Source organism: Pezoporus wallicus, unplaced genomic scaffold (assembly GCF_028554395.1).
Source record: "Pezoporus wallicus isolate ANWC-B61680 ecotype Strahan unplaced genomic scaffold, APGP_CSIRO_Pwel_v1 contig_13057, whole genome shotgun sequence".
NCBI classification, from domain to species: Eukaryota; Metazoa; Chordata; class Aves; order Psittaciformes; family Psittacidae; genus Pezoporus; species Pezoporus wallicus.
The window spans coordinates 24,841-94,544 of record NW_026640978.1 but is presented as its reverse complement, the minus strand read 5'-3'; the positions used below and the strand labels follow the sequence as shown (position 1 = coordinate 94,544).

At 53.0% G+C, this 69,704-nt stretch overlaps 2 protein-coding genes and 1 long non-coding RNA gene across 3 annotated transcripts; 2 read left to right on the top strand and 1 right to left on the bottom strand.

The window, feature by feature from the left end:
• Nucleotides 1-26,106: 26,106 nt before the first annotated feature.
• Nucleotides 26,107-27,900, top strand: NXPH3 (neurexophilin 3). The gene is made up of 2 exons (XM_057421427.1): nucleotides 26,107-26,163; nucleotides 27,162-27,900. Exons 1-2 carry the CDS (start codon nucleotides 26,107-26,109, stop codon nucleotides 27,876-27,878), a joined length of 774 nt encoding a protein of 257 aa, XP_057277410.1. The 3' UTR covers nucleotides 27,879-27,900.
• An 11,990-nt stretch (nucleotides 27,901-39,890) lies between these two features.
• On the bottom strand, nucleotides 39,891-53,016 carry SPOP (speckle type BTB/POZ protein). Its single transcript, XM_057421420.1, has 9 exons — nucleotides 52,875-53,016; nucleotides 52,291-52,412; nucleotides 50,532-50,683; nucleotides 50,304-50,431; nucleotides 46,148-46,325; nucleotides 45,826-45,881; nucleotides 45,282-45,404; nucleotides 41,643-41,785; nucleotides 39,891-40,909 (listed from the first exon to the last, which is right to left on the bottom strand). The coding sequence occupies exons 1-9, from the start codon at nucleotides 52,950-52,952 to the stop codon at nucleotides 40,765-40,767; spliced, it is 1,125 nt and encodes a 374-aa protein (XP_057277403.1). The 5' UTR covers nucleotides 52,953-53,016; the 3' UTR covers nucleotides 39,891-40,764.
• An 8,145-nt stretch (nucleotides 53,017-61,161) lies between these two features.
• Nucleotides 61,162-67,862, top strand: LOC130605731 (uncharacterized). Its single transcript, XR_008973772.1, has 3 exons — nucleotides 61,162-61,279; nucleotides 61,388-61,493; nucleotides 67,744-67,862. It is a non-coding gene; the product is annotated as an uncharacterized LOC130605731 (long non-coding RNA).
• Nucleotides 67,863-69,704: the final 1,842 nt, after the last annotated feature.

Genomic DNA, 69,704 nt, shown 5'->3' with positions numbered 1-69,704 from the left:
TGAGAGCAGCAGGAAGGGAGCAGAGCCACAGGAGTGGCCAAACCCCTGGCAGAGGCGTCACAGCAGCTCCCTGGGTTTCTCCTCTGCTCCTGTGAAAGGCTTCAAGCCCATTGCAGCACCCTCGAGCTGAGCAGCCTTGTAGGAACCCTGCCAAAGGCTCATTTCCCTGGTCCTTTAATGATTTCCTTTATTGGAGAATGAAAGGGGAAGGGGGGATGGATTACAGGGACTCAAAGTGCTCGGGTTGGTTTCCTTCCAAAAGCAGCTGAAGACAAAATCACCAAGAGCAGGAAAAAGCCTTGCAGGGCTCTGGGGGAATTGGCGTTCTCCCGTTTCCGAGGCAGGATGGAGCAGATGAAGGAGATTGTGATTCCCAAGCACACTGAAGATGCGCTTCAGCCAGGACATTGCAGCTTCACAGGGGGCTTCCAGGGTCCCCTGCTCCTCTTCAAGCCCTATCCTGGGAAAACTGCACCACTTGGGTCCAAACCCAGGCTGAGACCTGGACTGGGAGGATGCTGAAGAGGTTTCAATTGCATTGAAAGGTGAAAATCCCCCGGGCAATGCATTCCACTTTTTCAGCTCCCCTTGGCCAGTAGTTGTGACTCCGTTTCCCCCCCTGACCCCCCCTCAGACCCAAGCCCCAGGCTGGTTCAATCACTCATTTTAAACCCAATATTTTATCCTTTTCCCAATATTTTATTCCTTTTTCAACCTTTCTGATCCAGGCACAAACCAAAGCAGGAAACCAGGGCAGGGCTTTCACGGGGTGCACAATGGGACCGAAGCAAGCGCAGGGAGCGCAGCCTCTGCTCCTGGCTGATGGGCGCTGGGGCTCCGCACCTCTGGCTGCGAGCAGCACCGGGCAGGAGCGGAGGCCAGGCTCTGCTCTGCCGGATGAAGTGCTTGGAACCGCAGATCTCCGGTTTTCCAGCTCGGGAGGCTGGGCTGGGCGCCAGGCGAGTCGTGGGAAGGCAGCAAAGAGCGGCCAACCCCAATGCACCGGCGCTGAGCCTCATGGATGAGCTCCCTTCCCACCCCTGGGCACCCCTCGGATCCCCTCTCCGCTGGACAGATCCCTGGGAAGGGGCTGCTCTTTGCAGGCAGACCCGAGGCAGATCTTGGGGCCACCACCAGCTCTCTGCATCCCTTCGTGTCCCTTTGCTGCCGCATTTGGGGCACCTCGTGACTAAACCCCAGTTCTCACATCCATCAATCTGATGTGCGGCCACCGAGGCCTCTGAGCAGGGGGGGAAGTCTCCCTCGCTGCAGGTCCAGCCTGGCTTGAAGCTCAAACTCCATCCCACACAAATTCTCCCATTTCCCTCATGTGATGCTGTAGCTGGAAGGGGTTTGTTCCATCTCTAATTGCTGCAGGCCTGCTCCTCAGCCTGGAATGGTCAGGGCTTTCTGGAGAGATGCTTCAGCTCAAGCCTGGAAAATACCCAAAACGACGCACACACAGCAGCGGGGTCAAAAATCCAGAGCTGGGGGGGATAAACCAGCACCAGCAGCCAGAAGAAGCCCAAACCAGGGGTTTCCATAATAGCTCAAGGGAAACAGCATCGCATCCAAGTGCCTGGACCACGCAGGGCACCAGCATCCTCGCTGCCCCTTGGCCACGCCAGTGACCTGAGGCTAAAGGCACCAAAATGGCTTTTTGGGGGCTAAAACCTGCTGGAACCTGAAGTATCTGCACACATGGGCTGTGCCTAAAGGGGCTACAGGAAACCTTTGGGCAAGGGCCTGTAGGGACAGGCCAAGGGGAATGGCTTTAACCTGCCCGAGGGGAGACTGAGATGAGCTCTTAGGCTCTTCCCTGTGAGGGTGCTGAGGCGCTGGCACAGGGTGCCCAGAGAAGCTGTGGCTGCCCCATCCCTGGCAGTGCTCAAGGGCAGGTTGGACACAGGGCTTGGAGCAAGCTGCTCCAGTGGAAGGGGTCCCTGCCCGTGGCAGGGGTTGGAGCTGGAGGAGCTTTAAGGTCCCTTCCAACCCAAACCAGGCTGGGGTTCTGTGACCTGAGCCACGGATGGGACCCCAGCGTTGAAATGTCTGTGATCAAGCCCGGGCTGCAGCTCCTGGGAACTGCCCACGTGCATCCATGTGGATTTGTCCTCTGGTTTAAAAAACACAAACCCCAAAAGCCCTTGCCCCCCCCCCCCCGCCCCAGCATCCCACCCCCTCCCATCGCTCCAGCCCCAGCTCCTGCTTTCAATTAGCTCTGGGATTAACTTCCTTCATTTTCCAGGCAGTTCCTGCCAGGTTCCTCATTTCCACCCTGCTGCGGGATGGGGGCAGCGTGGTGGGGGAGCACAGAGCTGCAGGACACCCTGGGCTGCTGGTACAGTGCAGTGATGGGGAGGATGCGCCGGGGGATGCTGAGCTGAGAGGTTCGAGGCAGACAAAACTAAAGGAAAAGGGAGAGGGGGGAGGAAGAGGATGGGGAAGTGATGAACGTGGTCAGGAGAGGTTTGGAAATGCAGGATTTGGGGAGGGAAGGAGTGGGGAAGAGAGGGAACATGGTGCTGGGCTTGCAAACACAGCTGCCTGCTTGGTAAGGGGAAGGTGTGAATGTCAAAGGTGATGTGCTGTGTCTCCTAGCTCTTACCTGTGGTCAGCCCCTGGGATCCAGCTCTGAGCCCCTACCAGACTCCCCTGCATCACCCATGGGTGCTGCCTCAGGGCATCTCTGTCTTCTCTCCAGCAGTGGTACCCAGCTCCTATAGGATGCAGTGGGATACAGATGGCCACATCCAGCACAGAGCAGTGCTGCTACCCTTCATCCATCCATCCATCCATCCATCCATCCATCCATCCATCCATCCATCCATCCATCTATCATCCATCTGTCTGTAATCCATCCCACATCCCTCCCTCCCTCCCTCTCTCTTTCACCACCTTCTGCCCCTGCCACCAGCTGCAGACGTTGCTGAGGTCATTTTGGTGCCAAAATAGCTCTTCAAAGCCCAGAGCCTGCAGGGACCCCTTTAGTCCCCAGTGATGGGGGTCACCTCCAGCGCAAGCCCTTTCTCAGCCCCCCACTCTCTGCAGCAGCAGGAGAGGAGCAATGAGGGACCAGAACCCCTTCCACTGCCCATGAGGAGCTGCAGGGGCAGCCCTGGATGCCGCTCCCCAGCCATAAATCCTGCCCCATTTCCAGCAGGCGCTAGAAGCTGATTTGATTCTAATTTCCTCCTCTTGACTCAAGATTGAGCCTTTAATCCCCTCCAGCAGCAGCCCCTGACCCAGCCACCTCCTCCCTCTCCCCTTTCCCTTCCTGTCCCAGACCTCCTGCCCAGGCTGGGCTCCATTGCCAGCCCCACCAGCCCGATGGATACAGGACCCTTCCCCTGCTGCTCAGCCAAACTGGGGACAGGTACAGCTCAGGTTGCTGCAAACCTGAGGCGGGTCCTGGGGTCCCCCCTGTGCTGGAGAAGGGCAGGATGGAAAAGCCAAGGGGCAGGAATCTCCCCTTTGAAGGGCAGACAGGAGGTCTCGAGGCTGTTTAAGCCAGGAGAGATGGGTACATGGAGCTGGAGGGTACCCTGTGGTACAGAAACCTGGTGCGGAGTCATCCCCTCCATGCCTTTTGGGCCAAAACAAGTAGCAAGAAGTTAAATCACAGCCGGGGGAATCCCAGTTGGGTGATGGGACACACGGGGAGAAAGCGTTTGCTGCAGGGCCACCACCACGGGATGGCTGGGCAGGTGCCTGTGGGCTCCCCAGGCAGGGGTTACTTTGCTCAGCAGCCCCCGTGAAGGTGCTGTGGGGATCATCACCCCCAGGCTGCTGTGCTCAGCCTCTGCTGCAGAGCGAATGCAAAGCCCTAGTGATGGGCTGAGAGGGAAGATGCTGATGTGGGAGATAAATGGGTGTTAGGAAAATATAAAGCGCTTGGCTCTGAACATCAGAGAGACCAAGCTCTGGAGGCGGGAGAGCAGCAGTGGCTGAATGCAGAGGTTGGGGGTTCTGGCTTCGAGGCACCAGTGAATCAGAGCTGCAGAGCACCCGCACCCGGGGAGCGCGTGTTGCCTTCAGTGTCATCACGGGGAAGGGGAGGCGAGGGGGTCCCGGCCTTTCCACACCTCCCTGCTGCGCTCCCAGCCTGGCAGCTGTAACCACCCCCTTTGTCCGGGTGAAGAGCAGGAAGGTCGAGTTAGGGGATTGCTTCCATCTCCCCCGTCCCTTCCCGCTTCCTCCGCCCCGGCTTTGGTGACAGGGGGCTGGCGGTGCCCAGACGGGGACGCAGCCTGGCCCCTGGCGCTGTCATCTCCTCCCCAGGCCGGGAGAGCAGAGATAACCCCTGCCCCGAGATAAGAGCGGAGCCGCTGGGAGACAAGGACCAGCCCTGCAGCACCGAACCCGGGGCTCCCCCAGAGCCTTCTGCTCTTTGCAGCTCCTCCTGCACAGCCTCAGGGGTCTCCGGTGAAACAAAACCCATTCCCCTTCGCTTGGGCCTGGAACAGCTCTTCCCTAAGCCCTGCTGCCCCTTTGGAGCTGGGAATGACACAGGAACTCCTTTGGCACGTTACATCCAGTGAAATGGGCTCAGTGGCTTTGCCAAGCAGCGGAAACCTGGGCAATCCTGGCAATGGGAGCACCCAGGGGAAGCAGGCTGCAGCCCAGGGAGCTCGCTGCAGTGATTTACCACAGGTTAATGCCTCTGCTGCCCTCGAACCCCAGTCTCAGCTGCCCCTCATAGTCCCATAGTGCCTGGGAAGCATCTCCTGATGGCCAGAAAGCAGCCCAGGGCCTGTGCTCTGCCAGGGCAGGAGGAAAAGCATCCTCTGGCCACAGCAGCGCTTCTTGGCTTTGGGGAAAGGTTATTTCTTAGCACAGCTGGAGCCTCAGAGCAGGGTTTGGGCAGGACAAAACAGTGTGGATCCAACCGTGCGCTGCTCAGTCCCATATCCCAGTCCAGTATCCCGAGCCTTGGTCAGGCTCAGCTCCAGGAGCGCTGCCTTTTCCTCAGGAGAAGCAATATTTGTCTGGGATGAGGGAGCTGCAGAGCTCGGGGTTTCTGTGCTTTCCCCAGAGGCCCCTTCGCCAGCAGAGGCCTGGGAGATGGGGCTGTAGGCATCTCCATCGCCCCATGCGAGGGGGTTTCAGTGCTCCTTGTCTGGGGATGGGGTCCTGCAGTGTGGAATCAGCACAGAAAGCATCTTCCTCCAGGGATGTGTCCTCTGAGCAAAGGCAGGGCTATGGGGACGGAGCTGAGGTCCAGCAGCGAGCATCAGATGCTGCTGCTCATCAGAGACCTGGCAACCCACTGAAAGGATGACTTTATCCCAAGAGAAACCTGTCCCCTCTTTGAAGCTCCTGGAAGTCCCCTCAGATAAGGGGTTTTTATGGAAAGGAGAACTGCTCTTCCCTGCAGTGGGGAGAAGGAATCAAAGGCAAACAGCCTCCGGAGCATCCCTCCTGCGGGTAGCAGAAATATTGCCTCTGGCTGCCCCCACCACTCCTGCCCACCCTGCTGCTGCTCCGCTCACCCCTTGGGTTTCATCCATGGCATTCCCAAAGAACTTTTCCTTTCCCATGAGGACAGAAAGCCATAAAAAACAAACCCAAGCCCGAGCCTGCTGCAAGCACTGACTCCTCCGGCGTTCCCAGCTGAGGCTGTGAGGGTTTGGATAAGCAAGAACGGGGAAAGAGCTTTTTCCTCTCCTTGCAGCGCAGCTCAAGCGCTGCCTCCAGCTCCCAGCAGCTCTGATGGATGTGACCCCTCATTTGAAGCTTTGTGTTGCAGGGACAACTTCATCAGCCCCCACTGGACCCCTGGACCTTCCCTGAAGCCACCCCAATGTGCAGCACTGGCTTCCACATGTTCTGACAGAGCAAGAGCTCGAGGTAGGGCTTCCAAATCCCGCTCCAGCTCCTGACCGCTGGCTCCTCCATTCCGGGAACCACACAAAGCACTGAGTTTTGGCTCTGAAGTGAAGGATGCTGCAGCCAAGGACCCGGTGTCCCCGCGGGACCCTGCTGCTGGCAGGGATGCTGGAGAGATGCTCGTCCTGCTCCAGTGCTGCATCTGGGCTGCCAAGGAGGCTTTTGGCCAGGCTACAACTATAGGATGCTGCTGTTGTCGTCTAGGGGGTGATGGCAGCTGTAGGTACATCCTTCACCAAGGCATGGGGCAAACCCTCATCCTCAACCCCTGCCTGGCTCCAGGGCACTGGCAACAGCAGAAACAACAGGAAAAGGGCAAAAAGCCCCATTTCTGCTGCCAGAACCTGCACCGGGCTTGGACCACTCCTCCCAGGGGAAGAGAAGGGACCATGGCAGAGCGGTCCCTCCTCATCAGAAACCCACTGCAAGGATGGCTTTGTTCCCCAGAGATGCTCCAGCAAAGGCCTGGAGCTGCAGGGGGGAAGGCAAGAGCTCTGTGCCGCACATCTGGATCTGGATGAGAACATCTGCCCACAGCCCAGCGCCTGCACAGCACCGAGCGTGCACGGAGGGGACCGCAATCTGTGGGGCTGCCTCTGATCCAGAGCAGAGCTCAACACAAATGTTGCCTCAAGCTTCCCAGGAAGCAGGGGCTGGGGAAGGGGGGGAGAGGAGGAGATCCCCACGGCCACCAGCGTGTCGGAAACGTGCGCTTTTCCCTTCCCTTCTCCATCTCTCTCTCGGTAGTCACCGCTTTGAATACACTTCTGACCCATCCCGTCCTGTTGAAAGGCTTCAACACTTGGTGCTGTGGGCGTTCTTCACTGTATTCAGTTGTGCCAGGCCTCAAGGAGAGCCTGAACCCCATCTGCGTGCCCGGAAATCACCGTTGCTGTCAAAACACATGGGAGCATTTTGTTCCTTCATTGGCTGACAAAAATGCATTAAGGGATTATTATCCTGAGGCTGGGGAATGCCAAATAATCCACCTCTGAGGAATGCCCTAGTGAGAACCAGCTGTGGAGCGGTCGGCTCTAGCAAGGATGAGGACCAGCAGCTGCCTGCTCTCGGGAGCAAAACAAGGGGAAAAACGTGGCTTATCAGGGAACTATTTGAGCATCAGGTGACTCCCTGAGCTCCTTGGCTCAAGGAAAGGCACCAAAAATAGACAGTGTTCAAAGAGTTTGCAGGGAGCAAACAGAAAAGGGGGAAAGGGGCCGGATCCTGGCTCTGCACCACGGCTCCTTGCAGGAATCTGCTCCGAGTTCCGTGCTGGGAACGGAGCTGAAACCGCAACGACTTTCACATGGGGCTGGGCTTCTCCCACAGCCCCCGGAGAGGGGGTTGAAAAACTGACCTCAAACTCCTTATCTGGGCGCAGGAATCTCTGCCTCTGCCTCATCCCAGCCGCAAGCAGCCGGAGCACAAGGCAGGAGCGAGGTGGCCGCATGCGCGCCGAGCACGCAGGGCACAACCTGCATGCAGGGGCAAACCCTCCCCAGGCAGGGCCCGAGCTGTGCTCCGCTTTCCCTGTGCCCTCTGGGAAGAGAAGCGGCTCCTTCCTTGGGAAATGGCTCCAGTGGCCAGCGGCGGGGTCAAGGGGAGGGGACCCCAACAGGAATGCTTTAGCCCAGACGCGGGGATGCTCCAGGACACAGGGTACCCTCGTTCCACCGATGCTGCTGCGCTTGCAGAGTTGGGGAAGGTTTGCACTGGGTTCTTTTGACTTTCCTCCCCTTTGCCAGCACCCCAAGGTGTGAACCAGTGCCCTGCCTTGCCCCGCACCCACCTGCGGCTCCAGGAGCTTCCCACATCCTGCTCCTGCCACCACAAGCTCTCATGGGCTATTTGGGATGGGAGGAGGCTCAGCTGAACAAGCAGCAGGTTAAACTCGTTACGCTCAATGCTGCACTTCCCTAGGCTGCAGGGAGAAGGAGGGCAGTTTTATTATACCCCTAATTGAAGAGGACTCGCAGACCCCTCCCTCCCCCCCACCTGAACGCAGACAGAGCTTCCCAAAGAAACCAAAGGGGTCGTTTTCCCTAGGAAATATTCCCTTCACCTTCCAGCCTCCCCCCCACCTCCCAAATCAGTTCAGCTCGGGCTACACCTGCTTCCCTCCCAGCAGCCCGGGATGGATGGATGCAGGGATGGATGCAGGAGTCCTGGGGGATGCAGGTCAAGGTCCGGATGCGGTTCATTAACCATCACCTGGGTGTCGCGAGGCAGGTGCCAGACCCCCATCCCCAGGCTGGGATCCCATCCGCAGGGACGGGCAGCACGGCTCTGGCTGGGGCTGCGTGGAGCGGGGGAAGCAGGGCTCAGGATGGCCCTTTGCAGGCTGGAACAGCTGGGAAGGGTTTTGTGCCAGGCTGGGAATTTTTCCGGGAGGAGCGGAATGTTTCTGAGCTTTTCTGGGGGAAGAAGAAGCAGAAAACGCAGCCAGTGATGAAGACAAGACCGAGCACTTTTAGTGCCCCATAAATCAGGCCCCAGGCCCCCGGCGCGGGGCTCGCTGCGGGTAACTCATCACCTCCTCTCAAACAAAGCCCAGCACTGGTGCAAGTGGGAATGAGAGGAAACATTATCCCATTTCGCAGCCCCTCGGGAGGAGGTTTTAGGCTTTCAGGGAAAGTCAGAATTCCAGCTCTTAGCAGCTGACTCTTCCCCTGTTTTCTGTCAGCTGCAAACTCGCCCCTTCCCAACGAAAGGAAGGAACAAATAAACAGAAACTGCTACAAAACCAGCCCCATTCTGGGAAGATTTGGGGTGAAAATGGAAACCCAGCTTCCTGTTTACCACACGGAGGGGAACGTCCATCCTCCAGCCCTGCCTCGTTCAGTTTTCCACCTCCTCTTCCCCTTCTCGAGAGAGGGAAAATGTGGAGCAAGGAAGCTACGGATAACGGTGCTGCCCATGTGGGGCTTGGTGCAGGCAATCCCATGGGAGCTTCATGCTCGGATGCTCACCTGCATGGATGCTCTCTGGGAGACGTTTTCCTCCCTCCAGCCCCATCCCTCTGCTCCCTGGGGTACAGGCTGGGGACTGCAGGGGTATTGCTTCCCATTTCCCCAGGGAAACAGCCTCAGGGACACCCATGGGGTGGCTGCGGGTCCTGTCTCTGCTGGAGCATCACTTCCCTTTCCCAACGCTGCTGGGCTCCCGCATCCCCTTTACGTACAGAGGGTTTTCCATGCAGCGTTGGGCTGTGCAGGCTGCTTGCTCCCCACTGGCTCCCTGCAGCGAGGAGCCCGTGGGAGCCCCTGGAAGGGCTCAGGTAGCTTGGGAAAGGAGCCAGGAGGTTTCCCCCATCCCAAGGAGCTGTGGGAAGGGTCGTGGAGGCTGCAGCAGACACCGGGAGGGGACCTGGAGGCAAGAGATCTGCTGGGGAAAGCCCATCTCATCCCATCCACCTGCCCCCCAGAGCAAGGAGCCCACCCAGCAAATCCCAGCCCTGCAGAACCCCCTTTTCCCTATGACAGGAGCAAGGCAGCAGCCGGGACAGCTCAGCCTTCCCCTCGTACCTCCCATTGCTCCCCATTGCGGGTCGGAGCCTGGCCTGGCCCCTTTCCCCAGGCTGTGCTTTATGGCTGCACACCTTCCTTGCTCGGTAGCACAGGCACCAGTGCACTGGCTGCTGCCTGCACCGTGCACGGGCATTGCTGCTCCCATTCACAAACACTGCCCCAGCATCACCTGTAAGATCTGACAGAGGAAGAAAGAAAACTGCTCCAGGAGCTCCTCGGGGCACTGGGACACGCTGATGCTTGTCCCAGGAAAATCCTGGATGAACCAGCTCCACCCGGTGCATTTCCCCAAAGCGTTTATGCCTGGGAGATGAAAAGGGGTCCAGGTGATGCAGCTGGGCTAACACAGCATCCCAAAGGACTTGCTTGTACCAGGTACCAGCTCCTGTAGGATCAGAAATGGCTCTGATTGGATTCTGGTTGTGGATAAATGCCCCTGCCATGCCCTGTGGATGCTGCAGAGCCACAGTGGGTGCTGAGCTCCCAGCTCCTCTCCCCGATTTCTGCCACCCCCAACAGCATCATGGCCGTTATCTGTATTTAAGGCTCCCGAACCCATTTCCTAGCATGGCTGGGGTGTAGGAACCCCATCTTCTGTGTGCTAAGCTATGCTCTGGGCTCATCCCCAGCTGCCACCATCCGCTTTCCCCAGCGCGGGGTGGGCTGCAGCTGCCCATCCCCATTTCCCAGGGATCTATATTGGATCAATACGTGTCTAGTCAAGAGGTGAAAGGTGAATACATTAAAATACACTTAGTAAACACCATGCCCAGAGCTGGTGAGAAGGTGAAGGCAAGAAATCATTGTAGAAGAGCCCCTGGAAGGCACATAACAGGAGAGAGCCGCATCCAAGAGCCAATAAATCTGCAGCCCAGGGTCTGAGCTGTGGAAGGAGCAGCTTTGCACTGAGCAGGGCAGGCTCTGCAATGGGATTCAGCTGCTTTCCAGGAGGGATATTTCCTCAGCTTCGCTCCCTGTCCCAGTTAATTTGGGAAAGGCCTGGCCTTCGCACCAGAGATCCATGCCCAGAGCATCAGCGCCCAAGAATAAAGTGGATCCTTGCTCAAACCAGGATTAACTGGGATGAGTGGAAGGCATTGCAACTTCCATGAGACGCTCCTCCTAGCCCTGCTTAAGGCTGCAGCATTCCCAGCCACTGCTGGTGACATCCATTGATCTGGGAAAGGGATTCCTGAGACACTTACAGGAAACGGTTGGGATCAATTTAGACCCAATTATGCCACCGGTCACCCAAGAGCAGGGTACAGGGAAAGATCCCTCCCTCTTCTTCCCAGCAAGGACTGCACAGAGAAGCTGTGGCTGCCCCCTCCCTGGCAGTGCTCAAGGCCAGGTTGGATGGGGCTTGGAGCACCCTGCTCTATGGAAGCTGTTGCTGCCCGTGGACCATTTTAAGGTCCTTTCCAACCCAAACCAGCCTGGGTTTCTATGAGGGCTCCCACAGGAGATGCTGACCCAGCGCCTGGCCCCGGCAGCTCCATCAGCTTCTGGAGACCAAACCGGAGTGGATCTGCTCCATCCATCTGCGCTCTCGCAGCAGCAACTGCGGCTGCTAACACGGATATCGCCTTTCTTCTTGGCACAGCTCCCAGCCTGGGGGGTGGCAGGTAAATGGGGGGACCGGATGGATGGGACAGCAACGTGGGAAAGTCTGATCCGTAAAGCACAGCACGTGCGCGTCCATCCTGAGGAAGCGCACGTCCCTCCTGGCAGCGGCACGGCCGTCCCACCCAGGGCTGCAATATGGCAAAGTGCTCTGCGCCATCGGCTGCTCGCCTCCCTGCTCGCTCCAGGAGCACGGGATGCAGCTCCGGAGCCGGCCTGGGGCCAGCCGCGCCGCTCCGGATGGCTGAGGGAAGAGTTAATGCAGATGTTGGCTAGACAAACCCAGGATCAGCAGCAAATCTGCGGGAGCAGAGCAATGGGAGAGATGAAAGGAAGCAACAAGCAAACAGCAAAGCAGCTTCGGATGAGCACGGGGAAAGGAAAGATGCCCCCATTGCTGCGGGGCGCGAGCCACGCTCACACACGTGTCTGGGACGTGCCCTTCAGCCTCCTGCAGGGATACAACAACCAGAAGCAGCCGGGGATCCCTGCGGTGACGGCAACCCCCGGGGAGATGAGAGTCCCTCCGGGATGGAGCAACCGAACATCCCTGGGAGATGGGGCAAGAAATCCACATCCTCCCAGCCCCAGCTCCTCTCCAGCCCTTCCCGCTTTGCCCTCTGGCCTTTGGTTGCCTCCATCGTGTCGGTTGCTCATGCTGCAGCATCCCCTCTGCGGGGACGGTGGTGGCTGGGCTGTGGGAACCCAACACCTCCATGGATCCAGCCTCTGCTCCCGCTCCAGCACTTGGGATGCGCCAGATTTATTCTAACAGGGGATAAAAGGGGTGAAAAGGGGATAAAAGGAGGCTGAGAACAGCGAAATGAGTGATAAGCTCATAACAAAATCATGGCTTGTATCAGGTACTTCCCATCATAGGCAGGAAGATTAATGATGTTAAAGGCTTTCTGCGCTGGGCAGAAGTGGTTTTCTTAAAGCACTTCAGAAAGCATTAAACAAGCCAGCAACTGCACACGGCAGGGGCATGTTTATGCTCAGATTACAAGCACTTAACACCTTTTGGTTGCCTTTGCAAAGCAAATCCAACAGCAGAGCTCTGCTCCGGATCCCAGCTCCAGATCCCATGAAATGAAGGGAAACGGGGAGAAAGCATCTTGCAGGAGCTGTTTGCTCTGATTCCCTAGGGGAAAGCAGCCCTGGGCTAGCGCTTCCAGTGGAGAGGATGAGGAGATGCTGCTCTCCTGCCGGCCTCGCAGCGAGGAGGCATCGAGCCCAATCGATTCCATGCCTGTGCCATGGTTGAGGCTCCCCCATCACTGGGGCAGCTGGGAAGGGCTTTGGCACTGGGGTGAGGTCCTCTGGGCTCCCTGCAGGAGGGAGCCATTGGCTGCAGCGTCAGACGGGGGGGATTACGACTTCCAAAGGAAGGATAAGCAGGAGGAACCAAGGACATCCTCCCAGCGCAGGGGGTGTCCCGGTAATGCTGCTGCTGCGGGAGCAGAGGAGGCGCTGGCAGAGCTGCCGCCACTGATGCGCCGACAGCCCCGGCTTTGGGCGAGGACCACCCAGCGCCTCCAGGCATGGGCCGGGACGCGCCTCCAGCCTCCAGGCACGACTTCCCACCAGAGCAGATCCAATTCCCAGGGCAAAGTCCGCAGCTCCAGAGCCTGCCCTGTCCTGAGCCTGCCCCCACAGCAGCCGGCGCCGTGCGTGTCCAACAGAAACATCCCAGCCTCGAGCCACAGCCTGATGGGAGCGAGCCCGAGCTCAGCCCCAGCCTCTCCTCCAGGGTCCTTTCTGCAGAGCCAAGCACTCCTGCAAACACCCGCTTCCTCCCCAGAAAGCCGGGAGCCCGCTCACCCACGCTGTTTGGTTGTGTAAGAGCCGCTCTGCTGCCCCGGCGCTGCAGAGGCTCCTTTGGACCCCGACCCTCTTTGGACACCGAAAGGCACGAAGCCCTGCGCTCACCCTCGCTGTGCCCCGGCTGGCTCTGCCTGTGGGGGTGATGCTGCACAGAGGGATGGGAGCCCTATAAATATCCTTGATTATTCCCTAACCCCGGCTGCATCCTTCCAGCAGCCCTGCCTCCCGCGTGCCTTCCCCAGCCCTGCTCTTGGCTCCTGACCTCCCGAAGGCACTGGGGCTCCCATCCTGCTCCCTTCACGAGTCAGGAGATCTGGAGGGGTCAGAGGGGACCCGGCTGTTTGCTGGCAGCGTGCGTTGTTCCTGGCCTCAGCAGGGAGGGCAGGAGGGGAAGGCGCTGCCTGCGGGGAGCGGGGCTCAGGGCAGGAGCAGACCTGGGAACCAAACACACTGAAAGCATCAGGCACCGTGGCCAAAGGCAGGGGCTGCATCAGCAGGGCCACGGCAGGAGCCCTCTCCCTTCCTCTGCTCCAACACCACGATCCCTCCTATGTCTCCCATCTCCCAGTGTCCACCATCCCTTGGAACAGCTCAGCACCACCCCAGGGTGCAGGCTGGGTGCTCGCCTTCATCCCATTGCCCTCCAAAGGGACCATGAGACTAAAGAGGTCACTGCCAGGCTGCTGGGAACAGGCTTGGCTCTGTCAGCAGAGCCTGAGGACTCGCGTGCTCTCCATCCTCCCTTTCCCTGGCAAATGCCCAACTCCCGTCGGGAATCATCCAGCAAAAAGGCAGCGCTGTTGCTGGACGCTTTCCTTGACAAATGCTATGAAGAGGAACCTCGTGCCCATTACCCCGCTGCGGCACCATGTTTGATGCTGCAAACACCCCGTGCAAACCTTCCTGCTCCCAGATCCCCCATTCCCTAAGGAGCTCTGTGAAGCTGCAACCGCAGAAGACGTGGAGGGGTCCATCCCATGTGGTCGACATCACTGGGCTGCACGCATGTAGGCAATGTGGGGCGTTCATGTTGGGGGGTATTTCCAGACCCATCTCCTCCCAAGTGCTCTGGGAAGAGTGGGAAGCACCCCTCTCCCCCTCATTCCCAGAAAGACTCGTTCAGCTGGGAAGGAAATGGCTCCATGTGCTCAGCTGGAGCAGGAGCCAAGCCCCGATCCTTGGCTCAGTGCGAGGGTCACAAGAGGCCACCGCTCGCCTTCCTCCAGCCAAGGGATGCTGAAAGCCCCGGCTCCATCCAGACACGCAGGGAACGAGGGACAGGACCCCTGTGGCTGACCCACAAGGTCCCACATCTCCATGGGGTTCCATGGGGGTGGCCATGATCCAGCCTTCATCCAGTCACAACCCCCAGCATCCAGCTCCACTTCCCGCTGAGGAGCTCCCACCTGGGCAAAAGCAGGAGATAAAGGATAAAGCCATGAACTGGGGCAGCCCCAGGGGCAGGGCCGGCCCTGGGCTCCCAGCTCCCAGCACCACAAACGGCTCTTTGTCTCCCACCAGCCCCATCCATGGGGACGCTGCGAGCCCCGGGGATGGCAGGGAAGGAGCCACGTGCAGCCCGGGATGCTCTGCAATGGGGTGGTGAAGCCTTGAGGCAGCTCTGCTTATCCACACGGGGCTTAAAGCCCTTGGGAGGGGCCCATGGGAAGCACATGCACCCCCAGCATTTAGCTATGAGCCTTTTCATGCCCCCATGTGCACAGCCCAGCCAGCTTGCTCCAGCCGCGGTCCTGGGATCTGGTCCCAAGGAACCTGCTGCTCTCACAGTCCCAGCCTGTGATTTATTGGATCGATCTTTGGATAAAGCCCTACACAGATTTCCAGCTTCCCTGGGAGGTTTGGATTTGGCTCCCCCCCTCCTGCTTTGGCATCAGCTGCGCTCTCCCTGCAGGGACAGAGAGGAGGGGGAGCGGAACGCAGCTGGAATCACATTGAGCCCTTCACACGTTTCCAGGCTTTTGGAGCTGTGTTTCCCACTAAGAAAGCTGGAAACCTCAAGCTGTCAGGCCACCTAACCAGAAACACATGGCTGCAGCTCCGCTTGCCAGCCACAAGGCAGAAAGTGTGGAATCAAAGCAAGGATGACATGGAAGGGCTGATCCATGGGAGAAGGCAAGGCAGAGCCGGCGCGGACAGCAAGGCAGGACATGGGCAGCAAGGCAGGACATGGGCAGCAAGGCAGGACACTGGCAATTCCATGGCTTTCGGAAAGAAGGGAGAGGAAAGATGTTCAGAGCTGGAAAAGAGAAGGGGAATTTGAAACCTCGGGATAGGGATGCTGGACAAGCCTGGGAAACCTTTCCCAAGGGGATGATGGGGAAGAGCACGGCTGAGTCAGACCCGCTGCAAGCAGGGGGGAAACTCATTGAGATTTCCATTGAAACAGGAGCCCCTGTGACTGTGCAGCCAAAGATGCAGTTCCAGGGGAAAAAAAAACCACAGAAGCACTTAAAATCTTTGCATTAAATACCCAACAAGCCCATCAGGATTAATGGCATTACAGTAAATTCCAGACAAATTAATAACCATCAGGCCGTCACGTAAAAGCACCCCTGGAGCTGGGAGCTGGCCTAAGCCTCCCTGTAAATCACTTTGCTATCAGGACCCAATCCTGTGTTCACAGCCCAAGAGCTCCTTTTGCCAGCAGGGCCCCATCATACAAATGGAAACACCCCGAGAGCATCGTGTGTCAGCACCGTGGGGCTCCACAGCCTGGGAATGAAGTGCTGCTTCACGCTATCGCAAGAAGGCACCAAGACCCCCCAGAGGTGACACATCCCTCCCTGCGTTCACTTACAGCACTTCCTGAGGCCCAAAAGCATCAGGATAAAAGGCGTTTGGGAGCTGGGCTCTTCCTTGCTCTGTTACATGCAGGGCAAAGCTTTCAGAAAGGTGCCCAGGGAGGAAGAGGGATGCACTGGGGTTAACGGGGCACTGGGGAGGATGCATCTGATTTCCAGCTGCGTGATCTTACCCGATTAACCTGCTTCAGTTCCTTGCTTTTCCCACCCATTAAAGCAATTTTGCATCCAGGGATTTGCAGCTGGGTCATCCCATCGGCTGTGTGCAGCTGGCCCCGGATCCCTGCCCCAGCCCCACTGGCTATGGAAAGGGAAGGTTTGTCTCTTGTGCTGCCATCTCCAGCAAAACCCTTTCATCCGCAGCTCCCTGGAAACAGAAAAGAGGAGAAGCAGCTTCCCAAACCCATCAAAGAGGAGCAGAAGTGGGTGCAGGCAGCGGATGAGGAGAAGGAACATCTCCAACGCAATCACATCCACATCTCCCACCCAGCTTTGAAAACGTTGACCTCTACCACATTCAATCCCCAAGATGAATTACCTGGGTTAATCTCAGCTGCAGGAACTGCCTTTGTCAGCATTCCAGCACCCTCCCATCCCATGGGTCTGCTTCTACCTGGAAAACCAATCCCTGGCTTTTCCCTGCCCATTCAGCAGGGCTTTCCTGCAGCCAGGATTTACCTGCTGGCTTCAGGCAGTCGTGGTTTTTACCCAGCCCTTCCCCTGCTGTTGGGTGCAAGGAGGCTCCCATGGGCAGCTCCTCACTTGAGACCCCTCCGCAAAGGACCTGGTGGGGTCACCCCTTATTTCCCTGGGCAGCCTCATGGACAAAGGGAGCCCCGAGCCCTGATTTCCCACCTCGGGGCTGGCTGACACTGACAGATGTTTCCTATAAATAACAACACAAGGAGCACACAGGCTGCAGAAATAGGGAAAGCAAATCCAATTAGGCTGGAGAAATTCCTCGCCTGGCGCGCGGGAGGCCTGTGCTTCATCACTCACAGGGCGCATCTCTATTGAAATAATAGGGTCCCAGTTCAGCCTCTCCTTCAGGGGAAAAGCTGGCTGTGGGGACAGGGGAATGCATCCCCATCCCTAGCAATTTGTCCACATGAGAGGCAAGGATGGAAAAATCAGAGCCCCCAAACCGGGGTTTGCCAAGGGAAGAAGGGAAAGGGAGCTTCCAAGCTGGTTTCACTTCCCATCGCAGTGATTGATTTCTCTCCCGCTGATTTTGGCTCAGGATGCGGGGCTCCCCTGGGAGCCCCTCTGCAGTGTGGGTTTCACTTCAATGGACAATTTGTTGCTTTAACTTGCTAAAACCTCAGAAGCCACAACAAGGCTCGGCTGCACGAGCGGTTTCTTTCCTGTCTCAGGTCAAGAGACAGCCGTCAGCACAGACCCTGCTGGGATAGGGATGGGAAGCCACGATGCTGGTGGTGGTTTATGCACCCCCACGGTTTAGGGGGTTTGAGGTGGGTCAGCCTGAAAGCAGCCCCAATTCCCTGGTGCCGAAGCTTTTAATCTAGCAGCAGCATCCTAGCTGAGAGGCAGCAGCAGGATGCATCAGTGAAGCCAATTCAGCCTCCAGCCATGGGGTTTGCTCCTAAATCAGAGCAAAAAAGAAGCAGCGACCGGTTGGAATGAAGTTAAAACAAAGGAAGAAAAAAGACAGAGAAATCTTCTCATGAAGCCATGGAACTGATGTTGGGAATTGTGCTACGGGGGCAGCTCTGCTGATGAGGACGGCAAAGCTGAGCCGTGGGTTCTTGTCCCTGCTCCAAGGGCTCCTGATGCATTTTGCATTAAGCAGTAATTGGATCAAATGCATAAACAGGCGCTGGCAGAGGAAGGACTCCGGGCTCCCTCTTCCCAGGGTTTATGGCTCCACTGGCCAGAAACTCCAGCTTTTGGGAAGAGGTGGTCACCGGTGGGGACCTGTGCCCTGACCCCAGCCACTTGCCTACGGGTGAGGGACACGTGAACCCCCCACCAGCACGAAGATACGGTCGCAGCCAAGGTGAGAAGAGGCATAAACCACCCTGCAGACGCACCCACAGTGCCCACAACCTCTCTGTGCCCCGGTTTTGTGCTTTTCCCAAGGGATGCCACCCTAAGCAAGCATCCCCCAGCACCCACCGAGGCTCGTCTCTGGCTTCAGTGAGCTGGGAAGGAACAAAAACAATCTTGCATTCACTGGGAGAGTTTCTGACCTAATAAATCCTCCTTCCTCCCTCGCTCCCATGAATTGCCCCCTTTGCTGCTGCTAGACCTCGAGGCGATCGGACAGAGCATCAATGGCCCCAGAGCCTCAGCTGCTTCACACTGGCCCTAATCCACGAGCTGCTCCATTCTGTCTGGGATCCGGCCATTGGAGTAATTAGGAAAGCCGCATCGTTATCCGAAGCACAGTTTTCCTAGAGCAAATCCATCTGGGTTATTCCCTGGGGAGTCTGAGCTTGTCAACACACGCTCACACAACACAGCGCGCTCTGCCTCCTCCCGCGACAGACGCAGCACGGAAGGGGCTCGGCGAGAGCAAATGGGGGGTAAAATGGGGTCTGTTCCCCCTAAAGCAACGCTGAGAACAGGGGCGCAGCCTCTTTGCCCTTAAAAGCGCCATTGACCTCGCAGCCTGCGCAGGCAGAGCAGGAAGCTCAAACCCCGCTGAACTTGAAAGCGAAGCCGAAAGAAAGGCAGCGATTCCCCCAGAGCCCTTGAACAAGCAAAGCGGCGGCGCCGCGGCCCCCTAGGGCAGGGAAACGGCTCTCATCAATCACTGCCTGCCCAGGGACCCGCCGCCTTCGCCACCCGCTCCCGTCCCCCGGGACGCGGCCGGGCTCGAAGTGCAGGTGCCAAGGGGCAGATTGAAGCTTTTGGGCTGGATTCGTTGGGCTTTGGCAGGGATAAAGCAGCGGGAGGGGCAGGGGGGGAGCAGAGCTGAAGGGGGGGGGGGGGGGCACATTCAATAAGTGCAGGGGTTTTAACCGACAGCTCCGTGTGATCTGAAAACTCAGAGCAGCGCCAGCCCCAGTCCTGCCCATGCGGGCCCCCCATGGGGTGAGATGTGGCTGAGACCCTGCTCTTTCCTTTGGGCTTCACTTTCTCATGGAACTGGAGGTTGGTTTAGGTTGGAAGGGACCTTAAAGCTCATCCAGCTTGTGGGGCAGCCACAGCTTCTCTGGGCACCCTGTGCCAGCACCTCAGCACCCTCACAGGGAAGAGCTTCTGCCGAAGAGCTCATCCCAGTCTCCCCTCTGGCAGGTTAAAGCCATTCCCCTTGGCCTGTCCCTGCAGTCCCTGATGAAGAGTCCCTCTGCAGCATCCTTGCAGCCCCCTTCAGACACTGGAAGCTGCTCTGAGGTCTCGACACAGCTTCTCTTCCCCAGGCTGAACAGCCCCAATGTTCTCAGCCTGGCTCCATACGGGAGCTGCTCCAGCCCCTGAGCATCCTCGTGGCTTCCTCTGCACTTGCTCCGGCAACTCCATGTCCTTACGCTGAGGACCCCAGCCCTGCTCACGGTGCTGCAGGTGAGGCCTCACCAGGAAACGAGCCTGAGCAGTGGAGGTTTTCCTACCAAAGCTGTGTGAATTCCCGGGGCCCGGCGGGGGCAGCTCCCGCCTGCGCTTTCGGACACGCACCGCTCGCCTTCCCAGCCCTCTCTCTGCCAACGTCAGGTGTCTGCAGCACGTTTAAAACACAGGGTGAGATCCAGCACAGCCCCCTTGGCTCCAGCAGGTACCAGGCGACGCGCGAGGGGGGGGAGCAGCTCATCCCGACGCAGCCGAGCTGCAGACAGTTGCTCTTTTGGGTCCAAAGCAGAGCTTTGAGCTGTTGAGATTTGCTGCCAAGAGGCTTCCCCCCCCCACTCCTTGCAGCCTGAGCAGCAAACTGGAAAGATTTCAGCCTTTGTCCAGACTGGAATAGCGCAGAGCGTTCTGCGTGCGAGATGCTCCCTGTTCCCCTCCATCCTCACACCGGCATTCAGACAGCTTAGCCCCGGCTAGAGGCATCACAGCGTTTCTAGTGATCGTTTTAATTCCATTCAGCCCTGCCGTGCTCCAAGAGCTGGGCAAGAAACCCTGACGGCTGCAAGCCCTGCAATTCTTGTGCCAACAGATCCCATCGCGTTTCTATCACCCTTTCCAGGATGTAAATATGGGACATGACCCGGGAAAATGCGCCTGCGATGTGAACCCTTTTCATGTCCAATTTATCACTTCAGGTCACTGGAAAGCCACTGGCGCTGCTGTTTGCTGAGCCCAGCAGAAATGAGCTTTTCATCTCTGTCCTGCTCCGGAGCAAGGAGAAACTGTGGGAGATGGGAACTGTCACCTCCTCCAGTGCTTCAGCGGCAGAACGCCTGGAATCACCTCAGCAGCCAGGAAAAAAAGGACCTTTTCCCCCTGAGGTCCGTGGGTTTGAGGCACTGGGGTTGTACCAGCCCCTCTGCTGCGCTATGGGAGGAGCTGCAGGTAAAATGAGGGCCAAATCCTGCGCTTTCCACCCAAAACACAGGAAGGGCTGCGCAAGGCTCCGACCCTCATCTCCTCCCAGGCACTCCTTTGGCAAAGCTCTGTTTTCCCTGGATTATTGCTTTTCCCAGGGAGGCTTCCGTTGCCTCTTCAGTTTTGATGAAATTCAGGCTCAAAGAGTGGGAAGGGAGCTCAGAGCCACCCGCCCCTGGCCAGCGGGGACTCACTGGGTCCCTTAGGCTGGAGCTGAGCACCTTTGGGTCCATTCCCGATCTCCCATCACCAACGGGGACCCTGATTCCACCCCCCCCAGAGCAGAAGCAAGGGATGGCTTTGTTCGGCTTGAGAAAGACTAATGAGCCACAACAGAACAAAGGAGATGGGATGAAAAGGCACCAACCCCCACAGCGCAGCAACCCGGGACACGCTCGTCCTTGCTGAGGCCCCGACATTCCCAGGATAAAGGTGGTTTTTCCTTGCAGGAGGGTGCTGCAGACACGCGCCCCCCCCGTTATCCCATTCTCTGGGCCATCAACAGCACCGCGATGTGGGAGGGTTTGGGGCAGCAGCCGCTGCTCCCGGGCCCCAGCAGGACTCCGGGTTCGCTGCTCCCGCAGCCCCGGTGCCCCCGGACCCAGGCGGTGCCCGGAGCAGCAGCTCCCTGCTTCCCTCTGCAGTCGCACGGCGGAAGCAGCATCCTCTGCCTCCCGCCCGTGCGCTCCAGCCCAGCCCCAAGCGCGTCCTCCCGCTCCGCACCGGCTGCAGCCCGCACCGCATCACCCCCAGGACACAGACCCACGGAACGGTTCGGGTTGAAGGGACCTTAGAGCTGCTCCAGCTCCAACCCCTGCCACGGGCAGGGACCCCTTCCACTGGAGCAGCTTGCTCCAAGCCCCTGTGTCCGACCTGGCCTTGAGCACTGCCAGGGATGGGGCAGCCACAGCTTCTCTGGGCTGGAGAGAACCTTTCCATTTGTTTTCCCAATTAAAAACCCAACCGGGCTCCTGCAGCCTCAGCCAAGAGGTTCTTTGGGAATGGTTCTTCTTGACTGGAAAGGGAGGAGAAAGATCCACGTGCCCAGCTGGAACAGGGCAGGGAGCCGGGGCAGTGCAAGGAGCAGGGTGTAAAGAGGACTTTCCCTGGAATGACGATTTCTGGTTTAGGATCCACTCTGATGCACTCAAAGCTGAACTTTGGAGGGAGCCAGTTTACTACCGCACACAGACGGATCCTACCTGGCTGGGAGGATTCAGCCACATGCAGAGAAGGGCTGGAGATGGGTTCACCGGCTCCCCAAATTCCTCTGAATCCAGACGGTTTTAGGAGAACTGGAGCCCAGAGCACAAACATCCCTTTCATATGCGTTTGTATAAAGGGAAAATGGAGCTGCATCATGTCCATGAGCACACTGGGATAACTGGGGGGTGGGGTGGGGTGCGGATCTGCTTGTGTTGCACAGGCAGCAGAGGATGGAGCCATAAACAGCTCCTGGCAGCCAGGAACCTGCCTTACCTGGAATCCATGGGGAATAACCGCATTTACCAGCCTGGAGAGCTCCCCTGGTCCCTGCTCAGGAAGGGCTGGGTGTGTGTGTGCCTGGATCAACCACCTCCCATGGGTGCCTGGGGCCAACAGCATCCACCTGCTCCCGGCGCATCCAGCAGCTCCAGGGGGGAGGCAGAGCTCAGCGGAGCCGGAATCTCACCGCTGCGGCCAAATAACCTCGGGCTGCAGCAAACGTCAGGATGGCAACCGCTTCCCCAGGGAAAACGGGGGGGGGGGGAAAGGGCTCTGCCAGGGGACACCGCACCTCGGGCTCTGATTCCCTCTGATCAGCACCTGAATCCACGCTCTCCCTTCCCTCCCAGCTGGCAGCCTTTTGAAGGCTTGGGTTCCACGCTTGCTTTGCTCCCGTGCTGCTTTGGAGGCTCTGGATGAGCTCTCCCTGACCTCCCGATCTCTGCTGTCTCTCCCAGAGCATCCTCCCTCCTAGGGCTGGTCCCTGGCACTCACGATCCTGACAGCTCTGCTTTATCTGCACCTCGGGGGCTTACGGGGGCGCCAGACCCATCGGCACCTCCATCCTGTCACACGGCTCCTTCCTCTCCTCCACCCTTTCCCTTTGACGAGGACCCTTCAGGTCACCTCTCCCAGCAGAAGCCACCAGGACCCCGTGTCTCCCGTGTCACCAAAGCTGCCTCTGTGGATGTGGGTGCTTGGGGTGCGCTATGGAGGGAGATGCTCTGCTGCAGATAATGGCAAACCCCTTTTCCCTGCTGCTACTCGTGGCGATGCTGCCAGCAGCCGGCCTCCCCCCACCATCACATACCTGGACCTTGGGTCACTGCAACGTTCAATCACATCTATATATACCTATGTACGTACGTACATGCAAGAGCTGAATCCCCCTCCCCAGCACCCCCAGGCTGAGCCCATCTTCCTGCACAAGGTCCCACTAGAGGGCAATAGAAACCCAGGAAAGGAGGCAGGGAGCGGGGCTGAGCAGCACCGGGGCCTGGCGGCACCGCCAAGGCGGCCCCTACTCACTGCAGTGGCACGAACACAGACCCATGGAATCCCAGCCTGCTTTGGGTTGAAGGGACATTAAAGATCACGTAGCGTGAAGCCAGGGACCCCTTCCACCGGAGCAGCTTGCTCCAACCCCTGTGTCCAGCCTGGCCTTGAGCGCTGCCAGGGATGGGGAATTGCTGCTCCAAGGGAGCCGGATCCCCTGGAGCTGCGAAGGAAAGAGGTTTCCCAAAGGACCAGAAGCACTTGGGGGATGCTGGGTTTGAGGAATACACAGGATCTCAGGGCGTGTTTCTGGAGCAGCCCCTGGAGCATCAGCGGGAGCCTTGCGCCAGGCACTGCATTGAGGGACTGGAGCGACAGGACAAGGGGTGATGGGTTCACACAAACAGGGAAGTTCAGGTTAGATCTAAGGCAGAAGCTCTTCCCTGTGAGGGTGCTGAGGCGCAGGCACAGGGTGCCCAGAGGAGCTGTGGCTGCCCCATCCCTGCAATGCTCAAAGCCAGGATCCTGTGATTCTACGAATGGAGCTGGAAGAGCCCCAGCACCCCCAGTCTCACCTATGGGATCCTCCTGGGGAAAGGGCAGAGGCACCAGAGTTGTCTTTAACGGTGTGGGAAGCTGCACCCGTCCCCATCACCTCCTCCCATCCAAATCCCACCCAGTTTGGCAGCACCAGGATTACACTCACAGTTGTTTAGAAGGAGAACTGCCCTGGGGCTTGCCTGCATGGGTTTATTTCCACCCCCAAGCTCGCTTTGTCTGAACAGGCCCCCATGGGCTGGGCCACATCCCTGGGCTGGATGAGGGCGATAGGGAAGCACCAGCCCCATGCTCACCATCCTCAGGCTGTTTAAGCAGCTCCGGAGGGAGCCATCAGAGCACAAGAGGAGCTCCAGCAGCCCCTAAATCAGCCCTGCTTTGTGCCACTCCAGTCCCCAGCTCCCTCCCAGCACCAGAAAGTCACCTTCAATCATTTTTATCCCTTGTTCTTCCTCCTTGTCCTGGTGCTGGCCTCAGCTCAGCCTCTCCGAGGCCTGAGGAGCCAAGCTGGAACCAGGGCCAAAAGCATCCCACCACCCACAGCCAGGGTAGGAATAGGTGGGATGCATCCACCTATTGCTGCGGAGCCGGTCCCATGCGGCACAGATGGCTCTGGGAAGGCTGTGCAGAGGATGCAGTGCCTGCAGTGATTGACAAGCAGGGCATGGCACAGGCTTTGGGAAGTTTTAGGAGGATCATTATGGAAATCACAGCAGTTAGAGATGTGCAGCCTATTGAAGGTGGCCAGCACAGCGCTGGGGCCAGGACAGCACCAGTGCTGCTGTATATCCTTGTGTTCCGGCTGGTTTAGGAGGCTCCAGGGTCCTTCCTGCACTGCTTTGGATGAATGTTCTGGAGTTTAATAGCCCTGCCTACCAGGAAGCTTTTTTTGAGGGATTCATCACTCCTTTGCTCCCTTCCCTGGGAATGGGGCTCATCGGGCTCCTCACCCTCCATTGGTGTTAATGGGGTGTCCTCCTGTGCCCCCAGATGTCATCACTCCAGCACCAAGCACGTTGCTCAATAGCAAGTAAGAAGTGATTCAAGCCCAGGTTATTCCAGTGGCATCACACTAACAGGGGATTCCCACCTGGAATCATGCTGCCAATGGGGCAGCACTGCAGGAAGGCACCTTGGAATCATGGAATCACCTGGGTTGGAAAAGATCTTTAAGCACATCCAGTCCAACCGTTGCCCAGCACTGCCAAGACCACCACCAACCTATGGCACTGAAGGTGTGCGAGCACTTGCGAGGACGGGCAAGTCCTGGGCAGCCTGTTCCAATGCCTGAGCACCCTCTGGGGAAGGAATTGTTCCTCAGCTCCATCTAAACCTGCCCTGGTGCAGCTTGAGGCCGTTTCCTCTTGTCCCATCCCTTGTTCCTTGGGCAGAGCCCAGCCCCTCCTGGTTCCATCCTCCTGTCAGGTACCTGCAGCCACCGCAGGGATCCGTCACCCACCTTCCGCCGGTCCCCAAGCCTCCCCGTGAGCTCCCAGCACCGCAGCCACAGTCAGACCTGGACCACTTTGCTGTGCAGATGGGAGCGCAAGCAGGGCCTTGGTGCGAGCATCCTGCCCCTCACAACCTGCTCTGCCCCCGCAGTTTGTTCCATCTTTAGTGCCGCTGTGAGATCCTGCTTTCCAAAACAGCCCAGGGAAAGGGGGGGCAGAACAGGGTACAGAGAGGAAGGAAAAGGGAGGTAAATGAGGAGTTGTCTCCTAGCGGGGAGGAAAATACCGGGTTTAATTCTAGCCCTGCCCCTGGCCTCTCGGTGGTGCCACTTCTGCTGCTGCAAGGTGGGAAAAGGACGACTTCAGTGGGACACAACTCACGCGAGCAGAGCTTTCTGTAACAGCAAAGCAGCGCCTTCTGCTTCCCAAGCACAGCTCTGCCAGCCCCTTACCAGGGTGGAAATGAACCCAGCTCGCTTGGGGGAACAGGACCTGCGTTTCCTTGCTCCTCTGGGCACCCTGTGCCAGCGCCTCAGCACCCTCACAGGGAAGAGCTTCTGCCTCAGAGCTCATCTCAGTCTCCCCTCGGGCAGGTTCAAGCCATTCCCCTTGGCCTGTCCCTACATCCCTTGTCCCAAGCCCCTCTCCAGGTTCCCTGCAGCCCCTTCAGGCACTGGAGCTGCTCTCAGGTGTCCCCAGAGCTCAGCAGAGGGTCAGGATCCCCTCCCTGAGCGGCTGCTCACACTTTGGGGGTGCACCCAGCACACGGGGGGGTCTGGCTCAAGCGCTCACTGGAGCCAGGTCATGGGGAGCTTCTCGTGGACCAACACCCCCAGATCCCCTCCCCAGGACGGTTCCATCCGGCCCTAAGGGCAGAGCCATTGACCCCGGTGGGTCCCCCCCGTTCTCCCCCTCCCTCCCAGGTCTCCACCGTCCCCTCTCTGGGGTCTCCTGTGCAGGACCCTTCAGTGCACCCACCGGCCCCGCAGAGCCCGCTGAGCCCCGGGGCCCGGGCTGCCTGGGCTGCGGGCAGCAAGGGGTTACAGGCGGAGGTGCCGCTCTGCTCCCAGCGCTTGGAGGGGAGGGAGCGAGGAGGGGATGGAGGGAGCGGAGTTTCTTTGAGTCTCCGACGAGGCAGCGAGGGGCAGGCACAGGGCAGGCAGGGGACAGGCAGGGGACAGGCAGGGGACAGCAGCCGCCTCCCGCCGCCCGGTCCGGCACAACGGGGAGGGAGCTGCCGGAGCCACCATGGCCCGGGGGGAGCCCCTTGCAAGCGGTTTCTAACGGGGGAGCCCCGCTCCGCCGCTGACGTCCCTCGCTTAAAAACGAAGGGAGGGAAAAGGCGGGGGGGGGGCGGGCAGCGGTGTCGGGGCCGCACCAGAGCCGGGGTGAAGCGGGGGCTCCGGTGGAGGCGGCGGCTGCAAAATGCATCTCCCGCGGAGCTGCATCGCCCTCCTCATCCAGGGGAGCGCCTCGCTGCTGGTGAGCGCTGGGGAACGGGAACGGGGGCTGCAGGGGACGGGGGGGTCGCGGTGCCACAGCCGCGGGGCGGGGGGGAAGGGGGGGGCCACCCCCCGGCATCAACCGCATCGATCCCCCCGCATCTGCCCCTGAATACCCCAGAGCGTCCCAAAACTTCTGCGGTTGGGGGGGGGGGGGGGGCGGCAGGGGGTGATGGAGGCTCCTCCTGATCCCCACAGGGACCACAGCGGGGAGCCAGCACCCGGGTATGGGGCTGCAGCGCCCGCCTCCTGCCCAGGCACCCCCAGCCGCTGGGCGCCCACAGCCTGGCAGCCCCCCCCCGAGCCCATTTGTGCCGGTTGGGGGGCCCCGGCCGGCTGCAGGCAGCACAGAGCGGGTGCAGGAGCCCCTGGGAGGTGTCGGAGGTGAAGGGGTGAGAGCTCAGCTCCTGCCCTGCCTCCCCCCGGACCATGGTGCAGTTTGGGGTGCGGAGAGGGGTCCATGGGAGGTGCTGTCAGCAGCGGGATGGGTGCAAAGGCCGTGAGGTGGGGACCCTCCCCCAGGAGTTACAGCCTGAGCAAAGGGTCCCCTTCCGGCTCCTTTCACCCCTGTGAGGGTGCTGAGGCGCTGGCACAGGGTGCCCAGAGAAGCTGTGGCTGCCCCATCCCTGGCAGTGTTCAAGGCCAGGTTGGACACAGGGGTTTGGAGCAAGCTGCTCCAGTGGAAGGGGTCCCTGCCCATGGCAGGGGTTGGAGCTGGAGGAGCTTTAAGGTCCCTTTAGCCCAAAGCAGGCTGGGGTTCTGTGATTCCCTGACAGGAATCTCCTCTGTGAGGGGAGGATGAGAACGGGAAAACCGCTGCCAGAGGGAAGCGCAGGCTGGAGACAGGAGTGGGGAGGGAAGGCGAGAGAGAAGGTGGGGGGAAGGACGGGCTGGGTCATGCTGGGGAAGAGGGTTGAGCCGGGGGGGGGAGGGCAGAGCCGCCCCTCGTTTCTCACTCTCCCCCATCGCTGTGTTCAGGCGCTTTGCGGCCAGGAGCCGGGGAAGGGCGCAGAGCGACGTGAACCCAGCCCCGAGGTGCGGGAGGCGCGAGGACTGCTCCCCCCCGGCTCCCTGGCACCTGCGGCCCTGCTGCAGAACGGGACCCTCCTGGCGCTGGGGAGCAGCTCCCAGCAGCTCTGGCACATCCCGCATGGCGCCTCCGCGCGGGACCAGGCTCCGCAGCCCCGGGGCCAGCGGGACCTGGGGCCAGCCTCGGGCCAGCCTCGGAAGCTTTTTGGCTGGGGCGATTTCTATTCCAACATCAAGACGGTGAAGCTGAACCTCCTCATCACCGGCAAGGTCGTCGACCACGGCAACGGCACCGTCAACGTCTTCTTCCAGCACAACTCCACCGGGCAGGGGAACATCTCCGTCAGCCTCGTGCCCCCCACCAAGGCCGTGGAGTTCGACCTGGAGCAGCAAATCTTCATCGAGGCCAAAGAGTCCAAAGTGTTCAACTGCCGCGTGGAGTACGAGAAGGTCGAGCGCGCCAAGAAGACCACGCTCTGCACCTACGACCCATCCAAGACCTGCTACCATGAGCACACCCAGAGCCACGTCTCCTGGGTCTGCTCAAAGCCCTTCAAAGTCATCTGCGTCTACATCACTTTCTACAGCACAGACTACAGGCTGGTGCAGAAAGTGTGTCCCGACTACAACTACCACAGCGACGCTCCCTACTATCCCTCGGGATGAGGTGCTCCGATGCCCCGGTGACGAGCGGGTGCTGGGGAGGGGAGGGAGGGATGGGAATGGGTTTTGTAAGCAGGGGCAGGTGCGTGGAGCTCCCTGACAAGGAAGGAAGAGGAGGATTTTGCCTTTCCCCCCACAAGCTCCAATGGCAAGAGGAAGAATTTTAGGCTATGGGGTTCCAGCATCGCTAATCCTGGCCTGGATCCGTGTTCTTTGGGATGTGGCTTCAGGATACGGAAAACAGGACATAAAGCCACGATCTGGACTTGAGTTTCTCAATGCAATAATGGATTCGCCTGGATCTAGGCCACGTGGCTCTAAAAGGCTGGGGACCAGGCAAAGAGGGCTCCAGGAGCAGGTTTACACAAGCCTGGAGCCAGAGGAAGACCTCAGCTGATGCCCTCCCTGGCTGTGGGACACCCATGGCCACCCACGTCATGTCCACACGGCCAGGCTCGGCAGCGGCAGGAGCCGGAGCGGGGCTTCCCCACAAAGGGCTTCAGGGTGGGAGGAGGGAGCCGGGCGCGCAGGAGGGACCTTCCCACCCCGCAGGGCTCGCAGCGGGCAGGGGGCTGCAGCGGGAGCAGCCTGGAGCGGTGCCGGGGCTGATTCATGAGCCTCCCCTGACGCGCTGTGATTCATGCGCTTCCCCTTCATCTCCTCCTGCCTCCATCAGCTCCCGCAGCCACAGCGGGCTCCTCGGTGCGGACGGGCGGGTCAGGGTCTGACTGTAGCGTTCAATACACTTGGAAGGGGAAACAACCCCCGGCAACAACACCCCAACGCTGTCCTTGGGGGGGAATAAAGCTGTCGCGGTGGCACTGGGCAGGTCAAGCGTTGTTACTGGGCGAATTCCAGCTCCTCCTGGGGAGAAGGAAAAGCAGCTGCAGGGCAGGAAGGTGGGAACGAGGCACCACCATGTACAGCCCAAATACAGCTCTGCTCGGATGCATCCGAACTCACCACTTGTAGTACCAGGGCACTGAGTCCAGCTTTGGGCTTTGCCGGGACTGATGCTTGGTTTCTGTTACTCGTGCATGGGCTCATTCTGCACCACCAATGGGTATTCCCAACCTCCTCTTTCCCCACGCATCCAAACGTCAGGCTCCCGTTCAGGTGGACACATTCCCTCCTGAAGAAAAGACCCACAAAAGCAGCTTCCCCTTTCCCAGCCCTTCCTTTCCCCCCAAGCTCCCCACAACTGCAGCTCCAAAGCTCCCCTCGCAGCCCCAGCAGGGTTCCGAGGCAGGGATCAGCTGGGTAGGATTTGTGCTCCACCTTTCCCAAGTCCAATCCCTTCTCCACAGCCTGGCTGCTGGGAAAGTTTCTTTCTATGCACTTTTACATCGAGGCTGAGGTCGGCTCCAAACTGCACTGAGCAAAGGAAGCCTTTTAGTGCAGTAATCCATGAGCAGACCCCTTCAGTCCCACAACAAAGTGTGAAGTGCTTTGAGAGCACGGGTTGAGCAAACAACAGCCGTGACATCCGGTACGGGGAGAGGGGGACCCCCCCCCCCCCGGAGCTATCTCCCAAAAGCGTGTTCCTCGAGGATTCGCACTGCCCGATGGAAGGGACACAAGAAGCCCCATTGAAGCCAGCACAGACAAAGCAAACAGGAGCAGCCCAGCCCGAAGTTGCTCATTTGGAGACATTTCAGACAATTGCCACGGGAAGAAACAGAGCAGGCAGCGGGAGCAGAGAGCCAGGCTACAAAGGATGCTCCATTGTCCAAAGTGATGCGGCAGCGCAGTTACTAGGAGACCAGGACAGGCCATTATTGGGGCTCGGGAGAGGAGGATTCCTGCTGGCAGAGGCACCCGCAGCCCTCGGGAAAGGAGGGGTTCACTGAGCTGAAGGCCAAACCATGCCAGGGACACACAAACACCTCCCCAGCCGAACCCACTCGCCCTTAACCCCCTGCTCCCCCCCGCCACAGGGGGATGCGAGGGAGAGCCCTTGCTCCATCTCATCCCCTACCAAGCCCTGGGCAGAGGCTCGGTCAGGGTGCAGGTGCCTGCTGCCCGCAGAGGATGCTGTGCTCTGGGGGTGCTGTGCACAGGGGAGGCTGCTCCTGCTCCTCGGGCAGAGCAGTGAGAGCCCCGCAGCTGCAGCGTCACACAAGGACCTGGGCTCTCCTTTCTTTGCCCATGGACATCACACAGATTCAGGGCTGGGGGAGCGAAAGGATCATCCCAGGGAAGGTCCTGGAGCTGCAGGCTCCGGGATAGAGGAAGCAGCGTGCAATGAGTGGAAAGCAGGCTCCAAACCCCTCCGTGACACCAGGGCTCAGCCAAGTGCCGCAGGAGCAGTCACAGTCAGAGCCCATCTCCAGTTATCAAATGCAGCCCCTCATCATCTTGGAGGACCCAGTGGATGGCTGATCTCTGTCTCCAAAGCAGGAAAAGCCTTGATGGGACCCCCCTCCTGCTGCCCTCTCTGACAGCGGCTGCTCTCCATCTCCAGCAATCAGCTCTCTGCAGTTTGTTAACACTGCCTTCCTCTTCCCACAAACCCCTCCCGATTTAAACGCCATGAGCCTCCCAGCCCGGCCAGCCCCGCTTCAGCAGCACAGGAAGCTCCCGGGTGCGTTAATGTCGCTGGTTCTGCTCTTCTGGGGGCACAAAAAGCAGCTTTGGATCCGATTGTGCTGTTCCAGCTGCGGCAGAGACCTCGGGATGGGTGAAGCAGGGGAGCTGGGGCAGTGCTGGTGCCCGCGGTCCTGCTCCAGCTCACGCTTCCCCATCTTCCTCCGGAGCTGCTGCACCTCTCAAGGCCTCTCAAAGCCTCTTCCCCACGGCTCTGTCTCACCTTTGCTAATGGAAGAGTTTCTCCTCCTCACAGCCCCTGTTTGTGGTGCCAGTGTCCGGGCTGTCTGTGCTGAGGGCAGACATCTCATTCCCCAGGCGGGCTGAGAATCTTAATTCCTGGGCATAAATCCTGATGGTGCTATTGGCTTCGCTGATAAACCTAACCAAGTTATTCCAGGCCTTTGTCTCGCCTGCCTTATCTCTCTTTATGAAGATAATATTCATTTGCCTTCTGGGGATGGAGCGAGGCTGCTCTCTGGAAGCCCTCCCCTGGAAGGGGGTGCAAGCAGCAATGATTATTCATGAAATCCCCAGTGTTACGGCTTGTTATTACACGCGGAAGACTAAAGCTGCAAGTGGGCTGAATGCATCATGTATTTGAGCTAAGAATTATTACAGTTTTGCCAATTAGCCCCAGAACCCAAACAGAACCACTTCCCTCCTCCCGCCGCCAGAGCCCAGCGCCAGCTGCCGCTCACAGCCACCGGCACGTCCCCATCTCCCCGTGCTTCCAGCAGCCTCCAAAAGCAGCAGGTCCCTCGCTGTTTTCCCACTGCTCTGCCTGCGAGGAGCTGCCACGCTCACGGCACAGCCTCCACGCGCCCATCGGTGCCTTTTCCCTGCTGGTGGGGGAGGAAAGCGGCCCTGCCAGCCCTCACCTACCCGAGGGCACCAGACACTGCTGCCGTGGAGGGCTCGAGGCTTAGGCACAGCCGGCACTGGCGGCAGGATGGCTTCCAGCCAAGCGCCTGGAGGAGCAGGGCAATCTGCTCCCCTGGGGAGCTGGGCCCGTACGTGCTGTTCTGCAGGACGAGGCCCGAACCTCCTGGTGGAAAGGAGGATTTGCTTTTGCCTGAGAGGTTTCCAGACCTACCAGAGCACCCATCTGCTACCCAAATGTCTTGTTTCCTAACGGCTTGTGGCCAAAGAGTAGGAGGGAGATGTGATGCAGTAACCCCTTCTCCTCCAGTCCTCCAAGCTGGCTGCTCATTGGTTTGCCATTTGCCGTCCTGGAGCATGTCTGGTACCATCTGGATCACGGTGAGGATTTCCTCTCATGTCTTCATAGAATCCCAGCCTGGTTTGTGTTGGAAGGGACCTTAAAGCTTGTCCAGTTCCAACCCCCTGCCACAGGCAGGGACATCTTCCACTGGAGCAGCTTGCTCCAAGCCCCGTCCAACCCGGCTTGTTAGATTGCAAACAAAGAGACAAGAAAAGCTGAGTACAAGAATAGCGATTTTAAGACAGAAATATTCCAATTTTCGTGCTGAACACATAATTCAGACTTACTTGGGTTGCACAAAATGATCCCGGAGCATTTGGGTGCGAGGGTGGCTGCAGTCACAGCTCTGAATCAGTGCTCATTGCCCAAGAGCCCTTCCCCGTGCAGGGATGGGCAGAGCTGGGCCAGCTGGGGTCACAAACCCTGAGCACTCCCCATGGGCAGTCAGGGGTCAGCCATCGTCACCAAGGCCTGGGCGGGATGGAGCTGAGCAGATCGTGGAGGAGAGCAGGGTCTGATGCTCCCACACAGCCCCAAATGCCTGAAACAAAGTGGGTGGAGGGGTGGTGGGGAAGAGATTTTAGGGCAGCACTGGTCCAAATCCACTTGGATGCGGAGACTGAGTCACCTGTGTGTCCATCCCTGTCCCCTCTTCGGGATGAAGGGCGCGTTGCTCCCGTGCTCACACACGAACCACCTCCTGCCTTCTCAATATCATCGTATTACAGCAAACCTGACTGAATGCACCAAGCCCCACCGAGGCACAAAGCAACCCCCCAGCCCCTACCCCCCCCCCCAAAGCCAGCCCTCCCCATGGCAGCTCCGTTTCCAGCTGAACTGGCATCCGGGGGCTCACGATGGTCTGAAGTGCGCTGTCAGTGCCTGCAGGAGGCTGCCAAGTCCCTGGGGACCAGGGACCACAGCAACCCCGCTGTCAGCGCTGGCTACAGCAACATCCACAGGCGCCTCATCAGGTGAGGCAGTGACATAGAGGGAGAGGGGGAGGTTACCGGGGGATGGAAAGCACAAGAACAAGCATCCAGGCCCCAGAGCAGAAGAGGGAAGCTGTCAAGAGGCAGCAAGAGGAGGACAGGAACAGAAAACGTGTCCAGCTCCTTCAAATCCCACCAGAGCCTCGCTCCTCTGCAGAGAATTCCCAACTCAACCCACTTCAAACCCCACACCTGCCTGCGCTAAAAAGGATGCTGAATAATTCAGGCCTCACTCGTGTGCTCCTGAGCTGCGGAGCGTTCCCTGCTCCCGCGGCAACGTGGGATTTCAGCGGCGGCTGGGACTGAGGAGGGGAGGTTGGTGTCACCCCTCCCAGGCTCTGGTTCGTGGTGCTGGGCGGCGCAGAGCCCCTGGCAGCGTGGTGGGGACCAGAGCTGTGCTCCAGGCAGGATAAAGGCAGGGAGAAGGGGGGCTGGGGCGTTTTCCACCTGCCGGGCTCTTCTGATCTGTGGCAGATGTCTCCCTGCTTTCGAGCTGCATCAGGAAGCGACCGCTTTCATCCAGGCTCCTCACTGGGGTACTTCCCATAAAGGCAGGAAAAGTCACCTTCTGTGGCCCGCTCGCGGCACCTCGCCCATCAGGGACGCGCGCCTGCGCCTTCAGCAGGGCCCCAAGACCTTGTCCCGGACCAGGGGCTCCCCTCTTCCCTCCGCTTCTGCCAATCCTCCTGGAAGACCAACAGCCTCATCCCGCCCGGGTCCCACCGGTGCACCGGAAAGACCACGGGGTGAACCCCAATGCTACATGCTCCTCCTGAACACCCCCATGCACCCAACAGGGACACAAACGACCTCCTGGCCACCTCCCGAACCCCTCATCAAGGGCAATTCCTTTATGAGCAGCAAGACAATCCCAAACGAGAAGGAAACCCTTCATTTTGGGCACAGGGGCTCTCAAGTTTTATGCCTTGCTCAGAAAACACCAACCCCAACATTCCCAACAACCACACCGGCGAACCTACGGCATCTAAAAGGAGGTTCCTCACCAGACTCGACACGCACGTGGGACTGATTGGTAACTACAGACAGCCCGTGGTGGAGCAGCCCAGGAGCCCACTGCGCCTGCAAATCAGGTTGAGGATCCACTTGGTGCTTTATAAACCTCCGGAAATTGCAGCCTGAAGACACTGATTTCAACTCGCTTCTCTTCTCTTGCCTCCAGTATCAGACACCGTCCCGCTGAGACGTTATCAGGCTGAGATCCCCAGCCTGGCCTCTTTTAGCTGCTCCTGCTGCTGCCTGCCTCCCAGTGCCTCAAAATGCTTGCAACCAGCTCGTCTTGCTCAGCTATCAGAGGAAGGAACAGCGATTCTTGCAGTTATTGTCGGCCCGCAAGCAAGTGCTGCTTACCTTGCAGATGGCATTGTGAGCTCCTCAGCCCACTGGATGCTCTGGCACTTTGTCATGGAAAAGACAGATATTTGCTTATGCCATTGGTGGCCAGCTCTGTGTTTGCAGCCTCTGTTCTAGCAAACATGAGATCTTAATTAAGGGACTTGTTGGCTTGCTGAACTCAGACAGATGGGATCTTAATTCCATTAGTATACTTTGATTACCTATTATAGTAGGGCTATAAAAAACATGGACACAAGTGCAAGGTTGTCTGAGCAGCTATCAATCCCGGCAGGCACTTCCCGGTGACAAGCAGTCAGTGTTGGTCAGCGGTTTCTTTCTACCGCTCCTTTTCCCTATAGCCAGGTTTGGAAATCCTGCACGACCGTGCAGGGTTCTTGGCTATCCTCATCCTGGAGAGCTTGATCATTTGCTATGAGGGTGCTGAGGCGCTGGCACAGGGTGCCCAGAGGAGCTGTGGCTGCCCCATCCCTGGCAGTGTTCAAGGCCAGGTTGGACACGGGCTTGGAGCAAGCTGCTCCAGTGGAAGGGGTCCCTGGGTTGGAACTGGAGGAGCTTTAAGGTCCTTTCCAACCCAAACCATTCTGTAACTCCATGGTCTCTTCCCCTATGTACTGCAAAGAGCACGGTGCTGAGCAGCACGAGGTGCCAGTGCTGGGGGTAGGAGGGGAACCACAACTGGAGGCACCATTCAAACCAGCCACGGCTGTAAATGCACAGTGTTTCACCTCTGACACTGCACATCCTGCCCTGCATCGTCCCAGCCAGCAGAGCAGCACTGAAGAGCAGCAGTGCTGCCTCACGGGCAGTGGGTAAAAGGCCTTGGTTAGATTTAATGTGGGAGAACCACAATGTCAAAGAGCCTGCGGATGAGACTTCCAAAGCAATGGAACAAAACCACCACTTATGTCCAATAGCCCAGCTCCACGCTAAAGCACCCACAATAACGACAACCTCACAGAATGAGGTGGTTTAGAAGTCCCAGCAGCCCTGGAAAGGGATGGAGCTGTTGCTGTGGTGTGAGAGGCAGGAAAAGGCCTATTTAAACACTGACTGTATGTGAAATGCCTCTTTTTTTTTTTCCCTTGCTCTGGGGCTTCAGCACCAAGAAAGACATCTAACTCATTAAAGAGCATTTCCTAGCTCGCTTTTGGCTCCAGGCCCCAGCTGAGCGCTCCTGCTACCCCGTTCAGGGTAGAGCACAACTGAAACCAAAGCTGTGAGGGGGTCTGCTTTTATAATGCAGGAGAACCCGGGGCAGGAGTGGCATCACCCTGGGCAGAGGAGAGGAAAGAAAAGGCATTTTAATTACACATCCTCTGGAGAGAGTCATTATTACAGCCCAGAGGATCTCCTGCTCATTTGTGTTGAGATGTTTTATGGTGGCTGCAAGTGCTGGAGTAGCTGCAGACCCGGCAGAGCCACTGCAAAGGGCACAACAGCACGGGAACAGACCTGAAATAAGTAGGTGTGGGTAGGAAATCAGGACCCACCTCCATTATGAGATGAAACTGTCCTGGGTTAAAACTTAACCTGCTTCATCTCACCTTACCTAAACGAGCAGCTAGAGAGCACTCCAGCTATCACACTAGATGCGGCAGCAAGGAAGAGGTTTGCAGGCACCCCTGCAGGATGCTGCTCTCCAGGATGCCACACTGGTCACAGCTGAGGACCAGCACACCCACCTCCCTCCGTGCCAGAACCAGAGCCCTGCTTGTCAAAGTGCCTTCTCTAGGAGGTTTTAAATGCCTCAGAATGCTCAGGGATGAGCTCCACACCCACCGGGAGCCTTCCAGGAGAAGCACAACGCCAGTTTGGGAACGGTTTTCACCCCATTACTCCTGTTTGAGCACTTCCGGCTGCTTCAAGGCTCAGCAAGGTTCATTAGCAGCTCGGTACAAAGAGCTGAAGACTCTTGTCCTCAACACTGCTCCCCAGCGGCAAGAGTCAACGATTTCCTCTTCAATCCCTGCTCCGTTTCCGATGGCAGAGCTCGAAGTCACATCCCTGCATGCGGATTAAATGCTCCGGAGTAACAGGGGCATCGTTTGCCTTCTGGAGGGCGGGGGGAAGTGTTTCAGTTCCAATTTCCATCCACTTTATTATCCCTCAGCTCATTTAACTGCCTTTTTTGGGCCACTTTTGATGCTTTTCAATTATTCAAAGAGAAGCCCACCCCGTGCACCTCTCCTGCCTGGGATCCCCCATGGTCTGATGGGATAACTGCAATCCTCCCTCCATCCCTTCCCGACTCACCCAGCAATTAACACATTTCCTCAAGTGATTCGAAGAACTCAGTCTCAGAGACAAAGTCGAATACATCAAGTAGGAGCAAGACACAAAATCCAAACCCAGAATTAGCGCAGCACTTGGCTGAAGTTTCTCACCTGTGCTCTGCCCAACTTCAGCCGGGTTTAAAGTCCACTTCTCCTGCTTTATCTAGCATCAATATCTTCCAAGAGTCCTCCAGGTGACTGCAGGTTCTTTCCCCACCTATTTCATGGGCTGATAGTTGGCTTTTCCCCTGCTGTCTCCTAGTTTCTTTTGCCTGTTCTCTTGCTGGGCAGGTCAAGCCAGCACTCACCTGCTGTTCCCCCTCTTGCTCTGCACCCATCGGCACCAGCACCTCACTGAAAGTTAACTTTAGCTGGAACACACACAAAAGGAACTGGAATTGCCCAGGCAATATTTGCTGCAGCACGTGTCTGCAACTGCAGCCAAAGACCCAGGGGGGCAGCAGGTCAGGAGAAAACAACAGCCACCCAGAACAAACCCCTCCCTAATTAAACAGCTTCGGATTGGATTAACCAAGGAAAGGCATTAGAAAGAAGGGAGTGATGGAATTCTGCAACCCGAGTTCAATGGTAGTCATGAAAGGAAGGAAAACTGCATGGCCCAAGCTGCCTGAACCAGATAATGATTTTAGCAAAGCCTTTTGCAAAGTAAATTGCACGGAAGTTGAGAAACCTGAAAGAAGTTTAAAAGAAAATCTCTGCCTCCTTCAAGGAAGTGTGAGGGAAAAAAGAAGGAGCGTGCGGGTATTGTGTGTCCTTAGCAGCAGTTTGAGAACCAGAACAAAGGCAGAGAGAGTTTCAAAGCACAGCAGCTCGCCCCGCTCTGCTGTTTGTTCTGCTCATAAGCACACAAGCTGTTTCCTTTCATCTGGAAAAACTCACACAATAAGAAAAACACCTCAAAAGAACCCGAGTCTGTAATAACAAAGCCCAAGGGGCAGCCAGAAAGAGATCTTTTTGGCCCGGAAGAAATATTTGGTGTTTGGAGAGAGCCGCCTGCGTCTGCTGTAGGGCACACGTACGTCCTCCTGCTGCAGGAGCCGCGCAGCAGAGATTTGCCTTCCCTTCTCTCCTCCCCACACCCAGATGAAGGCTGCAACCCTTCAGGTCAGCACAAAAGGGAGCAGAGGAAGCAGGAGCAAGGAGATAATAGGGAGAAGGCAGCACATGAAAGAGTGCAGCCGGGGACGAAACGTCTCCCTGTGACCCCTGCGAGGAGGGGGAAGAGGAGGAATCAGAAGCCCGAGCGGGGTAGAACCCGCATCCTGAACGGGGCCGGTGGCGGCTGCGGCTCGCAGGAGCCGGGGAAAGCAGCGCTCTGAAAGGTTGTTTTGATAAATCTGCCATCTCCTTGTGGAATTCCAATCTCCAACTGTTCCACTGGCAGCGAGAGCTCTGCAGTAACAACACATGCCACAGCTTGTGAGTTGACTTGAATTACATTTCAGATGTGGGGAGGGGAGGATGTCAGTGGGAGGTTTATGAACAGTATGCTCTAGCTCTGATGTTGTTATCACCAGATGGCTTCAGCTGTATCATTTACAAGAAAAAACAAACAACCCAAAAGGTAGAGAAGGGAAGGTGAAGCTGACAAATAAATCCTCATTCACTGCAACTGGAACAACGTGAACAAGCGGCCTGCTTCCCTTCAGACCTTCTGTGACAGCGTGTTCCCAAACTGCAGCCTGGCTCCGCAGGAGGGGCTGGGACAGATGAGCCCCAGAACAGATCATTCTCCTGCAGGTATCTCCCCATCCTCCAGGGAAGGAGACTGCCAAAGCTGCATCACTTCCCTCTAAATCCCTCCCCAGAAAGGGCAATGTGAACCCCATTCCCTGCCTGCTTCCCAGGAGCCAGGGCTGCTTCTCCAACAGTTGGTCGCTGACGTGATGAGGCTCAAAGGTCTGGGTCAGGTTGGAAGCTCTCGGTAAACAGCGCAGCTCCTGCAGCGTCATTGGGCATCTCAGTGCCACAGAGCCAACTTCTGCAATTCCCTGGCAATGAACTTTTCATGCCTGGCTGCAATTAGAAGCTAGAAATGCTGGTTTGAGTTGTGACAGGGTAGCGCAGAGAACCTCATTATGACTAAATGCTTTGCTTACTTAAAAGGAAACGCACGTTAAATCCAATAGAAAAGGAATTAGTGGCATTCAGGCAGGAGATGCAATATGGGAATTTGTGAGGCACGTAAAGGGAAGGATTTACTGTACAGAGAATTGTGTGTTTGTGATGAGCACCTCCGGGGGGGGGGGGGGGGGGAACAAAAAGGGGCAGAGACCCTCTCATGAGTCACCATCTGATAAAAATAGATGAACTCAGAGTGAATGAACAGATATGTGCTTCACCCAGAGGACAAGAGGCTAGGAACGGAAGGATGGTAACAGAAGAATCAGAGCCAACTGCTACCTGATCCATTTCCTAGGCAAAACGAAGAGTTATTCCCTGTAATCCATTACGTGCCCTACAGCAGCATCTTCAGATCAGCTCCATTTGCCACTGTGTATTTCAGTTTAACGTCCTTTGAGGTTTGGGGCTCACGATGACACACGTGGATGGGTCCATCCTACACAGCCATCCTGCACTGCACCTCCATCTGATGGAGCAGATGGTGGCTTGCACTATTCTCCCTTCCCACATCAGGCAGAATGAAGGACCACAGGTCACAGAATAGTCAGGGTTGGAAAGAACCTTAAGATCATCAAGTTCCAACCCCCTGTCATAGGCAGGGACACTTCACACCAGACCCTGTCACCCAAGGCTCTGTCCAACCTGGCCTTGAGCACTGCCAGGGATGGGGCAGCCACAGCTTCTCTGGGCACCCTGTGCCAGCGCCTCAGCACCCTCACAGGGAAGAGCTTCTGCCTTATCTCCAGCCTGAACTTCCCCTGTTTCAGTGTGAACCCATCACCTTGTGTCCTATCACTGCAGTCCCTGATGAAGAGCCCCTCTCCAGCATCTCTGCAGCCCCTTTCAGACACTGGAAGCTGCTCTGAGGTCTCCACGCAGCTTCTCTGCTCCAGGTTCAACAGCCCCAATGGTCTCAGCCTGTCTTTGTAAGGGAGCTGCTCCAGCCCCTGCTCATCCTCATGGACTCCTCTGGACTTGCTCCAGTGTGCAACATTGCTTCCTGAATCCTACCTGACTTCCAGCAGCAGTGTGGCACTATCAGTCAATGCGTGGCACTATCAGTCCATGGCAGCAGACTGAAAGGGAACATTTCGGGAGCTGGATCTTGAGTGGGCAGTTTTAGAAGCGAGCCACCCCAGCAATGAAGAGACCACAGGTACCACACAGTACAAAATAGTCATTATTTATATTTTCCAAAAGAAAAAAAAAATAAAACAAAAAAAGTTACCAGCTATTTTGAAAGTTCTTCCCTGTAAGAAGAGTGACTAATAGAAAGGAACAGGACTGGCTCTGATACAGTCAGCAAGTCAGGTACAAACAGTTGTTAAGAATCATGTAGCAACTCAGGACAGGGACTCTTGACGCAGCGTTCATCAACAATAAAATTCCTTTTTTTTTTTTCTCCTTTTTTGTCTTTTGTAGAAAAAAAAGGGGGGAGGGGAGGGGGAAATAAAGCAGGGAAAAATGCCAAAAACATTTCCCACAATATCTAAAACCAGGAACCGTTGTTCTCGTCAGACAGCACGCTCCGCAGCCAGGAGTTTCTAGAGTCCTTTCCAACCCAGCCTTGCTCAGAGGCTGCCTTCAGGCTCTCACCCCTCCAGAACACAGCCCTTCACTGTCCCCTTGCACTTCAACCTGTCATTTTATAAAGGGGGGGGTTCTTGGGTTTTGTTTTTTGCAGTTAACATACAAGTGCTACTAACAGAGAAACGGATCTTCTTGTTGCTGGATGGCAATAAGGAGTTACACAAATGTCCCGGTTTTAGCTCAGCTGGAAGGACTTAAATTCTCTTTTGTTTTGATATAAATACTACTGGAGCTCCCATCAGGTCTTTCCTTCCCAGAACCCCCCCGGGAATTCTTTTTGACCCTCCAATGCTCTCCAAAACTAAAATGTCCTCTTGCTCCAGGCATCTGACGACTTGTTCTGTGCTGCCAGACGCAGAGACGTTGTTTTGCCCAGGACCTCTGCTGGGTTATCCCGACTTGGGTTGGTGCCTAAACCGAACCCTGGACTTAATTGACTCAGCCAAGTCGAAGGGAACACACAGACGATGCAGCGACAGGGATTCGTTAGGTTGAACAGCCCCAGAGCCCCAGGCCCACCCTCCCCCCTCTCCCCAAGTTACTTGGTGCTGTTTTAAAAAGTCTGGGTGTCACGAAGCAGTCTCTTCCCCCCAACAACAGAGTAAAAGCTCCACAATTTCGCTGTCTACCTGGTGGTCAAGGTTACAGCAGCAACGGATGATGCTGCTTCCAGAAAAACATGGGGTGGTGTGGCAAAGACGACTTTAGGATTGCTTCAGTCGCTTACGTGGGGGTCCCAGAAAGGGACACTGTGCAGAGGCCAGAGAGCGATACGCCTCAGCCACCAAATGGGGATGTGACACTACCATAGACTTCCAGCCTGAGGTCTCCATGACGTCAGAAGCATGACTAGGAAGAAGAGAGAAGAGATCTAAGTTAGCAACTGGGGATAAGAAGCATTCACTAAACAGATCCTTTCCGCCTGCCTGAGAAACCTCCCATTTTTAAGGCACTGGTTTAGAGTCACTCTGTGTGTATGTTAGATAGCTTTTGTGGAGGACTGTAAGCTTTGGCTCTGCTGGCACAGTGCTGTGCTGGAAAGGCCTTCCACTGTAGGATGAAAAGCTCAGACATACGTGATCCCAGGTGGAGGACAGCAGGAACACAATGCTCATCCACCCCGACAACTCAGCACAGGAGTATTTTAAAGCACTGAGAAAAGCTGCATGAACTGACAAATGAGATTAAAAATGTTTCCAGACATCAAAGTAGTTGGTAGCTATTTTACACCTACTGAAAAGGGTCTTTCTATTATAAGTTGCAAGCAGTCCCTCAACATCAGGAACTACCTGATATTCTATTACCTAAAACTGCTTGTGATCTTAGGAAGAGATCCATAATAACTCACAGAAACAGTCCTGCTGCACACTCTGAACAGTCCCAGCAGGACAAGACTAATTTGCCTTTAGGGCAATGCCACTTCTGAGATGCCAGATAAATGCAGGACCACAATGGGGAACTATCAAAGAGAAATAATAGAGAAGAATCTCCCCTGTATGTGACAGTCCCCAGGCTGTGACCCCTATTGCTAATAAACACTTTCCTCTAGATTTATTGCATCCTGGACCACAAGTAAACTCACTAGTTAATGAAGTCCACAGCTTGAGTTTTCAGTTGATCAGCACTATGTAGGTCAGCTAGAATGAGGATCTCAGCTGCGTTTTCCACAGACAGGTTACTGCACAGGGCGTCCTCACACATCACCTTCAGACGTTCTAGAGCATACTGCAAAATACAAGCCAAGGTACAGTTACAAAGGAGAACACACTTAATCAGGCCTGATGTGAAGCTTTACTTGTGCTCCTTCACCCTTCAGTACCAAACTATTATGCTGAGCAGAGCAATGTGCTTTGCTATATAAATCTGAACTGTACTCAAAGAAATAGTGATAGCGAAAAAAAGAGATAAAGAGCAGAATCATGATGCGCCCACCCTGAGGAAAGCAATGGAGAGGAAACATACCCACCATAACTCAGCCCGGCCTCCTTGTGTTACAGGCTTAGTGGTGCTGCGTTCATGCTTTGCAATGAGAGTTTCAGGTCACTTGTAATACTTACTAACTCAGTTACTACAAGGCACAGAACGCTAAAGGCAAGTCTTTACTCTCACTCTAACACTGCATGACAGTGCTACTCAGGCTCAGCAGGAAGACCTATCTAACAGGGAATGCTCCACAGGTGTTCCAGGGATGTTTAGGCACTTTTCACTCAATTTCTTTGCCATTAATGACCTGTACATTAAGATTAGCCTTGCTCAAGCACATGCTACTAGTTTAATACTACAATGTTAAACAAACGCCCCTAATTTCTTGTAGCTGTCCAGCTGGAAGCAAAACATCACAGCCTGTCTGTAATGCCTTGGCAAAAGTCTGTTCTAACTTCACATTCCCCATCTAAGAGTTTTTACCCTCCAATTGTGCACTTGCCTCGAGATTTTTCAGATCCACAGAGTTGGGCCATGTCAGTGCTTTGGGAAATTCAAAGGATATGCTGCCTAATAAAGAAGAGTGCTGCCTAATAAATTCCACATTCTACTTGCTGCAGCACTTCAGTCAGGATTAAAACACGCCAAGAGTTTCAAAAGCAACACAGTGGTCTTGGGCAGCCTTCAAAAAGGGCAGCACTTAGCTGCTAAGCCACTTGTTATCAAGAACTCACACCCAAGCCCCAAACCTCAGTCTTGTGGAATATCATAGCTGGGAACTGCAAGATAACTTGTGACACTCTTGGCATGTGTGAGCTCATTCTGGGGCTTGCAGCTCTCTGGATGAAAGAAACTAGAGTATTTCTGTGTAATTCTGAATAGTCTAGATCCCATGATTACATTTCACAGGCACGAGAGAGTAGTCAATTCTAATGCAGTTCTTAGATGAGTTATGACATTAGCACTACAGAAGTTGTCCTAAAGATTAAGCACAGTTAAGACTTCAGGTTATGATTTCAAATTGAGTGACGTTTCTATATCATAAACTTTCAGATTTATGTATGTGACAGAGAATTGCATTTGAGAGCATCCTTCATAGTGTTTATGAGGCTTCTCTGGACGACTCTGGGGTGACATTCTTCAGGATGCAAAGCCACAGTTGGAAGAGATCCTGGATTTGTAAGGACTGCTCTGTCAATCTGACCAGAGAGCTGGCACCAAGCTCATTTGCCTGATGCTGGGAGCACTGCCCTCTGATGAGGGGTATTACTAGACAGTGGTTTTAAATTCTGATTGAGATTTTCATCCCATCTGGATTAAATTTAGATGCCTAAATTTAGATGCCAGAAACAGTTTTTCCACTTAGGACTCCATGATAACAAGTGCTTCAATTGAGGCATGGCACTCATACCCAGGACAGTTTTATCGCCCCAGAACATCCCAGAAGGCAAATCAAATTTCCTTGCTTCATCTGTTTCAATAACTAAACCAGTTTCAAATGAGGGGCAAGCCATGAGTTTCTATTATTGTCTGTCAGTAGCTCAAACCAGCAGCAAACAAAGGTAAAAGCATTCCTTTTGTCAACCGAATATTCTCCTCCACGCATGTACAACTTTTATGTCGATTTTCACTACAAATAGCTCAGCTTCTAATTACACAGTTGGGCAGAAGTTGCCATTCTGGTCTCTCAGGTACCCAAACTCCCTCCTTTCTTAATTACACTTTAAAAGAACACCCTACCTAATAGTGTGCTTACCCAAGAGGCTGAAATAGTATCTCCTGGGCTGAGGAGATGTGCCTTGTTTTGGTTTTGGTCTAATTACATCTTTTCCTCAAGAGGCAGGAGGAACTCAGAAGAAGCTGTTTCAGTCTCCTGAGTAAGTATGAGATGGTTTATGTGCTTTCGTCAAAGAGGGTTTATTTCTGCTTTTAAAAGACACCCAATGAGTTTAAAAGGGGAAAAAACCAACACCCTACATTAAAAGCCAAGGAACTGCAAGTTAAAGCCTACTCTGTCCTTAATGTACTGCTTCTGACTTCCACTTGTCTCAGTTAAAGACGTGAGCTCTCAATCAATACTCTTTAAATATTGACTAAAATATGTGGCAATGATTATAATCAAGCAGAGAATCTCCTTGCATTACTTCCCACTTTTACTCTAGTTGCAGTGGCCTAACTATGGCATATGCAGCATTTCACCTCTCAAATCAGCATTGTTGATGAAGCCCAGGTCTGCAGTGACAGGGAATTTGATGGCCATGTGGTGGTTGCGTGGAACAAGGTTACATGCATCCACATCTTAGGATCCACCACCCTAACTGGCACCCACAAGAGAATCCAAGGACTGAAGAAGCATGGAGACTGAACTACGGTCTCACCCCTAGAGGTGGTCCCTCCAGGTCAGAGTTGAGGCACATTGGCAGGGCAGTGTGGAGAATCTTGCACTGCTGCTACCCGTGCTGAACCTGTTCCATGGATAAAGTCAGGACTTTAGTCTCCAGTGCTGTCAAACTGGCATCTTTCACCAGCACTAAGTTCACTTTTAAGAGAAAAAAAAAAAAAGAAAAAGGAAATACAGTTTTGGTTATATATTAGGAATTTCCAGTGGTTAAGACAGCTCACTGGCCAGCAGAGCACTCTTCTGTCCTTGGGGCTGCCAAGGGAAGGAGGCAGCAGCTGCCTGGCTGGCAAGGCCACAGCACTGCCACATGGGGACTACCAGCAGCCTTCCAGTCAGACCATCCCCAACACCTCCCTGGCAAGGACCCTGCAAGACCACAGCTGGGTTAGGCAGCAGGGCTTCCTCCAGTGCACCCCTTCTTGCCATTAACAGCAGGGACTGCCACTGCAAGAAGAAAACAAACACCACCTTCCCACTCTTGGCTATCCATCGCTTTAGAGCATCTCTTGAAGGTGCAGCTACCAGGCAGAGCAGAAGGAGAAGCACGCCCTGTTTGCCAAAACAGAACACTACTTTGGAGATTTGGTAATAATCACCCTAAAAAGGTACCACCAGTCTCACAGTGTCATTTTCTTCTCATCCCCAGCTCTTATGCTAGGTCATGCTGAATACAAACACGTCTGAAATGTCAAGAAAATGCTTAAAAATGAGCAACAGAGATAGAAATTCCTGATTGTTATATGCTAAGATATGTATCTATACAGCTATAGGTATCATATATATAGCCGATCTTATACTACATCCAGGTTCACCTATAAGCAACAACCAAGGAGCACTCTGTAAAGCAAGGCACGTGTCATTCCTGGTTCTCTGAACACCCCTAAGTCCCAACCATACCTTGTCAGCAGCTGCCAGCAAGTCATCAGCCATTTTGTCCAGATTTGGTGCCTTCCCCGTGTAAATAAAGCACATCATTTCCTTGAAAACTTCAGGCTCCACGTCATTGATTTCAACACGATTCTGTAGCAGGAAAAGGAAGCTTATTAAGACCCTGGCAAGAAGCAAAAGGCCTCCTTCCACCCAAGCTCTTTCAGCATTCAGAAATGCCCAACAATTTAGAATGTGTACTAATTGAAAGAGAAGAAGGAAATTAGGTGGATGGAGTAAGAAAAACTCTTTAAGTTGTATTTCACATTCTCTCCTTCTCCCTATCCCACCACAGCCTCTTTCCCCAAGAGTCACAAAGGCAACAACTGCCTCTCAATCTCTTTCTTCCTCCCTTGAAGACAGTTAGATGCAGGTCTCTGCTTCAATGTGAGAAAACCAGTTAAAAGGTGACAACAGTCACAAACCCTACCTAAGTCAGACGTGACCAGCGATGCTAACAGCTGACTACAGAGCTATTCACCTAGGCAAAGAAGCTCTCCTTCCTTCAACTCACCTTTTTACTCTCTTCCATCTCATGTTCAAACATGGCGCTGAAGACCGGGGAACGCGCTAGAGGTGAGGAACAGAAACCCCAGTTAGATACAAGTGGTACAGAAGTTCAGGGTTTGACATCCAGTGACGTGGCTGATGTAGCTTCCGACTGGGTAAGAAGTCCTTTCAACCAAGGCTGAAGGGTACATGGGTGGCAAGGAACGTTTCTGGAGTTTCCTCTGGAAACGTACTAACTGCTCCTTACAAATGCTTTAGGAATACAACCATTTGCCATCAGGTCGTTGTCTCCTAGTTCACAAAGACCCATTCAGTTCAATACCAACCTGCCAGTATGGCTTTGTGAGCCTGGAACTCCTGGCCTGCCACGCACAGGCAGCAGTCAGTGAAGCGCGAGTTCTCCCAGAGTCCTCCCAGCTCATCTGCCAGGCGGCACTCGGGCACCTTCACCATGTTCATGGTGTTCTGGCCGGAGATGTTGACCGAGTCCTGCACCACGCTCACCTGGAGGGGAAAGGAGAGCAAACAACCCCAAACCTCAAACACACGCTGTAACAACTGATCTCCCTACAGGAAGCTTTTGTTTCCAGGGCAGGTGAAAACTACCAGCACGTCTATGCAATTTCATCCTTACTTTATTAGATGGTATCCTAAGGAAGTGAAACCTTATTTTTCTGCCTTTACAGACATGACACCTGACCTAGTTTTTTCCTTCCATCAACACTCTTAAACCCTCCCCAATCAATAATGTAATACAGACAGCAGGACAAATGAAAATGAAGCATACACAGAGCTTCTATAACCAAGCACTGCATCCACACATGTATGCAGGGCAGTGTCTGACCCCTCTTACTGCTTCTGGTTCTAAATTCCTTCCATCACATTATCAAATACACTTTAGAAGAAACAGTAAGCTAAAGAAAAGCAGCTTTGTGTCAAGTAATCTGGAAGTTTGGGGAAGGCAGGTTCCTTATCACCTGCTCTAAAGCACACAGGGTTAGGCAGGGACCATCCATGCTGCCGATAAGGAACCTTCACAAAGGGAAGTGTTAAAAGCCAGTTCAGCACTAAACCATTATGGTTAAACACAGGGTAAATCATAAGCCACAGCAGACTCCAGTTAGGAGAGATCAGAGTGACCGACACTACCCCACTCTAACAAAGAGGAAAGGAAGAAGGTGACTGACAGGGAAGCTACGTGAGACTCTTTCCTGGATTTGCTGTTAAGACCAAGTTAAATTTCACTTCTATTAATAACCAATGGCTAAAGAAGAACAAGGGTCAGCAAAGGAAGCTTCACAGTTATGTAAAAGAGGAAATGACAAAGTGAGATGACAGAAGTATCTCCTGAGGAAAGAGGCCTGCTGACAGCACAGACCCCAGCTCCTGACAAACCTCCAGTGGGTTTCTGAGGGCAGCCACAGTTAAACACCCAAACCCAAACATGTATCAGATGCTGTTTGCCAAAGGACACCAATGGTCAGCCAGAGCTGAATCACACAATCCCAGACTGGTTTCGGTTGGAAGGGACCTTAAAGATCATCCAGCTCCAACCCCCTGCCAAATACGAGGAAACTAATATTCTTCTTCATGGATTTGACAGCCACATTCTGGTCTTCCCCTGTGCCATCCAGACCAGCAACATGGACTTGATGGCCAAAAACTGATCAGATTCATTTAAAGGAATTCCAAGCGGTAGATCCCTTGCTGGAATCCAGTACTGATTACAGACCAGCCAAAAACCCACTTGCTACCTGTGTCTCAAATCAACAAATAAACCTCTCCATAGATGACAGAAAGTCAATTACTCACATGAAAATCTATTACATGGCCTTTTACATAAGGAGTTGAGAGATTCTAAGTGGTGATCAGCCTTAGGGGTAAAAACAGGGAAGGTTTTGCTCAAGGTGTTTTCAACATCTCAGCAAGGGCAGCAATGCTAGCGAGCTCAGAAGAGAGCTATTACTGTCACTTTGGGAACACCATTCTTTGTGGGGCTTTACCAGGGTATCTGCCTATGATGTTAGAAGAGAACTGAAAGAGCAAAGAGTGATGCAGTTGGGATGTGAACAGTCAACCCCACCTGCAAAACAGCAGTTGAGAAATCCCCCAACTGACAACTAAGTGAGGTCAGATGTGAAACACTTGACAAGACACATCATTCTCTGCCCTAACGGCATCTGCAGCAAGATGTCATCTGTGCTCAGCACCAGACATAAGCAGAGAGGAAAAGACCTTTTTCCTTTAATAATGCAATGAGAAGGTGCAGCAGAGACAACCTTCTGGTCTCCAGAACACTCCCAACACATACCCACCTAACAAACATCAAGTATTGTTAACTCCTTGGAGAGTTTCTACATGCAAAACATGCTTGCTGAAAGTACAGATGTGAGCAGCATCACTTGGCACCTGTGGCCAGCCGGGAAGCATTAGGAGAGCATATGGCACACTGGTTTACATGCAAGGAGACTTGTAGGCTCAGGAAGGAGAAGTAAAAAATAGAAAGAGTGGGGGGAATAAAACCCCAAAAGGAAGCTGGTGAAAGCTGTTGCCAAACTGTTTCCAGACAGCAAAACCTTCCCACTGATATCACTAAACTTCAGATTTCTTACATGCTCGAGTGGAGAATGAACTGAAAGAGAAAACAGAAGATGTCAAGGCCAAGTGAAGGCAGCAGCAAGTTCTCTCTTCATCCAGAACAAACGAAATCACTGAGCTGAAGCTTTTCAAAGGAGTTCAGTAAAGAGTGAAGTGACTTGAATTAGTCCCAGTTGCCAAGACTACTGGTGGAGCTCAGGTTTAGCTGCACTGAACCTTGCAAATTCCCTTCTCAGACATTCATTTTGGAGTTTCACTCCACAATTGGGAGTTTTCTACCTCTTTCATCATGGAGGAAAGAGCATTTGCCAGACCTACAGAGGTGGGAGCCAAGACACTGTCCTCCTCCCATATTCACAGAATCATAGAAACGTTTGGGTTGAAGGGACCTTAAAGCTCATCCAGTTCCAACCCCTGCCACAGGCAGGGACCCCTTCCACTGGAGCAGCTTGCTCCAAGCCCCTGTGTCCAGCCTGGCCTTGAACACTGCCAGGGATGGGGCAGCCACAGCTTCTCTGGGCACCCTGTGCCAGCGCCTCAGCACCCTCACAGGGAAGAGCTTCTGCCTCAGATCTAACCTGAACTTCCCCTGTTTCAGTTTGAACCCATCAACCCATGTCCTATCACTACAATCCCTGATGAAGAGCCCCTCTCCAGCATCCTTGTAGCCCCCTTCAGACACTGGAAGCTGCTCTGAGGTCTCGACACAGCTTCTCTTCCCCAGGCTGAACAGCCCCAATGTTCTCAGCCTGGCTCCATACGGGAGCTGCTCCAGCTCCTGAGCATCCTCGTGGCTTCCTCTGATCTTGCTCCAACAGCTCCGTGTCCTTCTTATGTTGAGGACACCAGAACTGCACACAGTGCTGTAAGTGGGGTCTGATGAGAGCAGAGGAAAGGGGCAGGAACAAGTGTTAAAGGAAGGGCTTTCTCCATGACAGTAACTATTTTTGCTACTGATCCTTTACAAGTTAAATATGTGAATGCCTATGGTGGCCAAGCAAAAGTGAAAATAAAACCCAAACAACAAACCCAAGGTAGAAAAACCTCCAAAAAACCCCAACTGTTGAACAGCTCTGAAGCATTTCCTTCGCTCCTGACAGAACACACAGCAAAGAAAAGACTCCCATGAAAAAACAACACTGCAAGAGACCCAAAGAGAGAACAACTCGTTCTACCTGTCTTCTGGCAAAAATCACAGCTACAGGAGGCATTCTGCAGTTAAAAAGACAATAGAAGTGAAGGCAGCAGCAGAAGCTCTGAAGACCCTGGAGAGTTTCAATTTGCTCATTTAAAACTTAAAACACCTAGCTGCAGAAATGACTGCATCTTTGTCTGAAATTAGTACTATCGAAATCATCATTCTGTAAGCAGTTGAGAGAAAAATACAGACACAATGAAGAGAAAGTAGTGGTTCCTATAAAATTCTTTTTTCTTCTGTTTTTCTTGTTGTTGGCTCTATAGGCACACTGAGGGGGAGAATTTCTTTATTCAGCAGGCAAGTAATAGGCAGGCCAGTTGCCACCACAGAGCTAGCGCTGGTTATTATCCCAAGTGAGTTTCAACTTAAACAGTAGAAACAGATGGATGATAACACTAAACCACAAGTGAAATGATAATCAAACACGCTTCATTCCTATCATCATCCCAGGTAAAAGACAAATCTAAAGTAACACACAAATGCATGGGAGTGAATCACCATGAATCACCCCCAGAAGCAGCCGCCGGAAGCACACACACATACCCAAATAAAACCTAAGTGCCATAAAACCAGGCAGGATTTCTCCTGACACCTCTGACTTTGTAAAAGCAAGGGTGAAAAAATCAGGTCACATCTACCTCCAGCTAATGGAAGTGCTGCTCTTTCAGCGGCACAGCAAGACTTACCTCACAGAAGAGAGTGAGTTTGTCATCTGGAAGAAGTCCATTGGCCTCATCCAAAAGAAAGTCTCTTCTAATGAATTTCTTGAATCCCCAGTCCTTGCCTTGTACAAATCGATACGCTCGCTGGCTCTCTGAAAGAGAGACGGTGCTTCAGACACCAGCTGAGCCTCGCCTCATCAAACAGCTAACACCAACCTGACCCCAGCAGACAAGACATGAGTTTTTACCCACCCATTGCTTTTGTCTCTTCTCCTTTAGCATTCAGGATGGAGAATTTGAACTTGGCTCGAACTTCACTTTTTGGACAGCTCACCAGCAGCAGATAGAGGGATAGATAATCTTTACTTTCTTCATCCAAGCCTTTGGGGTTCACACGTAAACACCTGTAAAAGCAGGGATCTGAGTCAGATGCCAGGGCCAGGTCTGGCAGGTCTTTCCAGCCTTCAAAAAAAGGGCAGTTTTCACCATCAAATGTACAGCAAATCAGTTCTGTTTAAGAGCCACACTGGAATAACAGATGTGTAAATAAGAGTGGAACTGCACGCTGCCTCAGACTCATGCTACATCTCCACGACAGATAATAATATACAGGCAGGAACTATGAGCAAAGCAACAAAACACAGGGGGAAAAGAGGAAGGGGTTTAAATTACTGAAAAGAACCCTGGATGTCAATTTTCACAAAAGGAAAGCGAAAGCAATGGTCAAACGGAAGCAATGGCTCTGAGGAAGGGCAACAAATCCAGAGAAATGCTTGGTAAAAACTCCACAGGAAGCAACTGAAAGGAAAAATGGGGATCTGGAAGGCTGGTGGTTTCTCAAACACCGTAATACTAGGGCAAGAAAGAAAAAACTACTCCTGTGTGAAGAAAATGTAGTAAGTGCAGGAAGAGGCTTAACTCATAAGCACTTCCATGACCTCAAACTTGCCACAGAATCTTACCAAAAGCAAGATCTAGGCCAAATGACTAACAGCTCAAAGACATAATGACAAAAAAGCAGAAAGATCTAGACACTGACTGAGCTCTGCCCTGCAAAGGTTGCAAAGGTAATGTAATGTAATAGCAAAGAGCAGCCCAAAGAAAGCACAGGGCTGCCACCCAAAGGAAGGGAACACAAACTGTATCACAGACACGCTATTATTTAGTGTCTGACTTGCTGCAATCTTTCCTAAGGAGGTTTAAAGATAAATGTTAACACACTTCACATCAACAATGGATAAAATAAGGTACTGGGTGTCCATGGATCTCCCAGGTCAGCCACGACCCATAGTAGATGCACATTCTGAACAAAGTCTACTCCTGTTACTGGGAATTACTCAAGGAGAACTCAAGGAAGGTAAGGAAAGTTTTAAAGGAAAGGGAAAAGGGCAAAAAGAATGTTAGCTTTAAGAAGCAGAAACTCCACGGCAGAAGGAGTTACAGAACATTCTTACTTCCATCACCTCTATGTTAAGTCTCCAAATCCCCAAAAAGCTGCCACGAAGAGGAAGGTCATACAGTAGCAACAGTCTCCTATTGCAGGATTTAGAGTGCAGGCAAAAATTACCTTTTTAACAACATGGGGTATTAGGGACTGAAAGTGGGAGACTGAAACAGAGCTTGAACACACTGGCTGTGGACTCACACTGCCTCGTAAAGCTCAGTCAAAAAAAAACCCAAATTAAGACATTACTAATCCTCCACAGCACGGCTCAGCTTCAAGACAGGATGTGATCTCCCTTCCAGCTATGGGTTTCCATTAGTGCTGACGGTTTCCATTAGCAAACACTGCAAACAGCAGTTGTTTTGTGCACCCAAACACAATGCTGAAGCAACAGCAGCTTCTCTGTGCACACGTTGTACAGTCAAGGAAGCAAGAGCCCATCTGTGCACTACAAATATTTTCTTCTGTATTTATATTTTATAGATTTTTCTCTGTTCTAGAACCCCAAACACACAGTTCTTTCATACAGTTGTAGAAGAAGGTGAACCTCTCTACTCTATTCCTCACCATTTGAGTTTATCATTGGCTCCAGATGAAAAGGTTGAGCTTTTGATGACCTCACCCATTTCTTCTCGGCAGAAGCTAAAGTTGTTTATGGTCCACATGTAGGAAAACTTCACTACCTTGATCTGAAAACAGAGGAGAAGAGGTGGTTTAGGGTCACACGTTCATTCACCCCATCCATCTTAAGGGCAAAAACCACAAAACCTGCAAGTTTTCTTAGTCATTTACATGACAAACAACCCCCAAGTACAAGCCACAGAGGCAGCTGGACCACTCCAACCTCTCCAAATGCCTCCTCCAAAGTTCTCCTTGCCAAGTGCAGAGGGCAACAGTCTGTTGCCTTGGAGAATCATGGAATCATAGAATAGCCTGGGTTGGAAGGGACCTTCAAAGCTCACCTAGCCCAACCCCCTTGCAATGAGCAGGGACATCTTCAGCTAGACCAGGCCGCATCAAGCCCCATCCAAGCTAGCCTTGAACACTGCCAGACTCTGAACTCCAGACTCGAAACTTGTTTTGATTCACTTCTTAACCACAAGGCTCTAACCGAGTCGTGTCAAGAGCATCCCAGCAGAGTGGGGACTTACCTGAGTGTAGCACCAGCTTTCTGCTACAGGTCCACTCGACATTTCTGCCGGAGGGGGAGGACTCGGCACTCTTGACATCGCCAGTTTGAAGATTCAACAGGATTTCACCCCTCAGCAGAATCCGGAACTGAGCTTCACCCTGTCCATCCCAGCAAGAGGGAAAAGAAAAGGAAAACCATTGAGACTAAAGAAAAACCCAGACCAACCTTCAGGAGCACTGGTAAATCCCATGGGACACACGTTAAAGCCATCATCCTGCTTTCTCCCTCCCCCCATCAAAATGTGTTGTTATATTTAAACATTTCCAAGTGTTGCCATATGTTTTCTGGAGAGGGGATATACCACCTCCACTCACTCCTTCAATGCGCAGCTCCTTACAGGAATAAGCCCAGCACATCATCTTGCTTTAAGGAGTCCAAGACTCCCACTTGACTCGGAATTTACTACTTTACTCTGAGGCCACCATTCCGGCTCACTACTTACCCCCTGTTTTCATTCCGAGAGACTAAGACTATCAGAGATCAGATCTGACAACTGAAGTTCTTAATCTGAAAGAGCCACAGTAGCAACATGCAACCTAAGCTCAACAGCAAAACAAAGCCCTAGGTTCGGTGACTCCACATCAACAGAATGATTTCTTACAGCTTATATCTTCTCCTGAAACCTGGCTGCTAGGGAATGTGTTGGGAATTATTTCTCTGCTTCTGGATGCAGACCAGACCTCTCCCAAGCAAGGCTCACACCAGTCTATGGCTGCGTTAGAGTTCTGCGCACCTTCCCAAAGCACCTGGCAATACCAGCACACACGCATTAGCCAACTGTAAAAACCAGAAGTGAGGGTTTATTAGGTTTCATTTCCTTTGAAAGAGCCCAAGTGAGCTCATGTCAATACTGAAGAAGAGATACTGGCTATCAGGAGCTAAGAAAGAAGTGGAGCACCCTGCAGAGATGCAAGTTAACTCCATGGAAATGTATTTCCTGGAGCAAAGCTCAGGGGCAAACAACGACTTGGGCAACTGTGACGTGCAGAGGCCCAGCACTGAGGGTAACTGAGAGCTTTCTCATCAAACTGCTTCCCAAACTTCTTGTATTTGCAGATCGTGCTCTGCAAGTGAAATGAGGGGGATGAAAAGACAGGGACATCAATCTGCAGTTCAGGCACTTGCTGCAGGTTTTATTACCTGAAACTTAAAATTACCCCAATTCCTCCACTCTCTGTCATTCAAATTAAGCCGAGCTTGGCAGACACTTCTGAATACTCAGCTAACGGCCCTTCTACTGGCAATATTCAGTCTTGTCTCCAAGACCATCACTGCTTCATTGTCTCCAGTCACAGGGAAGTGTCTCCAGGGTCCTTCTGGGACAGATAAAACCTGGAATTCCAGCAAAAGCAGCAAAACTCACTTCCCCCTCTCCAGGGCTGGAGGAATGCTGCCTTATTGCTGGTTTTAGCCCAGGGGCAGGAGCAGGAGAGACCCAGGCTTCTTTCTTCCCCTTGGGGTTCACAGCAGCACTGCTCAACTCCCCCCAGGCTGTCCCATTGTTCTGTTCCCAGCTATTTTTAATCTATATTGTTCCAGTGATGTTTTATAGCACAGGCACAAACACGTGGGACACACACTCCTGAGAGGAGAACAAGTAGCCAGGGAGAGGATGAAGTTTCTTAAGCTCACTCCTCACTGACATCAACCTAAGAAACAAGGTGCCAAGCCTAAAGGGTCTGACCAGACGAAAGAACGATGAATAAAGTGAAATCAGGTTTTGTTTGTTGCTACAATTGTAGTTACTTTCAGTCATTTCAGATTTTAATAATCCTTCATCTCAGTCTCCCCTCTGGCAGGTTAAAGCCATTCCCCTTGCCCTGCCCCTCCATCCCTTGTCCCAAGCCCCTCTCCAGGTTTCCTGGAACCCCTTTAGGCACTGGAGCTGCTCTCAGGTCTCCCCTTCAGGAGCCTTCTCTTCTCCAGGCTGACCCAGCCCAGCTCCCTCAGCCTGGCTCCAGAGCAGAGCTGCTCCAGCCCTCGCAGCATCCCCATGGCCTCCTCTGGCCTCTCTCCAGCAGCTCCACGTCCCTCTTGTGTTGCTCCCCAGAGCTGGACACAGTTAATTAAACCTCAAGCCACAACCACCTACTTGGTCTTCTTCCCAACATGGGTGCTGGGCACAGCCCACCACTTCAAGACACCGCAAAGCTCTGATGAGACCTGTGTGGAGAATCAGTGCCCAAGCAGCGTCTTCCCAGTGCCTGTGAGGTCACAAGGCTGCTCTTGCCCAGAACCAAGACCCACATAAGGTATTTATCAACACTAAGCATTCTTCTAGAGGAAGAACTTCTACTTCCAAGTAAACCGAAGCAATTAAATGTCTCCACACACAGATGAGAGAAGTGGTTTAACACTTCTGCGTAATTACGCAGTTGAAAGACTCCAGTGGGGCCTTCTTGAAGACAAATTGGGAAATTTAGTGATAACACTTCCCCTTGATGGCATGAAAATGAAGGATTAATGATGAGGCAAAGAGGAGACAACAACGACTTTGTATGTTACAGTGGCACATTCATCAAGCCTGCTGGAACACCCTGAGAAGCTGAAGGGTTTCCTGGGTGGAGGGCAGAAGTTAATCCCAGATTCCTGTGTTTCACCAGTCTCCCAAGGAGCTGCTCTCCAGAAGGCTGCTGGGGAAGGAAACAGATAATCGTGTGATGGCCAAACTGAAACTTTAAACAGCTCCTTTCTGTATCCAACAGGATTTTAAGCTAAATCATCTTACAGATGCAAAGAAGCTCTAGAAAGCTTCTGTGGTATAAAAGGCAAGGCGACTGTATGAGCTTGAGACACACTGGACTATATAATGTCCTCTGAGTAACTGCCACTTTTATCTCTCATATCCTTTCCTCCCAGATGGCTTGGCTAGGCAGGTGGCAATAAAAGTTATGACAGCCTGCTAATAGAATTGCTCCATGCCAGTTATGCTTTTCAAATGGCCCAAAGGTTGGAGATTTGAAAGATTTTTCTGCTCTTTGGAAAAGACACTTAGTCTGGTGTGTCAGAGCTTCCTACAGATGCTTTGTGAGGCAGTTAAATACAGTTAAAAAGAGATGTTAAATGCCAGGGTACCCCCAGCTCAATATGGCAATTGACCATCAAATGCCATCACTGGTACTTTTACCACTGTAGTAAATCATAGTGGGAATAAACAGGTAATATCCAGCAGTGTCCTTTGCAAAAGTTAGCAGTAAGGAAAAACTTGCCTCTTGCTTTGCTCAGCAAGCGCAGGAACAGGGGAAGTAAAAGGTCACCGAAATATATCCTTACAAGTGTGCTTTCGAACCTGCCATGTCCTGTTCCTCCTTCAAATGGAGCACTGTGTGCAGTTCTGGTGTCCTCTACATAAAAAGGACATGGAGCTGTTGGAGCAAGTCCAGAGGAAGCCACGAGGATGAGCTCCAGCTGAGAACACTGGGGCTGCTCAGCCTGGAGAAGAGAAGCTGTGGAGACCTCAGAGCAGCTTCGGGCTACAAGGATGCCGGAGAGGGACTCTTCCTCAGGGACTGTAGTGATAAGACAAGGGGTGACAGGTTTAAACTGAAACAGGGGAAGTTCAGGTTGGAGATAAGGCACAAGCTCTCTTCCCTGTGAGGGTGCTGAGGCGCTGGCACAGGGTGCCCAGAGAAGCTGTGGCTGCCCCATCCCTGGCAGTGTTCAAGGCCAGGTTGGACACAGGGGCTTGGAGCAAGCTGCTCCAGTGGAAGGGGTCCCTGCCCATGGCAGAGGGGTTGGAACTGGATGATCTTAAGGCCCTTTCCCACACAAACCATTCTATGATTTTCCATTCTTGGAATGGTTTTAATTTATTTTTCCTCCTAAGCCAATTTTCCCATTATAAAACAAGGGGGAAAAAAATATATTAAAAATAGGTTTGGTCACTTCCAAAAATAATAATTTGTATAAACTCTGAAGGGCTGGGACAAGAGTCAGCAGAATATCAATGCTGTGAGGAGAACTGCACGTCTGCCATAGACTGTGGAAGAAAAGGAACACGAGTTTTTAGCTGTAGCACATCCTCCTCCCCAGATATCACCAGATAAAATAGCAAAAGCTAAAACTAACCCAAGGAAAGAGAGAGGAAGTTGTGGGAAGCAACAGCCAAAATTCCTCTAAATAACTTTCTGCTTTTATAAACAAAACCTCCACTGAGAATCCGTGCTCTTCAGTCCTTCAGCTGGATTTTTGGACTTCTTCTAACACTGCTTCATTCCGGTGTTTGAACACCTGTAGAAACCTGCACCCCCTTAAATCACATCCAACCCTACCTAGAAATAACCCAAAGTATCTGGAATTACACCCACACCAGTAAATATAAAAAGTAATCACATTCTTAGAAGCAAACTGGATTTGTAGTTTTAGAGACACTGTTTGTGTTTTGGTCACAACATGTTTGCTTTGCCTCTTCTTTAACTCTTTCTATTTCTATATTTAATCCTCTTGAGGTACATCCTGAGATGCTTAAAGCTTAAATCTCAAGACTCTTTCTCCTCAGAAGTTAATCTTCCTCCTAATTTGATAACTCAGGTCAGAAGCGCGTTCAAAGGCAAGCAAGCTCTCATTCCTTTCTCTCCAAATGCTCCTTTTCACCTCTTTGCTCTTCATTCTTGCCAGTCCATTCCTGCTCATCTCTTTCCTCTCACAAGGAAAAATGTTACTGGAACACAGTACAGAAACAATGAGCTCGAGCAGACTTCAGTCTTCAGTAAGAAACCTGAGCTTAGTTTTGAAGAGAAGGGGCTTGTTATTGCCCATGAACTCTCTCATTTCAGATTCCCCCTCACAGCCAAACCCGTAACAAGTATTTTACAGCTCCAGTTCCTACTTGTAGGGGAAATTGTTACCTGTCACTTGTCAAGTAGCTCAGTTGCCATTTTAGCAGATTTCTTGAGACAAGTAAACCATGTGCACTTTCACAGCATGGAAGTCTTCCAAATGGAAAGGTAACGCCATGAACACTGCTCTTCCCCAAAGAACTTCCCAAGGACCTGGCCCAGCACACTGCAGAGCTGACCTCCAGCAAACCACCAAGACTATAAACTAAATAAAGGGCTCCAGAGGGAATTAACTTCCCATTAATTCAAACACCTGGCAGTCCTCTCATCACATATTCCCAGTGCCATCCTGCCTTAATATTTCTAAGAGATTATCAAGCGCAGCTTGAGCTGAAACACACTTTCTGCCATTATCCTTCTGGGAATTAGGCTTTCAAATAATCCAGTTAGAGATGACGTGTGGCCAGTTCTTGTTGCTTTTGTTTTCTTCTTCCTCTTCTGTTCTTATAAAACCACTTGAACAATTCTTCCTCCTATTTTCCCCACCAATAGTAAAGCTCAATAAGCTACTGGGCAATATTATCCTTGGAGAAATATTGATTATCTGCTAGCCAAGAGCCAACTCAAAATCACAGAAGTTATAACTCTTTCTGATACTGGGACTTTTACCACACTTGCAGGTTTGGTTAAGGTCGGCACCAACCTAAAGCAAGGATAGTGCAGCACATTCCCAGGATACAGCTGAATATCATCTACTGTAATGCTTGTCTTTGCACTCCCTGCTATTATTGTATTATATCAAATTTGAACAGCCATTTCACTTGCTAGAGAGCAGAGGGCAGTGAGGCAGAACACAACATCTGACGGGCAATCTTCAGAAGTTCTAGACTCCAATACCTCCACTGGCACACTGTTCTTCTCTTTGGGCAACAAATGAGCACAAATCCCCCACAATCTAACAGGAAATCTTAGGCAATTTGTCTCTCTCAAATGCAGAGTGAAATAACTGTTCTCCAAATTTCAGCTAGTGCCCACAAGTGCTTCTAAGAAATTCAGCAAACTGATACATGTGGTTTTTAAGCACAACTTGTTGAGGCTGCACACTTCTACACAAAAAAAGCAGCTGCAGGAAATGAAGGCGCCAATATAGTGGTGCCATTTAACAGGATTTTGAAACGACAATGGCAGCTTTATGAGGGCAGGATACCCAAGAGCCTGACTTCCATGCAGCCAAGGGGATGCTGTATCATGTCTTCACCATAAACTAATGGAACCTTGGGGAAGGAGAAGGGGTAGGCAACATTCTGTAACAGTCCACACAGTTGTAAGCACGGTTCTAGCCATGTTAACTGACAACTTTGTAGTCAGTGTCTGCTCTAGCCTCTTATGCAGCAGCGCTTGGGAGGCAGCCAGGCAGCCTCTCTGCATTGCCATCGAGCAGCTCCAGAGGACTTGGTCTGTGTGGCTCCACCTGCACTCCAGTCTCACTGCTATGAGCATGGCTCTAAACCCAGGGCTGTCAGCTGAGCTCTTCTTTCAGACACAAAGACAAATCCACGATTTGAAATGAAAAATTAAAATGAAAAAGGATTTCTTTTGAAGAGAAAATAACTCAGGCCTCAGTAGCTTCCAAATCCAAGCAGAAGAAATTAAACTCCTCCTAGTACATGAGTGCTATTTGAGAAAAGTTGCTACATACAGTTATGATCTGATTTATGAACAAATTTCTGCAGTGACGAGCAAAGAATGTGGGCAGAACAGTAACTAAAGCCATACTTCAAAATATACATGTTCTAAAGTGAAAAGACTTCTCCAGCTGATTAAGTCCTGGCAGCAAACTCCCTGTCTGGCTCCAAGATCAGTTAAGTTTTGCTAAATATCAGTTCTTGAAGCAGCCCAAACAGAGATATTCACGTTAGACTCATTTGGGAGATAGCTGTTTACTGGGAAAGATGAGGACTTAGACTTAATGGAAAGGAGGAAATAAAACCAACCTGAACAACTACACGTCACTGTTTAAATCCCACAAATCATTCTGTGACCTCTACAAGGGCCATTCCTGCACATTCATAGCTCGAAAATATATAATTCTTTAAGTTGTGTTTGCTATCAGAAGGCAGTTTCCATTTTTAAACATCACATAGCAGATTGATGCTGCGTAGATGTCACTGCCACATCTGGGATCACATGTGTTCCAACTGTACTGCTATGAACTCAATGTTAACTCCTAACTAAGAGGACCTTAAACTATCAAGCAGCAATTAAAGTATCCTCGTGTCCACCTACAGCCTATGAGTTTACAGATGATGTGACATGAAACGGTTCTGAATATGGACAAAATTTAAGTGTTCAGAGTTAAATCTTCCAGCATGTTTTCAGAAGCAATATTACCGTACTTGTGAGATGCCTCAGTATTTAAAATACTTTTAGAACAGCACAGTTAAACCCAGTATTCTGAGTTTTGCTGTAGGTGAGTCTCTCCAAGGTGCGCACAGGCATCTTTTTTTTTGCCAGACAATTATTTCTGTCACCAGAAGTTGGATCAATTTTTAAAAGCATTAACACTCCTGTGTATGATTCACAGCCCAAGCATTACATCAGCCCCCATTTAAAATGCATAACGTACATGCTGCATTGCTAGAGCAAGCCGTTTTTCAAGTCCACACTCATACAACATAACCTATGGAATAAGACCTACAACACAGGCTAAGAAAAGCTGAACTGAGGTCTCACTATGGATATGGTAACACTCTTTCCTCTAGTGAGTCTGAAGTCACCAGTATCCTACTGCCTTCTACTCTATCAATGGCTAAAACAGTATCTTATTCCAGTTATGAATTCAGTGTTGGAGTGTTTAACCCCTCCCATGGCCCTGACATTATAAACTCTACAGATGCTTAAAGAGATCTGTGGAGTTGTAAGGTCAGGGAACACGATGGTGCAACTCCTGCCTCCAGCCAAAGAATTTACTCACACTACAAAAATGAACTCTCAAGTCTTTTCCAGGCATTTGCTACACAGTCAGTGGTTCTGCATCCTTTTAGTCCTAAAACTGTGGAGAAAAAAGCCCATACCAAAACACCCACAAATTACATTTCACATGGGCTATGTATTTTCTTGACTTCTCAGCTATGATTGTCAGCAAAGAGGAAGAGACTTCCAGAATTACTCAACTCCTTCCTTCCAAAATGCTTCTACAGAGTTTAGTAAAGGGCCATGAGAGGAAGAAAAGAAGTTCTGATACATTAATACAGCTTCTGAAAAACAGCAGCTTCTCTGCTTCCTCGAGGGTATCAATACTTGGATCTCACACTAGTTTCCTGTACCCTCACGTGATTCTAGAGCTTGGGACACATGCTTTATTTAAGTGGGCTCCCAAGAACAAAGTACAAGGCAGAATGCTGCAGCAGCTTATCAACTGAGAATCAAGTAGCAACACATTGTCGTTATATTTCCTCTCTGTGCTGAGTAGGAAACACCAGCAGTCAGAGGCTGGAGGAATACAGCAGGATCTTACATAAGACTCCAATCGTGCAGAAAATCGAGCCAAAGCTGGGGAGGAGAGAAGGAATTTTCCCAAATTACAGTGGGTATTTCCAAGCATGAAACTATGAACACAATCCCTAACACAGCAACAGCTCCTAAGTGTACAAAACACAGGTATCTGTCCCAGCTTTTAAGCCCAGTCTTGCAGAAATGATGCTCAGGAAGACATGAAGCAGATGATTTCAAGTTCACAGTGCAATGGCAAGCCCCACGAGTTAAATGCTGAACACAAGAGTGTGCCAAGAATAAAGCTGGTAAGTCCCTCTTATTGTAAACTGGATTGGTGTCTAGAAAAATCACGCAGGGCAACAAACTCGGGTTCACAGTGCAGACCTAACACTGGGCCTGTCTCAGTTCAGAGATTAACCCTAACTTCCCCCCACCCGGCTCGGGTTCAGTGGAAACAGAGCAGAGTGGTGAGAGGAACTGTTTTGACCATTTATCAGGCCTAACCAAGCCAATACTGTCGCCAGTGCTGGCACCTTCTCCATGTTAAAACATCAGCTAATTGGAAGATCCATTACACAGGAAGTAGTTTTTAAGCACTCCACTGTGCTGTGTGCAGTAAGTGAGGATACTGCTCACCACGTGCCACACCAAACCCCATTGCAACACCCTCCATGATGCGTATCTACACGTAAATCCTCGAGGTTTTTGGGGAGGAAACACGATTAGTTTTACAGCAGTGGTAACCATACTCAAGTGAATCCAGGTATCAGATCTGACAGTAGTTACTGCAATCTTCTGGTGCGTACAGCTTTGTATTACTGTCCTCTACTGAGAGTGACAGGCTGACAGCTTGCAAAGCACTCCTGCTCTCATGTGGGCTCCATAGCCATCCAACACAAACTACCGTGAGGAAAACAAGTATGTGCTTTTTCTTCGGGTCACAACAAAACAAGTGACACAAGGAAACCAAAGCACTCTTGGCATCTGGGTAGAAAACGTCACTGGAAAAGAAGTGAGCCAGTTACGTTAACTGAACTGATTTGGGGGGGGGGTAATAACCAGAAAGTTCTGTTATATACAGCATAAATAAAAGTGCAATTCTTTTACACAATTCCGTAGGGTTTCACATTAAAACAACCCAAACATAACCACTTAGAACTCTAAAGGCAATCACAAAACTAGTATTCCCTTTCATTATGCCACGATGCTGCTCTACCACCACAGATGTAAACACGTTTAACACTGCTGAGCTGGAGGAAAAGGACAACAAATAACGTTCTATTCTGTGGTTTTCTCCCCTCTAAAAACTCTGGTCGCAAAAAGCCAAGTTCCACAGGCAGCCTCACAAATACTACGGGAATAATACGATACCTTTATAACACCATCTATCACTCATCAAGATAACGCTTTTAGCAAGCATGAGCATTCCATCAACCCGCACCAGTGGCACATCTAACTGCGAAAGGGGATTCTCCTGCCTTCCCAGACTGCAGGATGATGCACCACTTCCTTTAAGCACCCCTACAGGCCTGAGACACAGCCAAGAGCTCCCGGTCCTCATCCCAGACACCCGAGATCCAACTGAGCCGAAGCCCAAGCTCCGTCCTGCTGCCGGAACGCGGCACAGCCACAACCTGTCATCCTCGCTCGGCCGGGCTGCTCCTCACCGCAGCTCTTCCGCTCCTTCCTTACTCGTGCTCCCACTCAGCTCCCGGCACCACACCTCTCCCGCTGCCTGCGGACCGCCGGCAAGCCCCGCACCAGGCCCGCTCCCAACTTTCCCCTCCTCCTTCCCTCAGGCCCCGCTCCCCCGGCGGGGCCGCTCCTACCTCGGGCCCAGCGGGTGCCTCCCGCCGCGGAGGCGCTGCTCCAGGCCGAGGCGCGGGCTGGGGGTGGCGGCCGCGAGCTCTCGCCCCCGCCTCACTCCGCGGCCAGCCCCGCTACGAGCACACCGGCGGCCGGAGCTCACTATTTGGCAGCATGTCTTCCCCGGCCCCTTGCCCCCGCAGCACACTCAGTGGCTCATTATTCCGCAGGTCCCCGCAGCAGCCTCCTGTCCGCTCAGAGTGAATAGCTCACTATTTGGCAAAGCGCCCCTCCGGTATTCTAGCTCACTATTTGGCAAAGAGCCCCTCGGGTACGATAGCTCACTATTTGGCAAAGAACCCCTCGTGTACCTTAGCTCACTATTTGGCAAAGAACCCCTCGGGTACCTTAGCTCACTATTTGGCAAAGAACCCCTCGGGTACCCTAGCTCACTATTTGGCAAAGAACCCCTCGGGTACCATAGCTCACTATTTGGCAAAGCGCCCCTCCGGTAGTGTAGCTCACTATTTGGCAAAGAGCCCCTCGGGTACGATAGCTCACTATTTGGCAAAGAACCCCTCGGGTACCATAGCTCACTAATTGGCAAAACGCCCCTCCGGTAGCGTAGTTCACTATTTGGCAAAGCACCCCTCCGGTAGGGTAGCTCACTATTTGGCAAAGCGCCCCTCCAGTAGGGTAGCTCACTATTTGGCAAAGCGCCCCTCCAGTAGCGGAGCTCACTATTTGGCAAAAAACCCCTCGGGTACCATAGCTCACTATTTGGCAAAGCACCCCTCCGGTAGCGTAGCTCACTGTTTGGCAAAGAGCCCCTCAGCTGCCGTGGCTCACTATTTGGCAAATGACCCCTCGGGTACCATAGCTCACTGTTTGGCAAAGGACCCCTCGGATACCATAGCTCACTGTTTGGCAAAGAGCCCCTCAGCTGCCGTGGCTCACTATTTGGCAAATGACCCCTCGGGTACCGTAGCTCACTGTTTGGCAAAGAGCCCCTCAGCTGCCGTGGCTCTCTATTTGGCAAAGATCTCCGTTTCCACAGCCCCGCATGCCCAGCGCTGAGGCAGGAGCGTGGCTCCATTCTCCTGCCTCCTGCCAGGCACTTGTAGGCAGCGGTCAGGTCCCACGGAGCCTCCTCTTCTTGCCCAGAGGGATCCTCTGGTCTCTATCGAAGGTGTTCAAGGCCCTTGTGGGGCCCCCGAGGTGACCCTGCTCGGAGCAGGCTGGGCCAGATGATGCCCTGAGGTCCCAGTTGCGCGGCAGCCCTGAGATCCCATCTCCGCACGGGCCTTCTCTTCTCGTTGTGATGGTTTGCAATCAGAGGAAGCCAAATTTTCATCATTACTAGGCCTTAATGACCTAAATGAAGCTGTTTCATAGAGAAGCTTCTCCGACGCTTAAAGCACACCAGCAGCCTTTCCTCACTGCCAGTCTCAGCCTCGGCTTGCAGTGAATTGCTTGGATTGCGCCCCCATAACCACGTTAACCCGCTTGCACCGTGCTCCTCACAGCTCTGCTTGTTTAAATGGACAATGTGGTGTCTTTTGTCCCTTATCTCGGGTGAAAAATGCCGCTCCTCAAGCACCACGGTTGGTCCCATGCTCGAGGACCGCATCTGCCCACTGCTGACGCAGGGACCGCTGCTTGCTCCATTGCTAACCCAGCACCCCGGGGCTCCCGGCGAGCATCCCATCCAAGTCCTGACCCGCTCCTGGAGCCTGCTTCAGCTCCAAGCTGCTGCCCACGGTGACGAAGCAGCAGGCACTGCTGTGCTGCGAGGAGGAAACGCCATGAGCCCGCCTCTTGTGAAGCTTTCCTATTCCGGCTATGGATCCCTCCTGGAATCCCATTTCCATGCCCTTTCCATTGCCCTGGGGTTCCTGTTCCCCGCACAAAGGGGGTTTTCACTGATGTATTTTATCCTCCTAGGGCTTGAAGCACAGCACCAGTTCTGGAGACCACAGGGAGGTTGCCCCCTTCCCTCCTGTACTGCACTTAGGCTGCAGACTGAGGGGTTCTAGGCAGAGCACACGTCGCTGTGCTTCAGTCCAGCGCTGGCTGTAGGGAGGTCAACCCCTTGTGCCGTTTGTGATGCTCTCCTGAGGAAGGTCCCTGGTTCCCAGGAAGTGGACAATGAACGCGGATATCTGTGAAAACGCAGCTGGGATTTTCCACCTCTCCTCCCTGTGTAAAGCTGTGTAGGGTCAATGCTGTCGTGTCCCAGGTGGCAGATAGAAGATGCTGTCACTCGCTCCTCGCAGACCCCTCTGTCCTTAACACAGCTCTGTAACAGAATGACTGCACCTTCCCTCGGGGCAGGCACTGCTTGAACCTTGACAGCCTGCACGGGGCGATGCTGATGTGTGCGTGGTTTGGCTCTACCGTGCTTGTGAGAGCACCCACTTCTCAAACAGCTTCCCTTCGGGTCCGTGAATGCTCCGGGACAGGCTGGTTTCTCTGCAGGAGCAGAAATGCACATCCAGGTTTGGAGCTCCTGCTTCTGCAGCCCTGGAAGCTGGGGTTTGATGGGAGGCTTTGGAAACGGACGCCCATGAAACAGCTCCTGCTTTTGAACATTCACTCCCACTTTGGTTTTAATTATTTTGTTCCTGTGTTTCCCCTTGCAGTTCACTAAAACTCTAGCGATGTAATTAGAGAGAGGCTGCATCCGAGCAAGCTGCCAGCGTTTCTACAGCCTGATTAAATAGATCAGCCGTCCCTTTAGTGAGAGATTGAAAACCAGGATTCTCATCATTATCTCCCTGTTATCCAGGAAGGAATCTGCTCCACGAATGGCTCCAGAGTTATTGAAAATGCAGCACTAATTAAAAGCTCATAGAGGCTCCTGGTGATTGGGAGGGTATGAAAGCAGTTATCTAATGATTTCCTGGATTTGCCATCTTTGGTACAAAACCAAACAAACCCACTCTAAACAAAGCCACCCCCAGTCACCGCAGAGACTTAATGAGGCTTTTGTGTATGCAACAGTCACCCAAACACTGCAAGGTGCCTGATTCACCTCTCCTTACACCAGTGAGACACCTACAGAGCTCATGGGCCCTGTGTAATGCAGGAAGAATGCTGGGCTCTACTCACAACCTGCAGTGGAATCCTTGCTTGGGTTGAGGGTATGGTGCCTGTTCGGGTTCAGTTTAACTCAGAAAATGAAGCTTTATATTGCAGCCTTTTATGGTTTCATTGTGAAATAGCAGTGTTTGTGTCCTAGCCAATTAAAAGAGCCAGGATCAAAGAGGTTCTGCTTCCAGCCTGGCTTCTGCTCGGGAATCTCCATCCTTTTGCAAGCCTAGTGCCCTGACCCAGCCCAGCACGAAGCCTACGGTGTTATTTACCTTGTCAAGAGAGCTTCGGCACTGGCAGGGCACGCAGGAGGACAGGAAGTGCTGCTATGGTTTGTGATGAAAGGAAAAGCTTCTTTGAACCATGGAAGTCTGAGCATCCTCCAGGGAAAGGGAGCTGTGAGCTGCTTCTGTTGCAGCAGAACAGCAAGTACTGAGCTAGAGACTGAGCGCAGCATCCCCGCTTGCCTCCACTGTAAAGTCAGTAATCTTCAGTGTTGCATGGAATAGGAGGGGAAGTTAAATATTACCCATCTTTACAAACTTAAGGAGGGAGAGAAGTTAAGCAGGTTCACATATACGGATAGGTAAAAAAAAGACAAATTTGGGAAACTTTGCTTCCCGTTTCAAAGCAGGAATCCAGAAAAGCATAGGAATTAGGTGGGGTTTAAGCATCCCCATTCAAAACGACAGCTGGAACCAGTTCTTTTCCAACAGACGCGTAAAATGACAGGTCACTTGCTGCCCTTTCTGACCTGAGTTCCCTGTCCTCAGAACAGGCACTGCAATGAGCAATTCCCTCCCACCTTCATTGCATTTGGATCCAGCAGCACCTACGGCCCTTGAGGCATGAAGGGAGAACTTTGTGCCAGCACAGCCACCACAACCATACAGCATAAATTCAGTGCAAAGCCATAGTGATCAGCACCTCTCCGAGGAAGTGCCTGGAAAAGGGATAGTTCCCTTTTCCACATCCAAACCTTCTTCAGGTCTGAGCTTCCCGCTGTGCACATTTCTTGTCCAGATTTGCTGTCCTGGCTTCTGGATGCTGTAAGATAACTTAGGCGTTGCTGCTGTGATTAAAAACTACTTTCAGCTGTGAGAAAACCAACCAATCTTGACCTCCTTCGGAAGAACCCTGACTTGGAGATTTTAATTGCAGGGAAGCTGCTCATAGCACTATTTTTACATGCACTGGAGAAGTATCAAAGCTAATGCTTTAGAAGAGTAAATTATACTTTAAAATGCACTATTATGAGAAAGTGACTCCCTAATGCCTTTGAGTTGGTGCTTTGTTTCTCGTTAGAAGCATCTCCTGTCTTCCCTGATGAGCCTGCTCTTGTTTTCAGGGCTGGTTTGCTTTAAGATGCTTTTGATCCTGTATTCATTAAAACCTGATCCTGCTGCTTCCCACCAGCCCTAATGGTCTGTGAAATGATTTTCCTTTCTCCAAGATGCTGTTAACTCTGCCAGCACCTGCAGAGCGGAGGAGCCCAGAACATTGTCACAAGTCCTCCCGTTTATCCAAACCAGCTTCTGCTCCACAAACGAGGATTCATCTTCAGTGTCATCCCAACAGCCTTCCTTAGGGGAGACGTGGGAACGGGCGGCAAGCCTCTGTAAAGGTTTTTATCACTGTTCTTCTCCCCTTCTGCAGGTACAGGGAGATAATTGGACAGAAGCCTTGAACACTGAGGGTAAGATTTGCTCTGTGCAACAGAGATGAGAGAAGGAACGAGCAGAGAGGGCTCCAACAGCTGAAAAACAAGAGAAAGAGAAAAAGAGGCAGAAAAAGGAAGCAAATCCAGTAAGGAAAAAGTAGGGACCAATGAAGAGAAGCGATGTAGTAAAGGGAGAATGTAAAGCACATTTGTTGGTCTGCACCTTGCAGGGAATAACAACAGCAAAGGGAAAGGCAGGATTTTTAAGGTATCCACAAGGAGGTTTTCAATTACTCAGCAGTGGAATTCCTGACCAAGTGACAGCTTGGTCTTGGTCTGGTTTTTAGTGCTGGTGGAAGGGGATGTGTACGTTTGACACCATGATAAAGGTTAACATTAGCTGTCAATATGCTCTTGGTTGCTCAAATTCTAGTGAGGATTGTGCCTTAAATCCTGCTGCTCCAGAACATCCTTACACAACTGAAGAGCTTAAGTGGAGCTCATCAGTTCTTTGGGTTTGCCTTCTCATTAGCAGTGTGCTGCAAGGACCATTATGGCATCAAGTTGCTGCAACCCAAACGGCAGTAATGAGTATCCAGGTGTTTCGTTCCACTGAAGATGCACTCAGCTGTTGCATAGACAATTGTTTTCTACACCATGTTTCCAAAGCCAAGCACTCAGTAGCCATGAAAAAAGCAGGGTTGGCCATGCAGTATTTCAGCCCTGCACCCTGTAGTCTTTGAGTGTGTGATCATATGCTCTTCAATCAGTGTTCCTCACGTTGTTTCATGCTCCCAGCTCCCTACCTCATCCCTCCAGAACTTCTAATTCAGCAGGGTTTTCCTACCAAAAGTAGGAGCCTCAAAGATCATTGGTTGAGAATTCCAGAGTTTACAGAGCTGCTTCTTTAACTGGACTGTGCTGTCCCACGGTACAAGGGCCTGGAGCAGCTCCTGTATGGAGCCAGACTGAGAACACAGGGGCTGTTCAGCCTGGAGAAGAGAAGCTGCGTGGAGACCTCAGAGCAGCTTCCAGTGTCTGCAGGGGGCTACAAGGATGCTGGAGAGGGGCTCTTCCTCAGGGACTGTAGGAACTGGAGGAGCTTTAAGGTCCCTTCCAACACAAACCAGTCTGGGATTGTACGATTCCATGACAGCAGGGTGGAACTGGATGGTCCCACATTAATCTGTGAGCCCTTTCTGTGGCTGGGTAAATCTATGGCTCGTGCAAGGAGCTGTTGCAGCCTGGGGGCTCCCAAGGTTTCTGTAACTTGCACTTCCTCAAATACTTCCTGGCTGCAGGAACACTTCACTTCCTGCCAGGCGTTTCCTCAGTTATCAGGTAACGGGGTCTTGCTGCTTACAACTATCACTGCAGCTCTTGCCCAGTGCCTCGGGGAGCGTAACGCGAACGTGGTCCTGCGATGCAGAGGGAGAGGAAAGACGCCAGGGAGAACGAGGCTGACGGCAAAGCCAGGCACTGCAGTGCCCAACCTGCTGCATCTCGGGCCTCGTTCTCTGGTCGCGGTGGTGGTTCAGCTGTGCTTTGGGTGTGCAGGGCCCAGTTTCACAGCTCCCCAGGGGAGCACTCTGTCTGCAGCTCCGGTGTAGCTGCTCAGCCGCACAGAAACCCCAGAGGAACACCGGAGGTTATGGGCTTGCCAGCAGGTCCCAGAGCAGGGGCAGAATCTGCTCATCCAGATTGGTGCTGCCTCAATCCTGAGACAAGGACTTCATTAGACCAGGAGTTAGAGCTAACGCTGAGTGAATGAGAGCTCTCGACCTTGGCAGGAAGGGACACTCCAGCTCTGAGAATGAACTGAATCAGAGCAGGCTGCAAATTCAGCTTGAAATCAGCCTGAGCCCCTCAAAGCTGCTAAGGAATAAGGCAGCCTTTGCCTCGAAAGCAGTTTGCAAGCTTCTAAGAAGTGATTTTGAGCAGTTTAACAAATGAATAT

Bases quoted from the DNA above. Each gene is read 5' to 3' on its own strand.
- NXPH3 (XM_057421427.1), top strand. From the start codon at position 26,107: ATGCATCTCCCGCGGAGCTGCATCGCCCTCCTCATCCAGGGGAGCGCC. The intron at 26,164-27,161 runs GTGAGCGCTGGG...CGCTGTGTTCAG, and splicing joins AGGGGAGCGCCTCGCTGCTG to GCGCTTTGCGGCCAGGAGCC.
- SPOP (XM_057421420.1), bottom strand. From the start codon at position 52,952: ATGTCAAGAGTGCCGAGTCCTCCCCCTCCGGCAGAAATGTCGAGTGGA. The intron at 50,684-52,290 runs GTGAGGAATAGA...CTGCTTTTACAG, and splicing joins GCCAATGATAAACTCAAATG to GTGTTTACGTGTGAACCCCA. The intron at 46,326-50,303 runs GTAAGTCTTGCT...TTTCCCCTCCAG, and splicing joins AACTCACTCTCTTCTGTGAG to GTGAGCGTGGTGCAGGACTC.